Genomic DNA, 72089 nt, shown 5'->3' on the forward strand with positions numbered 1-72089 from the left:
TAGGACCCGAGATCTTGTGTTGGTGTTCCAAGACTAGCTACTACCGCACATTGGGTTCCGGTAACTCGACCCCTCTCGGCCTATTAACTACTCTGGTCTTAGTCCAGAAGTCGCGGTAGTTCGAAACGTTCGTAGGTTCTGGCACGGCCTGCTAAGTGGATGAACGGCCAAGTCGGGACCGGCTTGGGGCCCTACTCACATCGTTTGAGGCCATGTTGGAAACCTCAGCCGTACTTCCATTATGGGTTCCAACTCAGATAGGCGACTGTCTTGGGCGTGAGTCTTAGTAGGTTAACGTCCGTGGCCAACTCCCTCGCTGGGCTTCGGCTTGAAGGTTGCCGAGGTGCTGGTTTTATGTGCACTTGGCGATAAGTGGCGGAAGCTTGTGTGACGAAGTACACCCCTGCAGGGTAACTATCTATTCGAATAGCCGCGTCCTCCGTTATGGACTGCTTGGATACTTACATGGTTCATAGATAACTTTAATGGTTACTCTAAGATGGTCCAGATAAGTGTGAGTGCTATGGATGGCTTTCTCGTAGGATGACGAGAGATGATTCATGTGGTGTATTGATGTGGTGGTTATGTGGACTCGTGTGCGCTCTCTCGTAAGGAGACGAGAGAGATAATAAAACTTTGTTGTAGAATAGGTTAGCCAAAGGTCAAAGATGGCTTCTCTGCCATAAACCCCACAAATTCCATTCATTGATACTTGACGCATATGTAGTTAGCACTGATGTAAGACTTGTTGAGTACGTTCGTACTCACTGTTGCTTATTCACATTTTTTGCAGAATAGACGCCGCTCTCTCTACGTTATCTCTTGACGTTAACATCGATGATTTATTTTGGGAACCCAGACAGTGATCTGGCTCCTATGGTAGGGTCGTTGTAGCTTTTAGGCTCTTCCAGCCGCTTTTAGTAGATGTCTGTACCCAGACATGTAACTTCCGCTTGATGCTTGTATGCTATGAATGTTGGGTCATGTGACCCCTTTAATTTGTAACATTAAACTATGTTGGATCTTCGGAGTCTATTAAATAAATGATGTGTTGTAGAGTTATGTTGTGATGCCATGTTGTATCTACACATATCGTGCATATTATGTGTATGTTTGCAATGCATTGGTATGTGTGGGATTCGACACCTAGTTGTGTGCCTTGAGTAGTACTCCATATCGGGAAATGCCTATTTGTGCTTCCACCGAGCCTTGGTAGCTTGCTACTGCTCCGAACACATTGATTGACCGACATGTATCCTTCTCGGTTGATGTGTCTGTCCCTACGGGGTAATGTCACGCGGTGTAATGGAGTCCCTGTAGCTTGCTACGACTCGTCTACACTCGCTGATGACCGACGCCTGCCTTGCTGGGTTATGTATGTCTGTCCCTGTACGGATGTGCCACTTGGGTTCATAACTAGCCATGTCGACCCAGGTTCTTTGACATATGATTGCTGGCAACATAGTCATATACGTGAGCCAAAAGACGCAAACGGTCCCGGCCAAGGTAAGGTGGCAACCGGGGTGATTACAACTATCAATCCTCTTGGGTCTTGGCATCTGACTCCTCACATTCTTCATACTAACTCCTTTGGTGATGCATCTTTCATTACATTCATAACGTTTCCATCAAAATCAAGGGTTCTTCTATTGATATAAGCTTGTTTCGTCACTCGGTCTTCTTAACTGACAAGTCTCATGATCACTCTAAATAACCTATCGATGATTCTCATGGTGGTCTACCATTTGTGGTTATCCTGCAGAAAGAGGGGTCTTGGTTTCATCATCACCGTATAGTTTCCTATGCGTGACAACAAGTGCCATGTACATGGGTCTTCATCATACCATTCTAAGGCTTAAACAAAAGCTTCAAAGAGCATCGTCTCTCACTATGGGTAAGTCTCTCAGATTTACCTTTCCGAATAGCAAGAGAATGATAAGAGTAAGTCATCATGGTGGCCAAGCCATGTCACACTGAAATCATAACCTTGTATAAGGTTTAGTGAATCTCGTATACTAACACTTGGGCATCCTCACAAGCGTTGCAGAGTTTCTCTTGTCCACGAACGAAGTTCGGATAAACCATTGGTTCTGCAAGCTGAACAAAACATCTATCGTTTCTTCACCACTCTCAGGTTGTCGTATGCTCATAAGAAAACGTTTGCTGATACAAGTTTCCTTCTCCAAAAAGATAGTACTTGATCCTTGTTAGTCCTGGGGTCTGTGGGTTTCAGGCATACTTGGGATAAATGTGACACGCCGCTGGGTAGTGGGTGGTTCCTTCACACAAGAAACATGTCACCTGACTAGTTTGGCATTCCTCAGCTGTGTGATTTTCTTCACAATGAGGGCATCCATCCTTCTGTTCTTCCTAGGTGTGTCCTATTTCTCCATAGATCTTGCATGCACAAGGCTTCTTCATCGGGCTTTCATAGCACTTCTGAAGACGGGATCTTAACAGAGTCTTGTTGAATCCGTCCGAAGTTTCTGCTCCACGAAATCCTTGTATGGCATGTCGCATTTTCCACCAGATAGCAACACTTTGGGTAAAGTATTGAAGAGTGTGTGACACTTCATACTTCCTTGAAATCAAATTGCTCCCGAAATGGTTCTCCATGTTCTGAATCCATATTTTAGCCTCCAGCTGGGTCATTGGTCCAGAGACTACAAGTCCATCTTTATACGCCATCTATTGGGTCCAAGGTTTTTGGGATGAGACGGGTAAGAGAGAGGGATAGAGGGAAATACACACAATACATACAATATTTTTGAGAATAGGTTTTATTTGTGGCTGTCGGAAAACACACACCAATGACGGCTCACAAATCATCGTATCTAAGGTGGGTATATAACAGGGGTTTGGACTTCTAATGGTCATATAAATATTCGAACGCTTCAGGGTCTTCGAATTCTTCGAGTCTTGAGACTCTTCAACTAGGGCAGCTTCAATTCTTCAAATGCATGTTGAAATCCTCTTTACTTTGAAGTAGAACTCAGTAGGTCCTTCATGTGGTTGAATGGGAAAGGATATTGTCTAACTATTTGAGGCGAGAGAGAACATTCGATGAAATCAGAAGGGATGAGAAGTAAAGGATGTTCTTGAAAATAAATTTTTTTGAGAGATCATTTCCTAAGGGATTTCCGGTTTCTAGGGTCACGTCCTACAGTCAACATGTGCTCTGATACCATTTCTGTAGCGACCCGACTCAAAACGAGTCAAGCCTCTGTGTATCTGTGCCATCCCTAGATCAGTATGCTGGCACACACAGTACATCAATGTATAGATCAAAATGCAATCACATGGAAATAGCATAAAACTGATATATACCTTAAATATCTCAGCGGAAGCAGTCAAGCGAGTGGAGTCCCAATAAACACCAACGTCAAGTTGAGTGTAGACCATAACCCTGAATCGTACTCTTACTCATCGAAAAAAAATATCTGCAACATAAGACGTTGCAGCCGTGTAGGTCAGCATTTTAATATGCCGGCAAGTCACATATGAGAGGGGGTAAAATATCATCTATACTATATGCATATATGGCAGGTGGTGTTGTAAGTTTTAGCGTAAAGCAAATTTTCTCCTACAACAAGAGGGGCTAAAAGCAAAATATTACTACGTTGTTGGTTGTTAATGAGATGGTTCTGCCAACTAGTTCTCATACCCAGGTTATCAATATTACCCACATCAAATATATATAAATGGTGTTGAGAATTCCAGATAACTTCAGTTCCTTTGGCTCAAGTTGTCCATGACCGTGGACACGGCTAATCGATTAGGTTTGAGTACTCTGCAGAGTTTTGCACACGGTCCCCACAAGATTTGATCACCTCCGTGTATGTCCTCGCACTTCATGGTGTTTGAAGACCGGATGATCGAAACATGGTCTTTCAACGGGTCCCTCTGAATCCATGTCGGTGCCCATCCAATCCTACCGTTCTTCTACATCTGCTTGCACCGCCTGTCCAGAGTCGCCGCGTTGTCCAACCAAGCCAGAGCCCATAATGACTTGTTGCTGTGCACGTAAGCCTTGGGTCTTGAAAATATCCGTCCGTCTCTTTGAGCCTGGGTGAAGCTTTTTGCAAGATGTCATGGCACGTCTCCAGCATCCCGGGTCATCAACTGGTTTCTCCACGAAGCCGATCAACCGTCCTTCAGCCAGAGTTGCATTGCATCACGAGGTCTTGAAAAGTCTTGACTTAACCGGTCTTGGTTATTAAATTATTCTCGCATCACTCGTGATAAACTCTCAACCAGAATCCCGTCTACTCAAGCATAGCAATATGAAATTTGTCGTCACGGGCCAAGTAACGGGGTTGTTGGGTGCCTACCACATGATACTACAATATGTAACCATAATTTCCAAGTCCCTACTCAGCATGGAATTGGGCATGGGATGGTAGAACTATGATGCATAAAACATAGGTGATACATGATCAAATGACTTGCCTGGTATTACTTGATGAAGATAGTCTCTCTCAAAATCCTGATAATTCTACTCGCCACACTCCGAGCAATCTATCGTAAACATTCATGCCAAAAAGGAAGAACCAAGAGAACATAAGAACAAAGCATGTCTTGTTGTAAAATAAGAACGTACTAAGGTTTAATAAAAAAAGATAGGGCCTTATGGTGTTGTAAAAGGAACGGTGAAAGGGGTCAACTCAAAAGAGTCAAAGGATGATCAACTATCGCTATATAAGCTCGACTTGCATACACTATGGGAGATGATCAAAAATATTGGGAGAACAACATGAATATTGCTTGACTAATAGTATAAGACATAAGAATTTATTTGTAAAAAGAATTTCTTGAAATGGAGCACTACAACGCAAGTTATAGCGAATTGAAGTATGAATTGAATTTGCATTAAAAAGGTCAAGAGAAGTTGAACTGAAGTACGACGGTTACGTACAAAAATATATGACATGGGTGTTTAGGGGTAAAAGATATCAATTGAAAAGGTGGTACGATTTGTAAGATAAGATCAAATGAATGTTCGAATACAAATTTGAATCTCTCAAATTTGTAAGGTTCATAGGTCAGAACTAATGATGCTACTGGATACAGGAGATCAACATGAGCGTGTAGAAAAAAGAATTACTAGATTTGAAATAGCGGATCAAAAGATTCAAATACTTCAATATAACATTGAATCGGCTTAGAACGATGTGAACACTTTTGGGCACTAATAGATAAATCTGATTTGATCAAAATTATAAGTTGAAAAGTTAAAACTAATGATACAAACGGGAAGATTACTTTGATAAGAATCCGACGCAATTGGATTCATCTAAAACGGAGCTACGGATAAAAAGATACGATCAAAAGAAGTTTGAATATCAGTGTGAACAAATTTCGAAAGTTGAAAATTTCAAAATGTTGATATGATAGGTTCACCGGATAGGTGGGATCAAGACGAAACTCTAGGCGTTGGTTTCATCTAATTCGGATAAACGAGTAAAAAGTTATGGCTATTTGAAAAATCAGGGCCAAGCTGTTTTACGGAAGAAAAGTGCAATGTCTAAAACAATTCTAGTACTAATGTTTAAATACGAAGACTAATTAATATATCTAATTACTCTACCGCATACTAGTGTAGGAATACTAGTCTATAAATAATAAACTACGGGAGTAAAAAAATACGAAGAGAAATACCTTTAGAATGCAGAGTAGGAATTAATTCCAATGAGGAGACAACTTCGAGAAATCCCGCCGAAGAGAAAAGAATATTTTTATATAATAAACCTAGTCAAACCAAAAGATTGATTTAACCCGAAATAAATGATTTTTCGGATGCTCCAACGGGTCTATATTTATAGGTGAAAGGGAGGTGTAAAGGTCCATAGATAGGCAATGTGGGACTAAACATATACGTAATGTAGGCAAACTAGAAAAAAGGAAGGAAATGGAAGTGCCCCATGGGCCAAAACAATTCGGCCACTGCACACGGCGCGCACACACACGTGCATGGCCACGTGAGCTTCTTTTTCGCTTTTTTAATTGTTTTTAAACAACAAAAGAAAGGGAATAATAAAATATTTTATATAGGCATATTATATATCAAAATTTTCAGAATAAAATTTCATACAACATGGACATTTTATTTTTCACAAAATAAAAACTTTATAAAACTTTATTTTTTTTAAAATCCAAATTTTGTCCTTCAAATTTTTGGCACTATTTTTCTTCTGACTTTTTTGGAGGGTGTCATGTTACCTCCTCTTTTTCTTGCTTGGCTAGTATATTGTGAGGAAACATTTTGTGGTTGAAATCTTGTGCGAAAAATAAAAATAGAATTAAAATCAAAATTCAAAGGAAAATTCAAATGCCACATTCATTCAAATTCTTTATAGTTGAAGAAGTCATGTTATCTTCTCTCACTGATTTTAAATGGACGAATTTGAATTCAAAAGAAAAATGGGAAAGTCATTTTATTCCCTCTCATTTTTTAAAGAAGTTTCAAATTCCACTCAAGTTTCAATCACTCAAACAAACCAACAATCAATCTAATAATTATATTAACATCCCAAAATTTATAATTTTGGGATGTTACAAACTACCACACTTAAAATGATTCTCGTCCTCGAGATTCGAAGACCCTAAAAAGAAAAGGTTAGGGTTTGGGGGTCTTCTAACAAATCAAATCTCGTGTAAAGTGGGATGCTACCACACTTAAAATGAGAGTTACTGGTCCCTCAAAATCCTAACAATCCTCTTGGGTCTTGGCATCTGACTCCTCACATTCTTCATACTAACTCCTTTGGTGATGCATCTTTCATTACATTCATAACGTTTCCATCAAAATCAAGTGTTCGTCTATTGATATAAGCTTCTTCCGTCACTCGGTCTTCTTAACTGACAAGTCTCATGATCACTCTAAATAACCTATCGATGATTCTCATGGTGGTCTACCATTTGTGCTTATCCTGCAGAAAGAGGGGTCTTGGTTTCATCCTCACCGTAAAGTGTCCTATGCGTGACAACAAGTGCCATGTACATGGGTCTTCATCATACCATTCTAAGGCTTAAACAAAAGCTTCAAAGAGCGTCGTCTCTCACTATGGGTAAGTCTCTCAGATTTACCTTTCCGAATAGCAAGAGAATGATAAGAGTAAGTCATCATGGTGGCCAAGCCATGTTGCACCGAAATCATTACCTTGTATAAGGTTTAGTGAATCTCGTATACTAACACTTGGGCATCCTCACAAGCGTTGCAGAGTTTCTCTTGTACACGAACGAAGTTCGGATAAACCATTGGTTCTGCAAGCTGAACAAAACATCTATCGTTTCTTCACCACTCTCAGGTTGTCGTATGCTCATAAGAAAACGTTTGCTGATACAAGATTCCTTCTCCAAAAAGGTAGTACTTGATCCTTGTTAGTCCTGGGGTCTGTGGGTTTTAGGCATACTTGGGGTAAATGTGACACAGCGCTGGGTAGTGGGTGGTTCCTTCAAACAAGAAACAAGTCACCTGACTAGTTGGGCATTCCTCAGCTGGGTGATTTTCTTCACAATGAGGGCATCCATCCTTCTGTTCTTCCTGGGTGTGTCCTATTTCTCCATAGATCTTGCATGCACAAGGCTTCTTCATCGGGCTTTCATAGCACTTTTGAATAAGACGGGATCTTAACAGAGTCTTGTTGAATCCGTCCCAAGTTTCTGCTCCACGAAATCCTTGTATGGCATGTCGCATTTTCCACCAGATAGCAACACTTTGGGTAAAGTATTGAAGAGTGTGTGACACTTCATACTTCCTTGAAATCAAATTGCTCCCGAAGTGGTTCTCCATGTTCTGAATCCATATTTTAGCCTCCAGCTGGGTCATTGGTCCAGAGACTACAAGTCCATCTTTATACGCCATCTATTGGGTCCAAGGTTTTTGGGATGAGACGGGTAAGAGAGAGGGATAGAGGGAGATACACACAATACAAACAATATTTTTGATAATAGGTTTTATTTGTGGCTGTCGGAAAACACACACCAATGACGGCTCACAAATCATCGTATCTAAGGTGGGTATATAACAGGGGTTTGGACTTCTAATGGTCATATAAATATTCGAACGCTACAGGGTCTTCGAATTCTTCGAGTGTTGAGTCTTCAACTGGGGCAGCTTCAATTCTTCAAATGCATGTTGAAATCCTCTTTACTTTGAAGTAGAACTCAGTAGATCCTTCATGTTTTTGAATGGGAAAGGATATTGTCTAACTATTTGAGGCGAGAGAGAACATTCGATGAAATCAAAAGGGATGAGAAGTAAAGGATGTTCTTGAAAATAATTTGTTTTTGAGAGATCCTTTCCTAAGGGATTTCCGGTTTCTAGGGTCACGTCCTACAGTCAACATGTGCTCTGATACCATTTCTGTAGCGACCCGACTCAAAACGAGTCAAGCCTATGTGTATCTGTGCCATCCCTGGATCACTATGCTGGCACACACAATACATCAATTTATATATCAAAGTGCAATCACATGGAAATATTGTAAAACTGATATATACCTTAAATATCTCAGTGGAAGCAGTCAAGGGAGTGGTGTCCCAATAAACACCAACGTCAAGTTGAGTGTAGACCATAACCCTGGATCGTACTCTTACTCGTTGAAGAAAAATATCTGCAACATAAGACGTTGCAGCCGTGTAGGTCAGCATATTGAATATGCCGACAAGTCACATATGAGAGGGGGTAAAATATCATCTATACTATATGCATATATGGCAGGTGGTGTTGTAAGTTTTAGCGTAAAGCAAATTTTCTCCTACAACAAGAGGAGCTAAAAGCAAAATATTACTACGCTGTTGGTTGTTAATGAGATGGTTCTGCCAACCAGTTCTCATACCGAGGTTATCAATATTACCCACATCAAATATATATAAATGGTGTTGAGAATTCCAGATAACTTCAGTTCCTTTGGCTCAAGTTGTCCATGACCGTGGACACGGCTAATCGATTAGGTTTGAGTACTCTGCAGAGTTTTGCACACGTTCCCCACAAGATTTGATCGCCTCCGTGTATGTCCTCGCACTTCAGGGTGTTTGAAGACCGGATGATCAAAACATGGTCTTTCAACGGGTCCCTCTCAATCCCTGTCGGTGCCCATCCAATCCTACTGTTCTTCTACATCTCCTGGCACCGCCTGTCCAGAGTCGCCGCGTTGTCCAACCAAGCCAGAGCCCATAATGACTTGTGGCTATGCAGGTAAGCCTTGGGTCTTGAAAATATCCGTCCGTCTCTTTGAGCCTGGGTGAAGCTTTCCGCAAGATGTCATGGCACGTCTCCAGCATCCCGGGTCATCCACTGGTTTCTCCAGGGAACCGATCAACCGTCCTTCACCCAGAGTTGCATTGCATCACGAGGTCTTGAAAAGTCTTGACTTAACCGGTCTTGGTTATTAAATTATTCTCGCATCACTCGTGATAAACTCTCTACCAGAATCCCGTCTACTCAAGCATAGAAATATGAAATTTGTCGTCACGGGCCAAGTAACGGGGTTGTTGGGTGCCTACCACATGATACTACAATATGTAACCATAATTTCCAAGTACCTACTCAGCATGCAATTGGGCATAGGATGGTAGAAGTACGATGCATAAAACATAGGTGATACATGATCAAATGACTTGCCTGGTATTACTTGATGAAGACAGTCGCTCTCAAAATCATGATAATTCTACTCGCCACACTCCGAGCAATCTATCGTAAACATTCATGCCAAAAAGGAAGAACCAAGAGAACATAAGAACAAAGCATGTCTTGTTGCAAAATAACAACGTACTAAGGTTTAATAAAAAAAGATAGGGCCTTATGGTGTTGTAAAAGGAACGGTGAAAGGGGTCAACTCAAAAGAGTCAAAGGATGATCAACTATCGCTATATAAGCTCGACTTGCATACACTATGGGAGATGATCAGAAATATTGGGAGAACAACATGAATGTTGTTTGACAAATAGTATAAGACATAAGAATTTATTTGTAAAAAGAATTTCTTGAAATCGAGCACTACAACGCAAGTTATAGAGAATTGAAGTATGAATTGAATTTGCATTAAAATGGTCAAGAGAAGTTGAATTGAAGTACAATGGTTACGTACAAAAATATATGACATGAGTGTTTAGGGGTAAAAGGAATCAATTGAAAAGGTGGTACGATTTGCAAGATAAGATCAAATGAATGTTCGTATAAAAATTTGAATCTCTCAAATTTGTAAGGTTCAAAGGTCGGAACTAATGATGCTACTGGATATAGGAGAACCACATGAGCGCGTAGAAAAAAGAATTACTAGATTTGAAATAGCGGAACAAAAGATACAAATACTTCAATATAACATTGAATCGGCTTAGAACGATGTGAACACTTTTGGGCACTAATAGATAAATCTGATTTGATCAAAATTATAAGTTGAAAAGTTAAAACTAATGATACAAACGGGAAGATTACTTTGATACGAATCCGACGCAATTGGATTCATCTAAAACAGAGCTACGGATAAAAAGATACTATCAAAAGAAGTTTGAATATCAGTGTGAACAAATTTCGAAATTTGAAAATTTCAAAAAGTTGATATGATGGGTTCACCTAATTCGGATAGGTGGGATCAAGATGAAACTCTAGGCGTTGGTTTCATCTAATTCGGATAAACGAGTAAAACGTTATGGTTATTTGAAAAATCAGGGCCAAACTGTTTTACGAAAGAAAAGTGCTATGTCTAAAAGAATTCTAGTACTAATGTGTACGAAGACTAATTAATATATCTAATTACTCTACCGTATACTAGTGTAGGAATACTAGTATAGAAATAATAAACTACGGGAGTAAAAAAATACGAAAAGAAATACCTTTAGAATGCAGAGTAAGAATTAATTCCAATGAGGAGACGACTTCGAGAAATCCCGTCGAAGAGAAAAGAATATTTTATTTAATAAACCTAGTCAAACCAAAAGATTGATTTAACCCGAAATAGATGATTTTTCGGATGCTCCAACGGGTCTATATTTATAGGTGAAAAGGAGGTGTAAAGGTCCATAGATAGGCAATGTGGGACTAAACATATACGTAATGTAGGCAAACTAGAAAAAAGGAAGGAAATGGAAGTGCCGCATGGGCCAAAACAATCCGGCCCCTGCACACGGCGCGCACATACACGTGCATGGCCACGTGAGCTTCTTTTTCGTTTTTTTAATTGTTTTTAAACAACAAAAGAAAGGGAATAATAAAATATTTTATATAGGCATATTATATATCAAAATTTTCAGAATAAAATTTCCTACAACATGGACATTTTATTTTTCACAAAATGAAAACTTTATAATTTTTTTTAAATCCAAATTTTGTCCTTCAAATTTTTGGCACTATTTTTCTTCTGACTTTTTTTTGCAGGGTGTCATGTTACCTCCTCTTTTTCTTGCTTGGCAAGTATATTGTGAGGAAAAATTTTGTGCTTGAAATCTTGTGCCAAAAATAAAATTAAAATTAAAATCAAACATCAAAGGAAATATCAAATGCCACATTCATTCAAATTCTTTATAGTTGAAGAAGTCATGTTATCTTCTCTCACTGATTTTAAATGGATGAATTTGAATTCAAACGAACAATGGGAAAGTCATTTTATTCCCTCTCATTTTTTAACAAGTTTCAAATTCCACTCAAGTTTCAATCACTCAAACAAACCAACAATCAATCTAATAATTATATTAACATTCCAAAATTTATAATTTTGGGATGTTATAGAAAATGTTTGATTGGCCGTGGGAAGGCTGGGTCCCTTAGCTCCCCAAATCTTGCGGTCTTGCCCGAAGCCCTTTATAACGATAAACTTATAGCTTTGGTGCTATAGTAGCTCAACGGTTGAACACAAACCGTTCTAAAGGCGTTGTCTATGGAGGTATCAATGCTACTCATCTTGCTAGACACTTTGAGATACCTATTAGACAAGACGAGGAAGAAGAGATTCTTCTTCCTGAGAAATATCTAGATTATGATAGCATGGTTCGCCATGACTTTCTTGATAGAGATATAAATAGAAAGATGATCAATAATCTGGTATTTAGTCAGGGTACTCGTGAGACTATTACTCTGCCTGCTCCTTCTTTGTTCAATCTTCATGCATGAAGGTACATTATCATGCCCTTGGACATCTACACATATTGGGGCTTAGCCCAACCACAGGCACCCATGCCCGAGCCACTAGTCGAGTACCAGACGCCGGTTTATTAGTGGGAGCCACAGGTGCTCACACAGCTGTGGCATCCTTAGTCCACTCCGGAGTACCCCGGAGCTGGTTATTTCCCTCCTTGGGAGTAGACCAACTTAGTCCAAAAGTCTAAGCTTGGGAGAGTACGTGTTTCTCACTGACTTTACATTCTTGCTTATGCTTTCACTTTGTTAGTCGGTGTTCACACTTTGCCACTGTATCATCCATGCTAGTTTATTTCTTTTTCTCGTGTTCTTTTCGTGTGTGTGTGTCTAGTTCGAGAAAACCCAAAAAGATTTCCTTTTTCTTCTTTTGCTTGTTGGGAGCTTTCCCGTGTAAATAGTTTTCTTTTTCTTTGGGTCAAAGTAGAAGACCATGGTTACACTGTTTAGTGGCTCTCGCATGCATACCTGTTTAGTTGTCAAAGAGCGATATTTATTTGTCTTCTCGTTTGTGTTTGCCTGCAGATTCCAGCTTTAGTCCAATGCACGAGCACTCTTATTATTGTTCACATCATTCGGTCGTGCAAGTGAAAGGCAATAATGATGATATCTGATGAAGTGGCTGAGCCTGGAAAAGCTGGTATGAACTCGATCTATTTTGTTTTTGTAAATATGACTTGCTCATTATTCCTGATTCAGCTTTGTTGTGAGAGAAACATGTTTGCAATGACAACTTAGAGATCATAGTTGTTGATGCCATGCTTAATTAGCTAGGAGCTTATAATGGTTTGTCTTGGATGCTCACATGAATGTTGAGATGACTATGATGTAGTATGATAGGATGGTATCCTCCTTTGAATGATACAAGTAGCTTGACTTGGCGCATGTTCACGCATGTAGTTGAAACAAAATCAACATAGCCTCTATGATATTCATGTTCATGGTGATTTATGTCCTACTCATGCTTGCACTCAATGTTAGTTAATCTCAATGCATTTTGATGACTATTGCCGCTCTCTAGTTGGTCGCTTCCCAGTCTTTTGCTAGCCTTCACTTGTACTAAGAGGGAATACTGCTTATGCAACCACTCCCATAAACCCAAAGTTGTTCCATATGAGTCCACCATACCTACCTATATACGGTATCTACCTACCGTTCCAAGTAAATTTGCATGTGCCACTCTCTAAATCTTCAAGAAATAATCTGTTTTGCATGCCCGAACTTCTCATGTGGTGACAGGGGGCTATCAGTATCTTCCATGCTAGGCGTGTTATCCTCGCTATGTGTTTATTCACTATCATTCACGAGAAAGGGGCCGGTAACTGGAATGCCCAGTTCCATGCTCAAATCGAAAAGATAATTGCAAACAAAACTCCCCCTCGATTGATGTGGGTATGGATGACACCCGAGTATTCGGCTAGTCGTGGAGTGTGATTGATTGGTGGTGGGGGAGCCAAAACTTTACATTTCTGTTTGGGAACCTCGTATAGCATGTGTAGCGTGGAAGATGGTGAGAACTCTTAGTCATTGTGTTGACAATGAAAGCATGCCACCCAAAATTATTATCTCTGTTTTCAAAGCTTGAGCTCTGGCACCTCTGCAAATCAATTCTTCCCTCTGCGAAGGGCCTGTCTATTTATTTTCCTGTTGAGTCATCCTCCTCTTGTAAAAGCACCAATTAGAGAGGACCTCTGTCATTTTTATGCTTTGCTTTTAACTGTGTTGAGTATGACTGTGACTGGATCTTCTTTGCCATGAATTACAATGTTTAGTCAGCCCTTGGTCTTTGAAGCTGCTCTGGATTTATGTTTTGCGGTCTCGGAAAGAGCTAGCGAGATATCATCTGTTCGTACTGCTTCATGATTGTTTTGATTGAAGTGTTGACGTTTGAGACTTATTATTATTTGCTCGCTAGTTGATTATGCCATTGATATGAGTTTACCGTGAGACCTAGATGTCATTTGCTTTTGTGGTTTGCTTATGATCTTGCTGAAATTCTGGTTATGAGTTAGGCATAATTGCAACAACAAGATCAAACAGAGTTCGTCAAAGTTTTTATTTTTTCTCTTTTAGTTTGTCAACTGAATTGCTTGAGGACAAGCAAGGCTTTAATATTGGGGGAGTTGATACGTCTCCGTCGTATCTACTTTTCCGAACTCTTTTTCCTTTGTTTTGGGCTCTAATTTGCATGATTTGAATGGAACTAACCCGGACTGACGGTGTTTTCAGCAAAATTGAGTTCTCGAAATGACCTGGAAATCTACAAGGATTTTTTTGTGTGTGGAATATATAAAAAATACTGGCGCAAGAATCATCTGGAGGGACGGAGCCACGAGCTCACAATCCCACGAGCCCCCCCCCCCTGGCCGGGCGTGGCACGCTTGTGAGCCCCTGGGAGCTCCGCCGCCCCCAATTCTAGATCTACATATCCTCTTTAGTCCGGAAAAAAAATCAAGGAGAAGAGTTCTTCATGTTTTACGATACGGAGGCGCAGCCACCTCCTGTTCTTCCTCTGGAGGGCAGATCTGGAGTCCGTTTTGGGCTCCGGAGAGGGGAGATCGTCGCCATCGTCATCATCAACCTTCCTTCATCGCCAATTCCATGATGCTCTTCACCGTTCGTGAGTAATCTCATCGTAGGCTTGCTGGACGGTGATGGGTTGGATGAGATCTATCATGTAATCGAGTTAGTTTTGAAGGGGATTGATCCCTAGTATCCACTATGTTCTGAGATTGATGTTGCTACTACTTTGCCATGCTTAATGCTTGTCACTAGGGCCCGAGTGCCTTGATTTCAGATCTGAACCTATTATGTTGCCGCCAATATATGTGTGTTTTAGATCATATCTTGCAAGTTGTAGTCACCTACTATGTGTTATGACCCGGCAACCCGGAGCGATAATAGCTGGAACCACTCCCGGAGATGACCATAGTATGAGGAGTTCATGTATTCACCAAGTGTTAATGCGTTGGTCCGGTTCTTTATTAAAAGGAGAACCTTAGTATCCCGTAGTTTCCATTGGGACCCTGCTGCCACGAGAGGGATGGACAATATATGTCATGCAAGTTCTTTTCCCTAAGCATGTATAACTACATACGGATTACATGCCTACATTAGATTGACGAACTGGAGCTAGTTACTTATCTCTCCGTGTTGTAACTGTTGCATGATGAATAGCATCCGGCATAATCATCCATCACCGATCCAATGCCTACGAGTCTTTCCTACTGGTCCTTGCTACGTTACTTTGCTGCTACTGCTGTCACTTTGCTACTATTGGTTACTGTTGCTATTGCTGCTATCATACTACTTTGCTACTGATACTTTGTTGCAGATACTAAATCTTTCAGGTGTGGTTGAATTGACAACTCAACTGCTAATACTTGAGAATATTATTTCTCTTGCCCTTGAGTCGAATCAATAAATTTGGGTTTAATACTCTACCCTCGAAAACTGTTGCGATCCCCTATGCTGGTGGGTTATCACGACCCCCTATACTTGTGGGTTATCAAGACTATTTTCTAGCACCGATGCTGGGAAGCATAGCTTTGTTTATCCTGTTCACTTGAGGATATCCAATTGTCAATATGAAGAATCTGAAATATACCAGAACCAAGATCATACCCTCTCAGACGAGGGAAGCTTATAGACTGCCATCTTGCTCTGCTTTTGATTCACCTACGATTTTGAATCAGCTTATGACACCAGCACTTGGTACTCATTCTGATATATCACAAGTATTTGATGATGCTACTTCTAAAACTTATGATGATGCTAATGCTATGCTTGGTAAAACTTAAACTATGCCACTTAGTGATTTGCTAGATGCTCATATTGCTAGATCTATAGAAAGTGCAAATGTTAAAATTCATGAAGATTGTGATTCACCTATTATTCCTAGCTCTCCTAAAAATATGATATGCCTCATGTACTTGAGGGTTATGTTATGGATGGGTAGATATATAGAGACATTCTTGCTTGTAATGATGAAATGATTTTAGAAAACAGCTATGTAAACTGAAGGAAAAATCTATTATGGAGACAATGAAACGTGATCCTAAATTTGCTACTTCTATATGTGTTACTGATAAGGATTGCAAATTCTCTGTTGATCCTGAGTTAATCACTATAGTGGAATTTGATCCTTTCCATGGTTATGAAACTGGAAGTGTTGTGGCACACATTACTAAATTACATGATACTGCCACTTTGTTTGCTCATGAGGAAAATATGTGTTATTACTATATATATAACCTTTTTCTTTCTCACCAAATAATGCTGCTAAGAAATGGTTCCTCACTCTTTCTCCTTGTTGTGTGCTTAGACCCTAGGATCTATTTTCCTTGTGATAAAAAACAAGCTGCTTTGTGCAAATTGAGGAAGAGACTCTCCCTCAAGCTTGGGAGAGGCTTCTCCATCTAGTTAGAGCTTTGCCTCTCTTAAGAAAAATTAAATACTTGATATCTTTTTTATAATGGACTAACCGATGCTTCTCTGGACTACCTAGATAGTTGTGTTGGTTGTGTTTTCACGGACACTTCCAGAACCACCGCGAGAACCTATTCAAAAGAAGAGATGCATTCTATTCCTGAGCCCAATTACTTTCCTCCTGGACCAGATGGCTAGTACGGATGGTGATTGCCAATCTATCCGAAATCCTAAGCATGTGGGAGTACCTATTTCTCACTGACATTACATTCATGTTCATACATTTCATATGAACTTTCGATGTTCATCCTCTTTCATTGTATATCCATCTTTAGTTTTACTTTCCGCTTTTCTTTTGTGTGTTTGAAAAATTTCAAAAATACAGAAATATATTTCTCACTTATTTTTGGTTTTTCTTTCTTGTTAGTCAGTCTGTACAATTAAAAGAAACCCCAAAAATATTTCTCTTGCTTGTTGGCAGCTTTCCCGTGTAAATAGTTTTTCTCATTCTTGTTTTTTTCGCTTATTTGCTTCCTTTGGAAAAACCAAAAACTCCAAAAATATTTTGGCGTGTTTCTATGAAATTCTTTTCCTTTGTTGAGTCGTTGAAAGAAGAAGACCACGATGAAAATGACGAGTGGCGCTCGTACGCATTATTGTTGATCTAATAAAGATCCAATATTAACTTGTCTTCTCCTTTGTATAAACTGTTTTGCACATTCCATCTTAGTCCATGGAACAATTGCAATATTATTATTTGCACATCATTTGGCCGTGCAAGTGAAATGCAATAATGATGTTATTTAATGAAGTGATCATGGTAAAGGAAGCTGGTATGAACTCTCCTTTTTTCCGTTTTTGTAAATATGTTTAGATCGTTCGAACTTGATTCAGCATATTATGAGTAAACATGTTTATGATGACAATTATATATTATAGTTCCTCATGACACACTTAAATATCTAGGAGTGGATAATGATTTATCTTATGCATCAATATGCATTAAAATGGTTGTGATGTTGTATGGTAGTATGATATCCTCCTCTGAGTAATTCGAGCGGCTTGACATGGCCCATGTGCAAACAAGTAGTTGATTCAAAACCAATGCAACCTTCATGATATTTAAATTTAGAGTGTTCATATCCTACTCATGCTAATAATCAGTGTTAATTTTTCCCAATGCATGATTATGATCGTTTTCGCTCTATAGCTGGTCTCTTCTCAATCTATTGCGAGCCTTCACGTGAACTAAGCGGGAATACTACTTGTGCATCCAACCTCCTAAACCCAATTTGTGCAAAATGAGTCCACTATACCTACCTATATGCGGTATTACCCCATCATTCCAAGTATATTTACATGTGCCACCTCTAAACATTCAAATAAATACCTGTTTTGTGTGCTCGTATCGCTCATGGAGAGACGGGGCGATCAATATTTTCCATGCTAAGCGGGTTATTCTCAACATGGGCGTTTATATGCTTGCCACTTTATGAGAGAGGTTGGTAAAAGGTATACCCAGTCCTGCAAAATCAAAACTAAATTGAACAAAACTATTGGCAGAGTTGAAATGTTGGAGGGAACACTACAGGAATTAACTTCTTTGTCGTCTGCCAAAGTAGATGGCAAAGGGGTGTTCCACTGTAGGCAAAGGCCTTTGCCATCAGCCTCCTGCCGGCAAAACTTCTACGACTACTATCGTTCGTAAATGTCCTTCTTTGTCGTCTGCCTGGATAAAGCGGACGACAAAGGGGTTTGCCATCAGTCAGAGGTGCAATCAGACGGCAAAGATGTTTAGATGGGAGCCAACATGCAACTACTCCGTTAGGTGGCTAACGAAGCTCTTTGCCGTCTGCTTTGTTAAACCCTTTGTCGTCTGCTTTCCGGGGCAGCAGACGACAAAGTACCCATATGGACCAGCCGCCTGCTGCCCAGTTTGCACATCTATCTGTCGTCTTCCTTCTTTAGGCTCTTTGTCATCTGCTTTGTTGAACCCGTTGTCGTATGCTTTTCAGGGCAGCAGACGGCAAAGTACCCATATGGGCCAGCCGTCTGTTGCCCAGTTTGCATAGCTATCTGCCACGTGGCCCCTTTGACGTGTGCCAGCTGATGGCAAAGTCCTTTGCCATCAGCTCGCAGACGGCAAAGGGCCCATATTGTCACTGTTTTGTTTATTTTATGTTATTTTCATAGCACTTATATGATATACATATATTTCACAGCACATATATTATATATAGTTCACAACACATATATGATATACGTATAAAGTTCATCAATGCCATTTGTTCACCAGTCACAACACATATATCGAAAGAACCAACACACAAAGTTTTACACTGTTCATGCGTATATACATACATATAGTTCCACATTATTCATCAACTCAAATGAAAACAAGAACTAAAACACTCCATCAATGCCAGCTTCCATGTAGTAAATCTAATCTGCAAAATGGGAATAAGAAAGTTAGAAGAAGAAGAGCAACAATATATGACATTTTTGAGCTCATTATGTCATTTTGCAGGAAAATAAGCAAAGTATATGACCTTTTTGAGCTAACCAAGGTTATTGTGCCATTTTTGACCTAACTGCGCTAATTATGTCATTTTGGATGAAAATAAGCTAACTATGTGACATTTATGATGTAACAAATGTTCTTATGCCATTTTTGATCTAACTAAGCTAATTATGTCATTTTAGAGGAAAACAAGCTAACATTTATGAGCTTACCAAGGTTCTTATGCCATTTTGAGCTTGTTATGTGATTTAGGAGGAAGATGCACTAAGTTATGAGCTAACCAAGGTTCTTGTGATTTTTTTACCTAACTAAGCTAATTATGTCATTTTGGAGCTAAAGTAGCTAATTATGTCATGTGGAGATAAATTAGCTAATTATGTCATTTTGGAGGATAATTAGCTATGTATGTCTTTGTTGGGAAAATACGCTAAGGAGAAGAAGAAAGAGGAGAATAAAGAGGAGAATGAGAAGAAGAAGAAGAAGGGGAAGAAGAAGGGGAAGAAGAAGGAGAAGAAGAAGGAGGAGGAGAAGAAGAACAAGAAGGAGAAGAAGAGGAAGAGGATGATTACAACCCATATGCCATTTTGAAGATAACGTTGTCCATGGATAACGCTGTCCATTATGAACCCAATCTACACATATTCGTGCTGTCCATGGATAACTTGGACAATTCAAAAGAATCACGGTTATAAATATATGCAAATGCATGCATATTTATAATCGTAACCCTTTCAAATAGGAGACACATACTGGTCACGCATACTGATAATTTAATGTACCTATATCTAACAAGTTTCATCCGAAGACCGACCCAGAGCAAATTAAGGGGCTAGGAAGAGATGCCATTTGTACTCACCCACGAACGCAGGGCGGAGCTCATCTAATGCATGGGAAGGCCTTTGAGCAGCAGACCTCGCAGCGACAAGACAACTGCACATGTAAATCCACCCGATCAACAAAAATATTTTGTGTTCATTAATAAAATCGAAAAATATATGACCTAACAGAAATATATGACCTATATAGATGTCATTTAGGGTTCCATCGATGTCGAGGAACCCCCTAACTCACTCGTCCCCTGCGCCCTCAGGTATATATGGCGACGCATGGTCGAAGTGTCAGCACGCCAACTCTTCCAGTTCCTTAGACCGCTCTTCTCTACCTCTCCTCTCCTCTCGAAGCATTATGTTGGTGAGGTCCGCGGCCAGCAACCTCTCGAAGGCCGAAAAACACCTTTTCGGTCAACAAGAGGCCGAAGAGGTGTCGGGGGTCAGTGGCGTCGAGGCCGGCGTATTAACAGCTCCGTAGAGTTTCGTGTCGGGCTGTTGGGATGTCGTGGCGGGGCGTCATGTCGGGGTGTCAGGGCGTCGTGTCACGGTGTCGGGGCATCGTGTCGGGGTGTCAGGTGTCGTTTTCTTCTTCTTTCTCTTCTTTTTTTCTCTTCTTCCTTTTCTTCTTCTTCCTCTTCTCCCTTTTCTTCCTTTTCTTCTTCTTCTTCTTCTTCTTCTTCTTCGTCTTCTTCTTCTTCTTCTTCTTCTTCTCTTCTTCTTCTTCTTCTTCTTCTTCCTTCTTTTCCTTTTTCCTTTTCTTATTCTTCTTCTTCTTCTTCCTTCTTTTCCTTTTTCCTATTCTTTCTTCTTCTCCTCTCTCCTCTTTTTCTTATTCTTCTTCTTCTTCTTATTCACTTGGTATCTACCTAACCACTAACAACTAACAACTAACATAACTAACAACTAACCTAACTAACAACTAACAACTAACCTAACTAACAACTAAAACAACTAAGAACTAACCTAACTAACTACTAACCTAACTAACAACTAACATAACTAATAACTAACCTAACTAACGTAACTAACCTAATTAACAAATTAAACGAAAAGGTAAAAATAGGGACTCACGGGAGGGCGGCAGCCGGGCGATGAGGACGGCGCAGGGAGGTCGACCGCAGAGGAGGAGGGGCGCGGGGAAGCGGCGATGCACTGGAGGAGGGGCAGTGCTGGAGGAGGGGCGACGCGATGGTGAAGGAGGGGTCATGGGGAGGAGGGGGCGTGAGGAGGAGGGGGGCCAGGGCGATGGTGAAGGAGGGGGCGGTGGTGGAGGAGGGGCCACGATGGTGGAGGAGGTTGTCCTGGGGAGGAGGAGGCGGTGGTGGAGGAGGGGGCGCAGGGAGGAGGAGGTCTCGGGGAGGAGGAAGGCGCGGTGGTGGAGGAGGGGGCGGTGGTGGAGGAGCGGGCGCAGGGAGGAGGAGGGCCCGGGGAGGAGGAGGGCGCGGTGGTGGAGAAGAGGGGTGGTGGTGGAGGAGGGGCACAGGGAATCGAGGGCCCGGGGAGGAGGAGGGCGTGGTGGTGGAGGAGGGGGCGAGCTCCGGCAGCGGGTCACACGCGGGGAGGAGGGGAGGGTGAGCTCCGGCGGCGGTGAGGGTTTCAGGGTGATAGCGAGAGAGATTCGTTAGGGGAGAGGGGTGTGGGGGTGTGGGCGACGACCGTTAGTGGAGAGAGGGGGTGTGGGGGTGGGAGTGACGACCGTTAGGGTGCCATCCTCTTTGCCGTGTGCCCCCGACGGCAAAGAGGTATAATACACACGACAAAGATGGCGGAGATGGTGGGGGAGACGACCGTTAGGGCACCATCCTCTTTGCCGTCTGCGTGATGCCTCTTTGCCGTCAACTAGCAGACGACAAAGTTCTGACTGATGACACTGGCTCTTTGCCATCTGCCTGATGTCTCTTTGTTGTCAGCTCGCAGACGACGAAGTTCTCACTAATGGCAAATAGGGTATTTGCCATCAGTCTGCTCTTTGCCGTCCGATTTGTGGCAGCGGACGACAAAGAGGGTCATTGTCATCAGCCCGCAGACGGCAAAGACCAGGCAGATGGCAAATTCTACGATTCCAGTAGTGGACCCCAAGGATTCTGTCAGCCACGGATTGTGTATGTATGGTGTATGAGAGTAAACTCCATATAGTCGCTTGGAAACTGCCAATAATGTGTTTAGCATGGAAGATACCGAAATCTCTATTGTGATGTTGACAGGAAAAGCACACCACCCAAAATTAAAATTTCATCTGAGTTTTAAACCTTGAGTTTTGGCACGTGTGCAAATCAATGCTTCCCTCCACAAAGGGCCTTTCTAATTACTTTTATTTTATTTACTTTCAAGTTATTTTCTTTTATACGAGTCATCATCTTCTCACCAAAGCACGAGACATGAGAGCACTATTGCCATTCTTATGCAATTAGTCTAGTTAATGTTGGATGTGAGCATGACTCCATCTTTTGTACTATGAATTCTAATGTTTAGTCGCTACTTGAACCTCAGAGGTTCTGTGCATTTATCCTTTACCGTCTGCTTGAACCTCCATATTTTGTTATTCCTTGCTAGTTGGTTATGCTATATCCATGAGTGAATATAATGTTTAATTGTTATCATGGATATGGTTATTTATGATCTACGCTAAAAAACTAAACACTAGCTAAGAATATGTATGACAATGACAACAAAAGAGTTTGTAAAAGTTTTCTTTATCACTTTCAGTTTATCAACTTAATTGCTTGAGGACAAGTAATACATCTCCAACGTATCTATAATTTTTTATTGTTCCAAGATGCGTATATATTCATATTAAGGCCTCATCCCCAAATACAGATAATGTCGCATCTTGGACGTTACAAGTTGGTAATCAGAGCCATACGGCCATAGGAGCCCTTTGCTTGATCAAACTTGGCCGGGTCGAGTCTAGTGAAAAACTATTTTGACTCTAGTTATATTGGAGAGTCAGATTCTTTTTACTCCTCTGATACGTCCAAAATGCATCAATATTTTATATCATAATTTATCTCTATTCATTGATGTCTTTCACTTTATGATGATGTACTTATAGTGTTTTGTCTTATTTACACGGCTTCCAACTTTTCGGTGCCGAAACAGCAGACGCAGGATTCAGCGGAGAAAATAGCAGGAAGAGTTGCAATATCAGGACATCTCCAATGGAGTTGAAATTTTGAGGGAAGAAGTTTCTGAACGGGTCCCAAAGACAGGCCAAAGAAGGGCCGGAGGGGGGCCACGGGTCACCCAGGCGACCTGCTGGCGCGGCCCCCCTAGGCCGCACCAGGAGGCCATCTGAGTGACGGGCCCACCCCCGGCACTCTCATTTCTCCTATATGTCCCTCTTGACCTAAAAATTCTAGGGACAGAAGAGTTTTCGCGATTCCGCCGCCGCTCCGCGGAGGAAACCTACAAAGAAGAAAAGACCTTTCTGGCGGGCAGATTCTGTCGGGGAGAACTCCTCCCAGAAGGGGAGATCATCCTCATCGTCATCACCATCATCATGGGCATCATCGAGATCATCATCACCATCATCACCAACACCAGCACCATCTCCACCTTCATCCCATCTACTCCACCATTGCGATTGGAGTTGTACCTTGCACTATTCATCCCCTCTACTCTACCGGTGTTGATTACTCTTTTGTGGTGAATGCTATTGAGTTCTGTTGGAGAATTATTGTTATGAGCAGATTGTTAATCATATTTTCATCACCTCTGATCATGATCTCTTTTATGTCTTGTGAGTAGTTCCATTAGTTCTTGAGGACATGGGAAAGTCTAGATAGTAGTAGTCATATGATGTTGAAGTAGTATGTGTTGATTGATATTTAAGTTATGGTGTTATTCTTCTAGTGGTGTTATGTGAATGTCGACTACATAACACTTCGCCTTTTTAAGGACCTATGGGAATGCATCGTGTATAAGAATGCTTATGGTCGGTTGTCGGAGTGACAGAAACATGAACCCCAATTTGCATACTTTTGCATGAGCGTGTATTGGATCCTAAAGCTGGTTAAGCTTTGCCTTAATTTCTCTCTTGTATTTGCGGATTCTTGGAAGAGGGATTAATCATAATTGTGTACTTCTCTGAGCTTAGATGGTGCACTAGTTAAGATCCACCCAAATAACACTTATCAATACAAAACATAGTACTGGATGGAATATGGCGAAAGCACTTGACTATTTCTACCGTGTGTCCTCAAGAACGCCTTAGTCTTTATAAGCTTAGTGCCTCGCCTTATCCTTTGTGTTCAAAAGGATTGGGACACTTGCTGCACCTCGGCACGATTTACTTTAGTTGCATTTACTTCCTTGTTGCTTAGTAGAAAACCCATAAAAAGTTACCTTTCAGTACGTGTAGTATTTCCTTGCTCAAGATCACTTGTCAATACCTTCTGCTCCTCGTTGGGTTCGACACTCTTACTTATCAAAAAGGCTACGATAGATCCCCTACACTTGTGGGTCCTCAAGACCATTTTATGGCGCCGTTGCCGGGGAGTGTAGCGCTATTGGTAAGTGAAATTGGTAAGGAAACCTTTACACTGTACGTGTTGTTTTTGTTTTACTGTTTCCACTTTTTGTCCCTATGGACAACTCTGCTCTTGGTTTTTTGCTTGTGGGGAACTGACCCAATTCTATTGTGGTGGAGAGGCCTCCCCCACCTACTGAAATTGTGCCTTTTAAAATACCAATTGGTATTATTGATTGTGTTTTGGCTAATCGATATGCACGAGATAGATATCCAGGTGAAGACTTGCTATATCTTTCACAACCATGCTCCTTATTTAAGCTCGCAGGTATATCGATGGATTTTGTTATGAGAAAGTTATTCTCTCTATCATTAAAAGATAGGGCTTTGGATTGGTATAGGCTTCCTGATGACTCTCATTTACTAAATTGGCAAGATCTTATGCCTCTCTTTTATGCAAAGTTTTATCATCTTCATGAAATACATCGAGGTAGGAATTATATTTATAACTTTTGGTCTCGTCATGGAGAAAGCATCGCTCAAGCTTGGGGGAGATTGAAATCCTTCAAGCTCAAATGTACCAATCATGAGCTCTCCAAAGAAATTATTCTTACAAATTTTTATGCAAGGCTTTATCGTCAAGATAAAGAGATGCTTGATGCTTCCTCTAGTGGGGTATTCTCCAACGAAAGCAATGAAGCTAAATGGGATCTTATTGAAAGGATCTAGAAGAACACTAAAGACTGGGAGATTGATAAAGGTATTGAACCCATTATAAATTATGATTGTGATTACATTGAGAGCTATGTGAAAACTGATTACTTCAATACCTTTTGTGCTAAGATTGGTCTTGATTCCCAGCTTCTAATTGATTTTTGCAAAGACTTTTCCTCTCATATTGACTCTTCTGAGAAGAAGGAGGATCCACACCATAAACCTTTTAAGGATTCACCTGTTGATATTAATGTTGTTGACCCTATCTTGCATGCAGTTGAATATGAAAAGCCCCCTTTTCCCACAAGGATGAGGGAGCATTCTTTTGTCACATGCATCCTGAATAAAAGTGAAAGAACGACTGATGAGCATGAGGACCTGATTAAAGTCGATCCTCAAGTTGCATTAGTCAAGGATCTTGTTACTAGTAATATTGAGGATTCCAATATAAATTTTTGTGCTGTTTCCACTAACCTTCCTACAGCCAAGAATAAAGGCCCAATTTCACGTACTCCAGTTGTATCTGTTAAAATAGGAGATCATGATTATTATGGGATATGTGATTTGGGATCCTGTGCTAGTGCTATTCCTTTTTCACTTTATCAAGAGATCATGAACGAGATTCTACCATGTGAAATTGAAGAAGTTGATGTTACGATTCATCTTGCAAATAAAGAAACTATCTATCCAATTGGAATTGTGCGAGATGTTGAAGTTCTATGTGGAAAGGTAAAATATCCTACCGACTTTCTAGTACTTGGTTCAGTACAAGATAGTTTTTGCCCTATTATCTTTGGTAGGACTTTTCTCAAAACTTGTGGAGCTATTATAGATTGCAGGAAACGAAAAGTATCTGTTGAATTTAATGGTGAGCCATATGAATTTAACTTTTCTAAATTCTCGAAGCAAACTCGTGGTACTGATCTGCCTAGTAATGATAAAATTATTGAAGAGATTGCTTCTATTGCTATTCCTCCTAATGATCCTTTGCAGCAATTTATGGAAAACCACAAGAATGATATGCATATGCAAGAAATGAATGAGTTGGATGACATATTCTTGAGACAACCTGCTATCCTGAAGCACAACCTTCCGATTGAGCCTTTGAAAATTTTATCAAAACCAAAAGAAGACCCGGTATTTGATCTTAAACCTCTTCTCAGTATGCTTAAGTATGCTTATTTAGATGAAAAGAAGATATATCCTGTTATTATAAATTCTAACCTTTAAGGATATGAAGAAGGGCGATTATTGGAAGTCCTTCGTAAACACCAAGGCGCTATTGGTTATACCCTTGATGATCTTAAGGGAATTAGTCCATCTATTTGTCAGCATACTATCAATCTTGAGCCTGATGCTAAACCGGTTGTTGATCATCAACGACGGTTAAAGCAAAATATGAAGGATGTTGTGAGGACCGAAATCCTAAAACTTCTAGCCGCAGGTATTATCTACCCTATAGCTGATAGTAAGTGGGTAAGTCTAGTACATTGTGTTCCCAAGAAAGGAGGTACGACTGTGGTTCCTAGTGATAAGAATGAACTAATACCTCAAAGAATTATTATTGGATATAGAATATGTATTGATTACAGGAAGTTGAACAAGGCAACCAGGAAGGACCACTACCCGTTGTCGTTCATCGACCAAATGCTTGAAAGGTTATCCAAAAACACTCACTTTTGCTATCTTGATGGGTACTCTGGCTTCTCTCAAATTCATGTTAATACTGCCGATCAAGAGAAGACCACTTTTACTTGTCCCTTTGGTACTTATGCTTATAGACGTATGCCTTTTGGTTTATGCAATGTTCCTGCTACTTTTCAAAGGTGTATGTCCGCTATCTTTCATGGTTTTTGTGAGGAAATTGTGGAGGTCTTCATGAACGATTTCTCCCTCTATGGAACCTCTTTTGACCATTGTCTCCATAACCTTAATAAAGTTTTGCAGAGATGTGAGGAGACGAACTTGGTACTCAACTGGGAGAAGTGCCACTTCAAGGTCAATGAGGGAATTGTTCTTGGCCACAAGATTTTTGAAAGAGGAATCGAGGTGGACAAGGCAAATATTGAAGCAATCGAGAGAATGCCTTATCCAAAAGACATCAGAGGTATTCGTAGTTTCCTCGGTCATGCTTGTTTCTATAGGAGATTTATTAAATACTTTTCTAAAACTTCGAAACCCCTTACTAATCTTCTCCAGAAGGATATTCCTTTTGTGTCTGATGAAGATTGTAAGGAAGCCTTCGAAGTTCTAAAGAAATCCTTGACAACAGCCCCTATTGTCCAACCACCTGATTGGAATTTGCCTTTTGAAATCATTTGCGATGCTAGTGATTTTGCTGTTGGAGCTGTGTTAGGACAAAGGGTTGATAAGAAATTGAATGTCATCCATTATGCTAGCAAAACCCTTGACACTGCTCAAAAGAATTACGCTACTACTGAGAAATAGTTTTTAGCGGTAGTGTTTGCTTGTGATAAGTTTAGGCCTTACATAGTTGATTCTAAAGTCATTATTCATACTGATCATGCTGCCATTAAGTATCTCATGGAAAAGAAGGATGCCAAACCGACGCTTATCATATGAGTCCTTCTTCTTCAAGAATTTTATTTGCAGATTGTTGATAGGAAAGGAGAATACAACCCTATAGCATACAATCTTTCTAGGATGGAGGACATACCACATGATCCTATTCCGGTCAATGATAGTTGTCCTGACGAACAGTTAGCTGTTTTGTAGGTGAAATCTAATTCGGATCCATGGTATGCAGATTATGCTAACATTATTGTTGCAAAGTTTTGGCCTCTAGGTTTAACATTCAGCAGCGGAAGAAGTTCTTCCACGACTTGAGGTATTACTTTTGGGATGACCCACATCTTTTTAGAGAAGGTGTGGATGTAATTTTGAGGATATGCATAGCGGAGCATGAGTAGAAGGGTATCTTTAGACAATGTCATAGCAGTCCTTATGGAGGACATCATGCCGGTGAGAGGACCACACACAAGGTTCTCCAATCAGGTTTTTATTGGCCTACTCTCTTTAAAGACGCTAGAAATTACGTTGTATCCAGTGATAAGTGCCAGAGAGTTGGTAATATTAGTAGGAGGAATGAGATGCCTATGAATTATTCACTAGTCATTGAGCCTTTTGATTGCTAGGGTTTCGATTTTATGGGTCCTTTCCCTCCTTCACACAAGTACACTCTTATCTTAGTAGTTCTAGATTATGTGACCAAGTGGGTTGAATTAATCCCCACTGAAAGTGCCGATCATAAGACATCTTTGTAAATGCTCAAGGATGTAATCTTCCCTAGGTTTGGTGTACCTAGGTACCTCATGACCGACAGAGGATCACATTTTACACACGGTGCTTTTAGAAAAGCTCTAGCCAAAGATGATGTTAATCATAGAATTGCTTCACCTTACCACCCTCAAACAAGTGGGCAAGTTGAGCTCACAAATAGGGAGATCAAGTTGATCTTGCAAAAGACAGTGAACAGTTCTAGGAAGGACTGGTCCAATAAGTTAGGAGATGCCCTGTGGGCGTCTAGAACTGCTTACAAAAATCCCATGGGGATGTCTCCATATAAGATGGTTTATGGCAAGGCAGGCCATTTACCTCTAGAGTTAGATCACAAAGCTTTCTCGGCCGTTAGAGAGCTTAATGTTGATCCAAAGCTTGCTGGTGAAAGTTGTCTCATGAACGACTTCTCTAGATGAGTGGAGAAGTGAAGCTTATGACAGCGGAAGAATGTTCAAATAAAAGGTAAAGAAGTGGCATGACAAGAGAATTTTGAAAAGTGAATTTAATGTTGGTGACAAAGTTTTGTTGTATAGATCTCGTTTTACGTTTTTCCAGGTAAATTACTTTCCATGTGAGAAGGACCGTACTATATGGAAGAAGTCTACCGCTCCGATGCAATCAAGATTAATAATTTTGAAGGCACAAAACAACATGTTGTGAATGGGAAAAGACTCAAGCATTACATGGCTGGAGACCCCATCAATGTAGAGGTGGATGTGATATAGGTAGCCACTCACGAAGAACGTATTGCAACACTATATCAGACACCGACAGAAGTAGAATAAGAAAAGGTATGAAATACGGTAAGAAAACTTCACGAACATCGATAAACATTCCGTATTATGCGTTTATGTGAAATTAGGAAAATTCCGAGCCGAAGCGGAGCCGGAGAGGAGCTCCAGGTCACTCATGTGACCTGCTGGCGCGGGCTGGTCCCTGGCCGTGCCAGGAGGCCGCCTGGAAAACCTGGAGTCCGTCTGCGACTCCACTTTGGCTTGTTACCTTCCTTTTGGTGCAGAAATTTTCCTATATATTTTCTCGGATCGTCTCGGCTTTGTATCTTGCGATTCCGTGCGTTTTCTTTTCGATCTGTTTGTGCTAGGAGAACTTTTAGCAAATTTAGGTGCCATGGCTTCCCTAGAGTCTCCCAAGGATAAGTTCCTCGACAACGTCATCAACACTTAACTCACAGGGGTAAAAATACACCCTCAAACCCTTTGGGTGGAGGATGGTGTCCTCCACAAAGAGGATTTGAAGGGACCTGTCAAGGAGGGGAGCACCAGGGCCAGGCTGGAAGAAGTGGAGCAAGATGTCTTCAAGTACAAGTTGATGATCGAGCGTGGTATCGAGGCCAACTATGATATCATCGCTGAGCTGAAGAGGGGACATGAGGAGGAGATGAAGGAAGTGCGATCAATCATATCCGCACGATAAACCAAAGTGTTCGAGCTTCAAGGTCACTTCTATGACCTTCAAAACCAGAACTGTGAGTATGAACATAAGTTTTTGCGCATGGGCTTAGCTGTCAAAAGCAGGATCCTGGTGATTGAAGAATCCTGTGTGGAAGGAGGACCTCTGCCATGGAAGCATTTCGCTAAGGATTACCAGAGGAACAAGCACAAGGATGAAGATTGAAATCTTCATTGGTAATTGCATTCCCTTAGCTTGTTCTAAGCTTGGGGGAGTGCCCGGGATCTTTATTTTTTATCCTTTACTTTTTATGGTCAAGTTTAGTGTCGTATCATGTCTAGGGAAGTTATCTTATGAAATTGGTGTTTGCATTGAGGTCTATCACTCCTGTGTGGAGAGTTTGTTTCCGTGAGTGTGTAGTGTCTATGATGAAATATTAATGAGAAGTCTATTGGTTTCTTTGCTGCACTTGGTATTCTATTCATGCAATCGATCTTATATGATGATTCTTCTGGGAGTATTGATCTCATATATCAGGTACGGCGTTGAAAACTTTATTTAATCTTGGCAAACATATCATTGGTCATAACAACAACCATGAGTTTTTCTAGTAGCGACATAGCCAAAACCTTTATGTTCTTATGCTTGAAGTGTTATGTTGACAAGGAAGACAACTTGATGTTTTATGCCAATTCTTTATGTTAAACTTTATATTGTTTTGTATCCAAGTCAATATTATTTGTCTGCTCTTAAAAGCCCTTGCTAGCCAACCCTTGCAGTAAGCGGGAATACTGCTTGTGCATCCATACCCTGAAACCTCAACCTTCCCAAGAGTCCACCATACCTTCCCTACGTGGTATTTCACTGCCACTCCTAGAGTATATTACTCATGTGCTATCTTCAAACCTTAAAATATTGATCCCTGTTTTGTACCTCTGTTTTAGATCATGAGGAAGTAGTAGGTAATTCATGATCTTCTCATACTGGACAAGTTTTATCTTGGGTTTGCATGTCTAATCTGCGAACCCCTAATACGAGGAGGGACTGGCATGAGCGCGCCCAGCTCGTACAAGATAATAACAACAAACAAAACCTCCTTCACGCTTTGTTGATGAGAAATTAGAAAACTTTGGTAGTGATAAACAAAGGAGACTAAGGGGATGTGATCGTCCCCACTTTGGGAGCCGTTCCTAAAAACTTGTCCAGCATGAGAAGTATTGGGCTATCTACTACGATTCGTTGACAAATTATTCACCTCTCAAAAGCTTGTTTTACAATCTTGTTGATTTCAAACTCCCTAAAAGCTCTAGCACATGAGTTTTCCCTAATTCCCTCTACTAAGGTCCAATCCTTTACTTTTATGTTGAGTCAGTAAAACCTACTTCTTTCTACCCTGAAAAGAGCAGACACTTTATGTTGACAAGGATGCATGCATTTATATTGTTTCATTGAGATTTTCCATATCACACCTTTGTTGACGTTATCATTAAGATAAGTGAGTTGTTTGTTAAGCCTAGCTAAAGCAAGCATCTTCCTTTGTGTTAGCATTTTGACTTCTTGACTAATAACATGCTCTTTCAAAAAGCTTCAATTGATCTCATCAATATAAAAGAGGAAGAGCAAAAGTTAAAAGTTATTAGTTGTTCTTTGACCAAGGAGATGTTTGCCATGGTTTGATGAGTTTTATTAGCTCTACTTTTGATTGTAATTGATATTACTCTTTCATAAGGGCCTTATGAGTTGCGATTGCAGTTGAGGATGGTTGAGTTTAGTAGAGAAATTATGATGCTTCTTGTCCGTATTATTATTTATCGACACTTCACTCTCTAGACTTGTGGACAGGTTTACTGAGCTCAATATTCGCATGGGCACAAGCAAGGTCTAAGCTTGGGGGGGTTGATACGTCCAAAATCCATCACTATTTTGTATCATAGTTTATCTCTATTAATTGATATATTTCACTTTATGATGATGTACTTATAGTGTTTTGGCTTATTTTACACTGTTTCCAACTTTCCGGTGCCGAAACAGCAAACGGAGGATTCAGTGGAGAAAATAGCACGAAGAGTTGCAATATCAGAACATCTCCAATTGAGCTGAAATTTTGAGGGAAGAAGTTTCCGAACGGGTCCCAAACACAAGCCAAAGAAGGGTCGTAGGGGGGCCACAGGTCACCCAGGCAACGTGCTGGCGCGACCCCCATAGGCCGCGCCAGGAGGCCGCGTGAGTGACGGGCTCCACCCCCGGCACTCTCCTTTGGCCTATATGTCCCTCTTGACCTAAAAATTCTGGGGACAGAAGAGTTTTCATGATTCCGCTGCCGCCCCGCGGCGGAAACCTACACAGAAGAAAAGACCTTTCCGGTGGGCAGATTCCGTCGGGGAGAACTTATCCCGGAAGGGGAGATCGTCCTTATCGTCATCACCATCGTCACGGGCATCATCAAGATCATCATCACCATCATCAACAATAGCAGCACCATCTCCACCTTCATCCCATCTACTCCACCATTGCGATCAGAGTTGTACCCTGCACTATTCATCCCCTCTACTATACCGGTGTTGATTACTCTTTTGTAGTGAATGCTATTGAGTTTTGTTGGAGAATTATTGTTACGGCCAGATTGTTAATCATATTTTCATCACCTTTGATCATGGTCTCTTTTATGTCTTGTGAGTAGTTCCATTAGTTCTTGAGGACATGGGAAAAGTCTTGATGCTAGTAGTCATATGATGGTGAAGTAATATGTGTTGATTGATATTTTAGTTATGGTGTTATTCTTCTAGTGGTGTTATTTGAATGTCGACTACATAACACTTCTCCTTTTGAAGGACCTAGGGGAATGCATCGTGTATAAATAATGCTTGTGGTGGGTTGCCCGAGTGACAGAAACCTGAACCCAAGTTTGCATACTTTTGCATGAGACAGTATTGGATCCTAAAGGTTATTGCTATGGTTAGGCTTTGCCTTAATTTCTCTCTTGTATTTGCGGATGCTTGCAAGAGGGATTAATCATAAGAGTGTACTTCTCTTATCCTAGATGGTGCACTAGTTAAGATCCACCCACGTAACACTTATCAATACAGAACATAGTACTAGATGGAATATGGCTAAAGCACTTGACTATTTCTCCCGTGTGTCCTAAAGAATGCCTTAGTCTTTATAAGCTTATTTCCTTGGCTTATCCTTCATGTTCAAAAGGATTGGGCCACTTGCTGCACCTCGGCACGATTTACTTTACTTGCATTTACTTCCTTGTTGCTTATACTAGAACATCCATAAAAAGTTACCTTTCAGTACTTGAAGTATTTCCTTGCTCAAGATCACTTGTCAATACCTTCTGCTCCTTGTTGGGTTCGACACTCTTACTTATCGAAAAGGCTATGATAGATCCCCTACACTTGTGGGTCATCATCCTCATCCCTGCTCCAGTGAGGATTACGACTTAGGAATTTTAAATCTACCCCTCTTCTCACTCAATTTTTTTAGGATCACGCGGGTATTTTGAAATCTATATGATGCTGATGTTAGGGAGTTTTGTACTTGGTGCCTCCTGTTTTTGAGGAGTAGAGATCCAAGGGGTTTTGGAAACATCATTATCGTTCAACTACCTTAGTATCTAAGGATGCGAACGTAGAAATGCTTCAATACTTTGTTGGGTGGAAAATAGTGTCGCGACTTTTCCCAAGTATTGGTGGAGATAGCTCAGGTAATCTACCGGGTCTGGTATCATTGTTGTTTTGAAGGTCTGAGCTTGATGAGTTTGCGGAACTTCTTGGATATGTGTTGACAGTTACGGGAAAGGTCATGCAGCTGATTACATTGAGTAGGTTCCTCGACCCGTAACTTGATAGCATAACCAAGAAATATTTCGGAAACTATCAGGTGGGAATTCAAGTAGTCACCTAGGAAATTCTTTCACCGAGTGTATGTAGGTATATACATTTGTTTTGAGAAATTCTTAACTCAAAACTTGAGAATTGCAACTGGCTTTTGAATCTTATGATCTCGTCACTATTCTGTGGAAGCGTTCTTACTAATTCTAGTTCGAATGCAAATTATTAAGACTACATGTTGCGATATTTCAAGCCTTTGATTCAGCTTATGAGCTTCATCTTTTCATTTGTGATTTAATATTCTTATCCATCTCCAGGATGGCTCCAGAAACTTGCTTGAATTCGGGTCTTGATGGGGAGCAGTCAAACCCTCCACCACCCCATCCTCCTCACGAGGCGTGGCAAGCTTTGATGGTCGCAACCAATGCGAATACTCAGATGCTGCTTCACATGATGCAAGATAGGAACCAAGGCCAGCAAGGGAATTTCAGCAACCCACCATAGTTTGCCTCTCAAAATCAGTTCCTTGCAAATCAGCCCAAGTACTTCACCTATTGTGATCAACCTTTTGATGTAGATGATTGGCTCCATGACATGAACAAGCATTTTGAGTGCAAAAATGTTAGGCCTGAGGACTATGTCAAGTTTGCAACTTTCCAGTTGAAAGGCCATGCAGTAGAGTGGTGGCAGCAACTCAAGGATTCCAGAGCTGGTCGTTTGATCAGTTGGGATGATTTTTGTCGTGACTTAAGAGCTCATCATATTCCTTCAAGCTTTGTTGAGGGAATGCGTGAGAAGTTCAGGAATCTCAAGCAGGGAATCTCGTATGTCTATCAGTATAACATTGACTTCCAGAACCTGCCCCCTATGCTATGTAGGATGTTCTTGATGAGAAGAGCAAGATTTATCAATTCAGAGGTTATCTCGAGGAATATCTTCATCTTCCTCTTGCCCTGCACGAGCCCCCTAAGTTTGATCAGTTCTATAATTTGGCTCTCAAGGCTGAGTCATCTCTACTTAGGGTCCAGAATTCAAGGAAGCGATTCACAGACTCTCATCCGTCTTGATCCTCAGCTGAGATTGTTCCTAAGCAGAAGAAGTATTGGGTTTCTCCTCGTCGTCATCGTCCTCAGTAGCTCAAGAATAACAGTGGTCATCGATCTTCCCACCCACCCAACCTAGGTTACCAGCAGAAGCCTCAGGCGCCTAAATCAGGAGCTCCTTGATAACCAACAAGTATAGGGGATCATTTGTAGCCCTTTTCGATAATTAAGAGTGACAACGAGGAGCTAAAGGTAGAACAAATATTCCCTCAAGTTCTTCGACCACCGATATAACTCTACACACACTTAACGTTTTCTTTACCTAAAACAAGAATAAAACTAGAAGTACTTAGTAGGTGTAATAGATATGTTTGCAAGATAATAAAGAACAAGTAAATAAAAGTTAGGTGCTATTTTGCAAGAAAATAAAGAGCAAGGAAATAAAGGTTAGGGGCTGTTTAGTAGAAAGCTCTTTGTGTAACGCAAGAAAAAGATTGTCCATGGGCAATTGAATATAACATGATAGATACTTATCATGTCCAATGAGGGAGAGGCATACGCTAACACATTTTCCATACTTGGATCATATGCACTTATGATTGGACCTCTAGCAAGCATCCGCGACTACTAAAAATCAAGACCTCTTTACTTCCATACGCGCAAATCTCCCTAAATCGGGTGTAAGTTTCTGTCACTCTTGCCACCCATTATAAGCGAATCATGAATATATTGCAAACCTTCCAGCATGTATCCTTCACGTGTGCGCGAAGTCACCTCCGGACAGCACCATATCAACACACAACTCATATCAATAACATCATATGACAATTAACCCATAGGACAAAATGGATCTACTCAAACATTATTGGATAGCCACATATCATTGGGAAATAGTATGTAGTGTTGAACACAATGTTTAAGTAGAGAGTGTTAGAGCATATTTCTCCATATCTGGTTTTGGTAATTGATGACAATCCCTATGGAGTAATGGTTGCCTTAAGTTATATGCGAAGGAATTGTCCATAGGCACTTCTTGAAGTCCATTTGTTGGTTTCAAGGAGTTTATATAATTACCAAGGTGGTATTCAAGGTATTATACAAAGAATGGTCATAAAGACACAAGGTTGGTCAAGACTAAGACAAAGAGTAAATCAAGATGATCAACACACAAAGCGTACAAGATGTATCGAGAGGGATCAAGTGATCCCATGGTATGGTAAACATTGTCCTTAATGCTTTTGCGCACTAACCCATGGTCTTCGTGAGAGTTCTATGTGGGATTACGTGCGTTTCCATGGGTTTGCATCAAGAGGAAGATCTCATTCAACCCTTGAAGGATGACATCAAGTGGTGATCGTCATCAAGATTTCAATGTGCAAGTTCAACTGGAGCATCATGAAGATATCATGCTTGAAGCTTGCCGTCCATTCTGGTGGCAATGGACTTGTTAAGATATGCTGAAGAATGGCTTACTCAAAGTGGAGTATGGGGGAGCGGTTTACAATTCTCCATCGAGCCAGCACAATCAAGAAAGGCGGTCCATCTTGAGGAGGACAACATAGTCATCATCTAGCTCAAGTGGACGATGCGCAAGGTATAGGTTTGTCCTTGATATGTTTTCTATTTTAGAATAGATTGATGTACTGTGAAGGGGGGCTCGCAAGTTAGTAGCTTGATCGTACCGTTTGTTGATAGCTCAAACTATTTGCATCCTTGCATCATCTTTCTTGGTTCTTGTTTGGTGGTTCTCTTTGTGAGTTGTAGAGCTTATGGCCATCTTTATGACAAGCTCGAGTTCATCGAAAAGGAAGTTCATGTGCATCTTCTATGATGTTTATGATGTTGGAGTTTTCGCCGGTTATTCACTCATAGACGTTTCACATCTCTATATCATTGGCATTTTTCTACTACCCCTTCTTGCTATAATTGTTCGTCTTTTGGACACTACTTGTCATCTACTAGCCAACAAGCTTGAGTTTGCTCAATTCGGAGCTCGTATGCGAAAGTTATGGCTGTTTTAGTCTGGCCTGTTTTTCAGTGAGAGATTGTACCGCCCCTAACACAGGTTGTACCGCTATATTACATTGACCGGTTGTACCGCCCTTCTGTTATTCTGCACATAACGAGCAGATTTGTGGGGACCTATTTAAGGGGGTCTTCTTCCCCAATGGTTCCCCATCTCTTGAGCTCGTTTTTGCCCCCCATTGCCGACCCTCTTAGAGCGTGCTAACTCTCAATCCCTGCAATGATTGTTCCTAGTTGTTGAGGGAAAAGAGAGAGGAGATCTAGATCCACATCTCCACCAATCACTTTCTCCTCTATGTTAGGGGAACCCCTTAGATCTCGATCTTGGAGTTCTTTGTGAGCTCCTTGTTCTTCCTCTTACATCCCTCCATAGCTTTTGTTGTTGTCGAGGGACTTGAGTGTGAGGGACTTGACCACTTCATGTGTTCTTGCCATTGCATTAGTTCCATCTATTTGAGTTCTCCACGGTGATATGTGGAAGTGAAGTTTGAGAAGCTTGTTACCCTTGGGTACTTGGTACCCTAGAAATTATTCTTCGTGGATGCTTTGGCATCCTAGAAGCTTGGTGGTGCCTCGGATATCAATCACTGTAGTGTAAAGATCCGGGTAAGCACTAGGGTCTCCAATTAAGTTGTGGATATTTCCCCGAGCATTTGAGGTCATCACGGAGACACGTCCATCGTGGTGAAGCTTCGTGGTGTCGTTGGGAGTGTCCAATTAAGTTGTGGAGATTGCCCCAACATTTTGTTGTATGGGTTCGGTTACCACCCTGAAGGGTCCCTTAGTGGAAGCACGACATCTTGCATTATGCGAGTGCATGAGGATATTACGGTGGCCTTAGTGGTATCTTGGGGAGCATTGTGCCTCCACACCGCTCCAAATGGAGGTTAGCTTCTGCAAGGGTGTGAACTTCAGGATACATCGTAGTCTTCGAATGCCTCGGTTATCTCTTACCCGAGCCCTTTACTTATGCACTTTACTTTGTGATAGCCATATTGTTTCTTGTCATATATCTTGCTATCACTTAGTTGTTTATCTTGCTTAACATATGTTGTTGGTGCACATAGCGGAGCCTAATTGTTTTAGTTTTTGTGCTTGACAAATAAAACGTTAGTTTTATTCCGCACTTGTTGAAGCCTAAACCATAATTATTATAAAGCACCTATTCACCCCTCTAGGAGACATCCACGTCCTTTCAATTGGTATCAGAGCTAGGTCTCTCATTATTAGGTTTAACCACCTAGAGAGTAAGGATGTCGACTATGGGATTAGGATTCTCTAACACTCTTAGTTTCGATGGCACAAATTTTTATGTTTGGGTAATTCACATGCTTAATCTGGGTCTTGGACCCAAATTTAGAGAGAATTGTAGATATGGTTTTTCCTCCTCCAAAGTATTCTCAAAATATCTTTAGAGGATAAGAAAAACTCTTATCTCAATGCTCAAGCTTCTAATGTGCTTTTTGATGTTTTGAGAAATGTAGTTATATTTCAACTCATGCCATTCCGGGATGCTCATGAGTTGTGGACAAAGCTTCTAGATAAATATGGTGTGTCCAAGATTTGTAGGGATGATTGTTCTCCCTCCACCTCTGACCGCGTTGTCTTCTCAACTTCAATTACTTCACCTACATGTGGATTGCCACAAGGTGATGATATGGTGAGTAATGGTGACCATTGCAATGATGATAGTTGGCTTGTTGTTGATGATCCTTCATCACTACCTTATTGCAATGCTTCATATTTTGGCGTTAACACTTCGAGAAATGTAAATATTCTACATGCTTGTGTGGATAGTCCTTTCATATCATGTAACAACTGGTTGAATAAATCTCATGATGATATGCTTTCTATATCTTGTTTCCATCATAAAAATGTATTTATTTCCTCAATTTTTTGTGCTAACAATGTAGAGGAAATCCGTCACTCCATGGAACAAGATGTGGCCTCGAATGATGCTTCAAGGGATCCTACATCATCATCTATTGTTTCTCACTTTTGCCTTATGGCTAAGGCTTCAAAGGTATCTACTACTTGAATCCCAATATATCTCTTGATGATGATGATGATGATAATGATGAAGAGAGCGATAATATTGCATCCTTAAAAATTAAGGGTGAAATGATTTTTAAATCTCTTAATAAGAATAAAATTCCTCATTCCAACTTCATGGAAATCATGTCTATTGCCATTGAGGGCAAGAAATATATTGAGGAGTTGGAAGCTCATCTGGAGGAACATGAGGCCACCATTGAGACAATGAAAGGTCATGGGCGTGATTGCGCCGATGAGATCGCGGATCAATCTCACGCTCTTTAAAATGAACAAATCACCAAGGAATCTCTTGAGGAAACCTTTGCTCTAGAATTATCTAGATTAAAGTAATCCCATGATAGCGCTCTCGAGGTAGCTAATGATTTTAGAACTAAAAATGATAATCTTGAAGTTGCACATGCTAAACTCCTTGAGGACTATGAGCACCTCGAAAATGGCTCAAGGGCTGTTTTCTCATCGAACTCACTGAGTCTCATTCTCAACTTGAAGCTTAATTTGCTAAATAGCTTGCCAAGTTGCTTTATCCTCTTGTTTTTAATAATGATGCTTGTGCTACTAACTCTATTTCTTGTGAAGCATCCATATTAAAGGAGAATGTTGAGCTAAGGGCTCAACTTGAGTTGCTATCTAAGAATTATGGGAAATTGGAAGAAAGTCATAAAATGCTCACAATCTCTCATGAGGATCTTCAAGTATCCCATAATGTGCTAAAGTTAGCTCACGAGGCTATTACTACCAAGGTAACATCAAGTGAGCCTCATGTGGACATTAGCACTACTTCTAGTAAAAATGCTATATTGCCATGTGTTAGTCCTCGTAATTCATCTACTCATAATGTTGCTACATCTTGTGATGAATTACTTCCTCTAGTACTTGTGTTGATAATAACCATGTAGAGGAAATCAAAGAGCTCAAGTCCCACGTCACTTCTTTGAAGAAATACTTGAAAAAGAGTCATGAAGGGATGTCCACACTCAATAATATCTTGTGTGGGCAAAAATTACCAAATGACAAAGGTGGATTTGGATTAATCTCCAATAAAAATAAGAAGTCCAAGGCAACAATAAGAAGGGCCAACAACAAATCAAGAACACGACCAAAATTGTTTGCTTCAAGTGCAAGATTGAAGGGCATCATGTTAGATCTTGCCCATTGAAGAAGAAGCCTCATAGTTACAAGCAACAAGGGAAGCTGCCACAAGTTCATTTACATGCTTAAGTACAAGTTGAAGAAAGGCCTCTTCCCAAGAAGACCCATTCCAACACTCCTTAAGTTGAGAAATCAATTGGGAAAAAGGTAAAGGGTAGATGTTGCGACTTATGTCGTGAGACGGGTCACTTCGCTTCTTCTTGCACGAGAGGTAACTTATTCAACACAATCATTATTGATGATATCTATTCTCTTGTGAAGGATAAGGTTGGCAATGTGTTTTCTAAGTTTGTTGGTACTCAAAGTGGTGTCAAGAAAAGTACCATTTGGGTTGCCAAGCCTATTGTGACTAACCTCTTAGGACCCTACTTGGCTGTGGACCAACAAGGTCAAACTTGATTAATAGGTGATGGTGGAGGACATTGGAGACTTGGCTACATAAAGAAGAACTGAGGTGTCTTCATCATTCTCTTGTCTCAAGCCAAGTCATTTGGATTATTGAGTTTCTATCTTATATCCAATGTGCTTCCTTACGGTAACTTGTACTTAAATTGAATACATTATTAGTTACTTGCCCCTTTGCATGTTGTGGTTTTGTACCTTGCATGTGTTTGTATATGTTGTGCTTCCAACTTGCCTTTCTTGAGTAATCAAGTATGTGTATATTTGTTTACACATCATGTACATGTGCGTCTTGTGTTGAGCCTTTTTGCGTCTTTTTTGTATCTTAGATGGATATTTTGAGAGATTAATGGATTATCCCATTTTGGGGGAGTGATGTGCTTTGCGCACCTCACAATCCTATAAATGTGTACACCACTTAGTGTTTATATTACAAGATTATCTAATTTCTATGTGGTATGTCTTACTTATGTGAAATTGAAATTCTAAATTATTCATTAATTATCTCTTGTTGGTTTTCATTTTCCACTTGCTAATAAATGTTGGTTTATCACATTATGGGGGAGTAATATGCTATGTGCATATTACATGCCTAGAAAATGTGTATATTTGAGGTATTGCCACTTAGTGTTGATATTGTAAATTATCTACAAGTGTCATTTGCTTGTGTTTTAGGAGTAAAGATGATGTTGGATATATTTTGAATCTACCAATGATAATTATTTCCAAATACTTCATGTCCTTTGACAATTGATATTCACTTCGCGTGGTAGAAATTGCTAATCATCTTTACATTGGATTTTGTGTATCGTTTGTTTTCCTTGCCTCTTGTGGATATTTTTGAACATGTCTTGTGTTTCTATAGATATAGAGAAAGTGATGATCCCATCTTGTTCATTTTGTATTTAAATGCAAATTCTATATAATGCACCACTAGTAGAAAAAAGGCCTTTTTTCCCGGTTCGTAAGGCCCTTCTGTCCCGGTTTTGGAACCGGGACTAAAAGGTCGTTACTGATGCCCTCGGCCTTTAGTCCCGGTTCTTACACCAAACGGGACAGATGGGCCTCCACGTGGCCGCTGCGGACAGGCCAGGAAGGGGAGCCTTTAGTCCCGGTTGGTGACACCAACCGGGACCAAAAGGCATCCACGCGTCAGCACCTGGCTGAAGCTGAGTTTTTTTTGAAAGGGGCTGGTTTAGGGGTTAATTTAGGTTGTTATATACACGAACCAAGGAGCATACATGAGCAAGCACAAAAAGAAATAATTTTATCTTTCATCCATGGGCATCCATGAGCATGCACAAAATTTCATCAGGCACACCACCATCATACTTAAAAGTGCAGTAGCACTTCAACACTATTGTACTTAAAAGGTTTACACTATAAAGATTAAAGCTCCATCAGGTTCTTAAGATCTTCACTCCTGCTTCTTCACCTTCTCGTTCATCATCCTGATGCGCTTAAAGCAGCGAAGCCACAGGCCAGGCTGTGGGATGTACTCCTCTACCACAATTGGCATGGCCCTGTCGCCCAGCTGTGGAATCACCATCGCGAGGCCATCATCGCTGCTACTTTTGCTGTAGCCAGAGTCACTGCTACTTTTGTTGTAGCCAGAGTTGCTGCAGCCGTAGACATAGCATCTGTCGCAGTACTCCCTGCTCCTGCTCCCATTGCCTTGCCAAATGCAAAAAAGTTTTTTTAAAAATGGGTGTGGCACATAGCCTAATGGAGAGGAGAAGAGACAAGGCGTACTGGCATCGTCGTCGTCCTGGTAGTGCCTCCGACACATAGTCGTGCCGAACACCTTCACGGAGAACGTGGCGTTGTAGTCGTACTTGAAGACAAGGAAGTACCCGTGCCACAGGTCGTAGGCACGGACAAACTGCTTCCAGCCACGATCTAGGTACATGCTTCCATCGGTGTCGAACACCCCCTCCACGTCCCATAGCTTGCGAAGCCCATTGCCGGCCTGCCTCAGCTTCATGTTCTGTGGCCGATGGCCGTCCAACATCTTCACAAAATTGTCTGGCAGCACCTGCCTGGTAGAGGATTTCTCAAGTATAATCGTGAAGAAATCCATCTCTGAAAAGCAGTAGAAGAGACCAATTACTACCCTTTACAACATTGTCAGTACTCGCTGCTCCTGCTCCCATTTCCTTTCCAAATGCAAAAAAGTTTTTTTAAATGGGTGTGAGACATAGCCTAATGGAGAGGAAGAAGAGACAGAGTGCACTGGCATCGTCGTCGTCCTGGTAGCGCCTCCGACACATAGTCGTGTCGAACACCTTCACGGCGAACGTGGCGTTGCCGTCGTACCTGAAGACAAGGAAGTACCCGTGCCGCAGGTCGTAGGCACGGACGAACTGCTTCTAACCACGATCTAGGTACATGCTTCCATCGGTGTCGAACACCACCTCCACGTCCCACAGCTTGCGAAGCCCGTTCCGGCCTGCCTCAGCATCATGTTCTGTGGCTGATGGTCGTCCAACATCTTCACAAAATTGTCCGGCAGCACCTACCTGGTGGAGGATTTCTCAAGTATAATCGTGAAGAACTCCATCTCTGAAAAGCAGCTGAAGAGACCAATTACTACCCTTTACAACATTCTCATACAACATTTACAACAACATGATCATCGGTATTAGGTAGGACTTTTCTGCAGATATAGTGCTCTCCAATTTTAGCATTTAAAGTAGGAGTACTTTTCCAATTTGAGCATTCAATAAGCAAAACCAAATCGTAAAATAAAGTAGTATTCAAATTAGCATGCATTCAATTATAAGCAAAACTACCTCATCTCTTGTCATACATATAGCATCACTAATAAAGCTAGAACCGTAGCGCCCGACGGGTATCGTCGCGGGCGGTGGACACCCAAAGAGAAGGAACCATCACATGATCATTGATCCAGTGAGATCCCTGAAGAACCTGCCAGGTATTGTCGAACCTGCCCTCCAGCGCAACAATGTAGCGATGGACGTGCTCATCCTCCTCGCTGACACGGTGATGTACCACCTCCGCGGTGTCCGGAAGCCTCGGCACCGTCACTGGCCCACGCGACCGCCACCAAACGAGGATCGGGTCAACAACGAGCTGGCTCCTCACCAACTTACACCCCCTGGAAGGTAGCACCTCCCAATACTAGCCGGGCGGAGCCCAGTCCCGGACAGGGCCCCTCTGATCAAGCAGGTGTCCTCCGCCCAGTTGACGACGCGGATGCGGGATAGGCATCGCAAAATGAACTAAAAAAACTAGTTCTATTAATTTTCTTGCTAAAAATAAACTACTTCTTATATCAGCGTGCTTCTAAAATAAATAACAAATTACCACATCACCACATCACAGTATTTAGAAAGAGTGCCTTTTGACTATATAAGACAATTATGGTCCTATAGTCCATGGATTTTTCATGCTCTTTGCAAGTCAAGGATAAGACAATGATCCTATGTTTATCCCTATCACAAGCATCTTTCTGCTCATATCCGAGGAGGTGCTTTTCTTACTAGCAAGCTGAATGTAGAACACTTTTAGTTCAGTAGTTGTTTCTTTAACCGTGTTATTTTCCTCCAGGTCTCTTTTTTGTAGTAAGTAGGTTGGGAAAATATCAAGTGCTACCATCCTTGGGATCCTTCTCATGTTTCAAAAATTCTGTAATATATATATATGAATGTTTACAAGGAGTGTTATGGGTAAACAATCAACATGAGCTATGTGAAAACAATCAACATGTGAGTTAGATTCTGTTTAGTACTAGGCCACCATTGCGCTGCGGAGAGGTGGATCAACACTCATGGTACTATTTTTGTTAATTGGAACATCATTTTTTATATTTGTACCCACTAACGAGTGCATATGTGTCCTAGAGGATCAAGACATATACAATTAGAAAGGAGATGATAAGCATTATATACTACTCCCTGCGATCCAATGTTAGTGTCGCAGTTTTGAGCTCAGGTTCAATCTTAGTTCAAAACAGCAACACTTATTATGGATTGGAGGGAGTATCATACCGGTACATATGCCACAACGTACTTGTACTTAGTTAATCATGTATTGTGTACTAGAAGATCTTGAAAAAAAAATTGTGAGCAAACGTTAAGTAGTAACCTTATATTTGTAGGCATATTAGAAACAAGATTTATTATCTTTATCTCGAGTTGTAAATAAATTATTTTAGCCATCCAGTTTCGGTATGATCATACATTGATGAAACTGAAAATTCTTTTAGCCATTCAGCTTAGGCAACGCGCGGGTTAAACTAGTCAAAAATTAAAAACAATAAATAAAAAAAGCAGTTCTTACTAAAAATAAACTACTTCTATATATAGTAAAATTTAATAAAGTAGTTTTATTAAATCAACTAGTTCAACTACTAAGCACTAACCTAAAATCGAGATCTACTAACCTAAATAAAAAAATTAATACATATATGAACAAAAAACATATATAAACAAAAAATGCTATGAACATTATATTCATACATACATAGCCACATCCATTCATCATATATCTACCACATACATATATACATTATATATATATATATGAAAAAATGCAAAGAACAAAAAAATAATACAAATTATATGGAAAAAAATGAACAGAGCCGTGGCGGCGGCGGCACACATCGGGGGCGGCCGGGGCGACGGCGTGGGCGGCGAGGGCGAGTGCGAGGGCGACGGTGGCGGGGGGTGGAGGGCGAGGGCGACGGTGACGGGCGACGGCTCGGGGGCGGCGGAGGGCGACGGCGACGGCGGCGGGGGACGAAGGGCGACGACGACGGGCGACGGCATGGGCTCGGGGGGCGGAGGGCGACGGGCGATGGGCGACGGTGACGGGGCAGCCTAGCGGTGCCGTGGATGAGCTCGCGGCGCCGTGAAATCTGAAAATTTCCAAAGTGTTGGCTTATATAGCAAAGGCATTGGTCCCGGTTAGTGGCACCAACCGGGACTAAAGGGTTGCATTGGTCCCGGTTAGTGCCACCAACCGGGACCAAAGGCCTCTTTTCAGCAGCCCAAAGGGCGGGAAACAAAGATCTTTGGTCCCAGTTAGTGGAACCAATCGCGAGTAAAGGGGCATTGGTCTCGGTTGGAGCCACCAACAGGGACCAAAGGTGTCTTTTCAGCAACCCGAAGGGCGGGAAGCAGAGGCCTTTGGTCCCGGTTGGAGCATGTGCCTGCCACAGCCGCGATGCGGTTGGATGTTTAGTCCCACCTCGCCAAGCGAAGGGCTCCCGAACCTGTTTATAAGTTGCGCCGCGGCTGCAACATTGAGCTCTAATTTAAAGACAAAATTCAACCTAAATTTAAAGTGCTAGTTGGACAATTAAGCTAACTAGCACTTTGAATTTGGGTTGAATTATCTCTGTAAATTCTCATATTTTTTTAAAAGAAAATTCCGTTTTTTTGTTTTGTTTTTTACTTTATTTTTTTTCTTTTGTTTCTACTTACAACTAAAATTTTGTTTTTTGGCACGAATCGGGACCAAAGTCCTTGTGCTGGCTCGGTGCAGTGCTATGTTTATTTTTTTCTAGTTCTTTTGCTTTTTTTGTTTCTAATAACTTATTTATTTTATTTTATGATAATTCTTTTTGCTATTAAAGTTTGTAAAAAAATTCTAATTACTTATTTATTTTCTTTTATGATAATTATTTTAGTCCGGACTTCTTGTTTTATTAAAGTTTATTTTATTTTATTTGGTTTCTAATTACATCATTAATTTTCATCCCTTTATGACTTGATATGTTATTTTTCATGCATTTACTCATTATTTTGAGCTATAAGACCCTGAAATTGAAAAGCATTTCAAATGAACTGTGAAAAGGTTGGAATTTGGCATGGTATCATCATTTCATCCACATAGCATATGCAAGAAAGTTGAGAGGGTTACGGCAAAAAATGGATGCACTTCGTGTACAAACGGACAATCTCTTTCGAGGTATAGGATTTCATACGGAAACTTGTCTGTTACAACAGGCATTTCAAATGAACTACGAAAAGGTTGAAAGTTGGCATGGTATCATCATAATAGCTGGGGAGAAAGTCTTCACTTTTTCTTCACTTGTGTCCTTTCCTTATTGCGCCGTAACCATGGATAATCTTCATCATTTATCAGGATGCTTGGGTCAACCTTGACTTTGAAGAGAGGAATTTGATGAAACTTTTCATAATCTTCAGACATGTGTGTCTTGCCCTCCACTCCCAAGATGCCCCTTTTTCTTTAAAGGACTATGTGGCTCTTTGGCTCATCCTATGATGTATTCGGTTCCTTATCTTTTCTTTTTCTCGGTTTGGTAGACATGTCCTTCACATCGATAACCTGTGCCACATCATTGGCTAGGACAAATGGTTCGTCAGTGTACCCAAGATTGTTCAGAACCACTGTTGTCATTCCGTACTGTGGGTCTACCTGTACCCCGCCTCCTGACAGATTGATCCAGTTGCACTTAAACAAAGGGACCTTAAAATCATGTTCGAATTCCAGTTCCCATATGTCCACTATGTAACCATAATATGTGTCTATTCCCCTCTCGGTTGCTGCATCAAAGCGGACACCCCTGTTTTGGTTGGTGCTCTTTTGATCTTGGGCGATCGTGTAAAATGTATTCCCATTTATCTCGTATCCTTTGTAAGTCAATACAGTTGAAGATGGTCCCCTGGACAACGAGTACAGCTCAGCACAAACAGTGTTCTCACCTCTGAGACGTGTTTCCAACCAACTGCTAAAAGTCCTGATGTGTTCACTTGTAATCCAGTCGTCGCACCGCTCCGGGTGTTTGTAGCGTAGACTGTTCTTGTGTTCAACGACATACGGGGTCACACAGGTAGAATTCATTAGTATTGTGTAGTGTGCTTGAGACCAAGAATATCCGTCCCTGCATATTATTGAGTCCCCTCCAAGCGTGCCTTTTCCAGTCAGTCAGTCTCCCCTCATACCGTGATTCAGGAAGACCTATCTTCTTAAGGCCAGGAATGAAGTCAACACAAAACCCAATGACATCCTCTGTTTGATGGCCCATGGAGATGCTTCCTTCTGGCCTAGCACGGTTACAAACATATTTCTTGAGGACTCCCATGAACTTCTCAAAGGGGTACATATTATGTAGAAATACGGGGCCCAGAATGACAATCTCGTCAACTAGATGAACTAGGATGTGCGTCATGATATTGAAGAAGGATGGTGGGAACACAAGCTCGAAACTGACAAGACATTGCACCACATCACTCCTTAGCCTCGGTATGATTTCTGGATCGATCACCTTCTGAGAGATTGCATTGAGGAATGCACATAGCTTCACAATGGCTAATCGGACATTTTCAGGTAGAAGCCCCCTCAGTGCAACCGGAAGCAGTTGCGTCATAATCACGTGGTAGTCATGAGACTTTAGGTTCTGGAACTTTTTCTCTACCATATTTATTATTCCCTTTATATTCGATGAGAAGCCAGTCGGCACCTTCATACTAAGCAGGCATTCAAAGAAGATTTCCTTCTCTTCTTTGGTAAGAGCATAGCTGGCAGGACCTTCATACTGCTTTGGAGGCATGCCGTCTTTTTCATGCAAACGTTGCATGTCCTCCCGTTCCTCAGCTGTATCTTTTGTCTTCCCATACACGCCCAAGAAGCCTTGCAGGTTCACACAAATTTTCTTCGTCACGTGCATCACGTCGATCGAAAAGCGGACCTCTAGGTCTTTCCAGTAGGGTAGGTCCCAAAATATAGATTTGTTCTACCACATGGGTGCGTGTCCCGCAACGTCACTCGGAACAGATAGTCCGCCGTGACCCTTTCCGAAGATTACTTTTAAATCATTGACCATAGCAAGTACGTGATCACCGTTACGCATGGCGGGCTTCTTCCGGTGATCTGCCTCGCCTTTGAAATGCTTGCCTTTCTTTCGACATTGATGGTTGGTCGGAAGAAATCGACGATGGCCCACGTACACATTCTTCCTGCATTTGTCCAGGTATATACTTTTGGTGTCAGCTAAACAGTGCGTGCATGCGTGGTATCCCTTATTTGTCTATCCTGAAAGGTTATTGAGAGTGGGCCAATCGTTGATGGTTACAAACAGCAACGCGTGCAGGTCAAATTCCTGCTGTCTGTGCTCATCCCACACACGTACACCGTTTCCATCCCACATCTATAAAAGTTCTTCAACTAATGGCCTTGTCGTTGCCGGGTTGCTTAGGGCCTTGGATGAGAACTAGCATCATAATGAAGTTCCGCTTCATGCACATCCAAGGAGGAAGCTTATACATACATAGAGTCACGGGCCAGGTGTTGTGATTGCTGCTCCGCTCCCCGAAAGGATTAATGCCATCCGCGCTTAAACCAAACCATACGTTCTTTGGGTCACGTGCAAACTGAGCCCAGTACTCTCTCTCGAACTTTCTCCACTGCGACCCGTCAGCGGGTGCTCTCAACTTCCCGTCTTTCTTACGGTCCTCACCGTGCCATCGCATTAACTTGGCATGCTCTTTGTTTCTGAACAGTCGTTTCAACTTTGGTATTATAGGAGCATACCACATCACCTTCACATGAACCCTCTTCCTGCGGGGCTCGCCGTCAACATCACCAGGGTCATCTCGTCTGATCTTATACCGCAATGCACCGCATACCGAGCATGCGTTCAAATCCTTGTACGCACCGCGGTAGAGGATGCAGTCATTAGGGCATGCATGTATCTTCTGCACCTCCAGTCCTAGAGGGCATACGACCTTCTTTGCTGCGTACGTACTGTTGGGCAATTCGTTATCCTTTGGAAGCTTCTTCTTCAATATTTTCAGTAGCTTCTCAAATCCTTTGTCAGGCACAACATTCTCTGCCTTCGACTTTAGCAATTCGAGTACGGTACCCAGCTTTGTGTTGCCATCTTCGCAATTGGGGTACCACCCTTTTTTGTGATCGTCTAACATGCGATCGAACTTCAGCTTCTCCTTTTGACTTTTGCATTGCGTCTTTGCATCAACAATGACCTGGCGGAGATCATCATCATCGGGCACATCGTGTGGTTCCTCTTGATCTTTAGTAGATTCCCCCGTTGCAGCATCATCGGGCACATCATCTGGTTCCTCTTGATCTTAAATAGCTCCCCCCGTTGAAGCATCACGGTATTCAGGGGGCACATAGTTGTCATCGTCCTCTTCTTCTTCGCCGTCTTCCATCATAACCCATATTTCTCCGTGGCTCGTCCAAACATTATAGTGTGGCATGAAACCCTTGTAAAGCAGGTGGGTGTGAAGGATTTTCCGGTCAGAGTAAGACTTCGTATTCCCACATTTAGGGCATGGACAACACATAAAACCATTCTTCTTGTTTGCCTCAACCACTTCGAGAAAATTATTCACGCCCTTAATGTACTCGGAGGTGTGTCTGTCACCATAAATCCATTGCCGGTTCATCTGCATGCATTATATATAATTATGTGTGTCAAAAGTAAGAAAATCAGACAAGTATCTATCTAAAGTAAGAAAATCAGACAAGCCTCTATCTAAAGTAAGAAAATCCGAAAGAAGATAAGAACAAGAGGCTCACCACGGTGGTGCCGGCGACGAGATCGATGCGGGCGATCAACGGCAGTGAAAACAGGGACGGGGTGTGACGGACCGCTAAATCTAGACAAATCTCGGGAAAAATGGAGCTCCGAGGTCGAGCTTCGAGAAGAGAAATCTTAACTAGTGTGGCTCGGGCATTTCATCGAACACCTCATGTGCATAGGAGGTGAGCTAGAGCAACCAAATGGCCTCCCCTCACCGGCCAGAAAAAACAGAGTGCTCTGCCGCGGCTATGGGTATATATAGGCAAATTATTTGTCCCGGTTCATGGCATAAACCGAGGCTAACGCCCCCCCCCCCCCTTCTATACCGGTTCAAGGCACGCACCGGTACCAATGGATGTGGGCCAAGAGCGTGGCCCATTGGTCCCGGTTCGTGCCTAGAACCGGGACAAATGGGTCCAGACGAACCGGGACCAATGCCCACGAGGCCCCGGCCGGCCCCCTGGGCTCATGAACCGGGACTAATGCCCCCTGTGGGTCCTGGTTCATGAAGAACCGGGACTAATGGGCTGGCCAAAGCCCTATTTTCTACTAGTGCACATCTCCTCAGGGAGCTGTTCTATTTTCTTTAGAACACTCTCTTTACGCATTTATCATAAAATCTTTTGATCCCCATCAAGTGTGTGTTGATGCGAGGCAAGTTTTGCCCTTTATGGTGCTTTGTGCCATCATGAAAATTTGTCGAGGGTTTGGTTTGTTTGGAACCTAGCTCTGTTTTAGAAACTAGATACCTCTTATTTGTTTTCCCTCAATTGGTACCTTGTTTCCTTTTATTTGGCATGTGTCGATGGATATCACATTCCTTGATGTATCTTTTAATTGGTATCCTTCAAGTGATAATTTTTCGTTTGGTATTTTATTCTCACTTGATACCTTGTCTTTTGGTGTCGTATCAACTATGTGTTGATTTGATTTTTAAAAAGCCTTGAGCATGCGTATTTACCATATATAGTTTCCTTTGCATGCTTTATTTCTTTGACCCAATATGTAGGGGAAACTCCACCTTGTCATAAATTGGCTAAAGTGTGCATGACATTGAAATTCATATCTATATGCACATATTTATGTGGAGTTTATCCTATGTATTGTTGGTTATCTAACTCTTGGGTCCCAATGAGTTTGGGTACCATTTTTTTGTGTTGTTGTTCTAGGAAGAATTGGAGATGCATTGGATGCTTGGATCACTTACAAGGAATGTGTTGACACCATATGCTTATTGTATCCAAGTTAGGATGATCGACTGACAATTATCTACTACATCAATCCAATGCTATCTCGATAACAAGTATCTACTTTATGCATACATTTCTTGCATTCAACCTTTTGTAGGTTCTATCATGACAGGAATTTCTTGATTCGTTCTTGTGGTACTTGTTTACTTTCTCAAAGCATCCCAACGACGATGTCTTATTGCTAGTTGTGATGTTCGTAAGTTGGAAGTTCATTTATGTACAATAAGAAAATATTAGGCCATGTGCTATGCTTTCAAGCAAATATCTTATTGGTATACTTGTGACTTCCGTTTGGATATCTTTTTCATTCCTTCTTGCAAATATTTCGTGTGTACCTCCTTCTTTGTGGATATATATCATCATGATTATTTTCTACCTAGATTCTTTTACACTTGAGAGAAGTTGCATCTCTAGTTGATATCTATTTTCTTTCACGTCCACCGTTGTATTTCCTTTTTTATTTTTTGGTGGATTCGTGAAAGGATTTGTCTTGAGTGCCTATGTTATACCCTTGCATCTTTATGCACTCTTTGGTGGTTAACATTATGTTTCCGCATGCTTGTCTTCACAAGGGTTTTGCCATGTCGATTAGTATCCCTCCTCTTGACAAGGTTATTACTTCCTATCTTCACCATGGGTTGTCAGAAGCGTTGGTTCTTAATTTGCTTATTAGCAAGCTTGTGAACCCATTTGCTTGTAGCGTGTGTGTGTGGAAAGGATATGTCTTGCACTTTGTGTCTCATTTCATCAAGACTATGTTGATGAGTAATGCTCATCCTCATCTTAGTCTTCTCAAGTGCTTTGCCATGACTCACACATCATATTGGTTGAGCCTATTCTTAAGTTGCCTCTTTTACATGTTGCTCAACCATATGTTTTGTGCAAGTGATATCCTTATTGTCTTATCTACTTGCTTGCACTTGTTGTGTGTTTTTATTAATTTTGGGGGAGCAACGATCCTATTTTGTGCACTTGTATCAAATACAAAAAAATGATATTAGTGCACAAATCATGGGGAGCTTCTCTAGTTTTGATAAAAACTCATTTTCCCATATTGTAATATCTTTTATTCATGTGGTTCGAAGGACCAAGTGATTGATTGTTCCTTTTTGTATCTCTCGATTGCTTGCTTCTCTCTATTGTATGTCTTTGTGCCATACGATCCTTTTTGCAATCCTTGGGTCCTCGATATAGTTCGTTTTCCGCCAACTACTTATCATCGTATATGTGCATTTCTTTACACTCGTTTGTTTAAAAGTACACACTTTTTGGAGGACCACCAATTATGTTGGCTTTCTAAACTTTTCGTCCATTTTGGCAATCAATGCCAATGGGGGAGAAGTTTAGAGAGTTTAGTTTGTAGATGTTTAGAGGGGTTTTCTTTTATTGCTTAAGCATTTGCATCTGGTTCTCTTTGTATGTGTGTGCTTGGTTATGCTTAATTCCTTTACATAAACTCTCTTGTAGTGATTGTCATCAATTACCAAAATGGGGGAGATTGTTAGAGCATATTTCTCCGTATGTGGTTTTGGTAATTGATGACAATCCCTATGGACTAATGGTTGTATTAAGTTATATTCAAAGGATTTTTCCATAGGCACTTCTTTAAGTCCATCTATTGGTTTCAAGGAGTTTATATGATGACCAAGGTGGTATACAAGGTATTATCCAAAGAAAGGTCATAAAGACACAAGGTTGATCAAGACTAAGACAAAGAGTAAATCAATATGATCAACACAGTAAGCGTACAAGATGTACCGAGAGGGACCAAGTGATCCCATGGTATGGTAAGCATTGTCCATAATGCTTTTGTGTACTAACCCATGGTCTTCGTGAGAGTTCTATGTTGGGTTGGGTGTGTTTCCATGGGTTTGCGTCAAGAAGATTATTAAGCCCATGAAGGATGACATCAAGTGGGGCTCGTCATCAAGATTGCGGCGTGCAAGTGAAACTAGAGCATCACGAAGATATCATGCTTGAAGCTAGTCATCCATTGTGGTGGCAATGGACTTGTGAAGATGTGCCGAAGAATGGCTCACCCATAGTGGAGTATGGGGAAGCAGTTTACAAGTGTTCATCGAGCGAGCACAATCAAGAAAGCTGGTCCATCCTGGGGAGGAGAACATAGTCATCATCTAGCTTAAGTGGACGATGCGCAAGGTATAGGTTTGTCCTTGATAGGTTTTCTATTTTAGGATAGATTGTTGTACTGCCAAGGGGAGATCTGAAGTGAGTTGCTTGATCGTATTGTTTGTTGGGAGATCAAACAATTTTTATCCTTGCATCATATTTCTTGGTTCTTGTTTGGTGGTTCTCTTTGTGAGTTGTAGAGCTTATGGTCATCTTTATGACAAGCTCGAGTTCATCGAAAATGTAGTGCATGTGCATCTTCTATGATGTTTTTGATGTTGGAGTTTTTGTCGGTTCCTAACTCAAAGATGTTCCACATCTCTATATCATTGGCATTTTTTACTACCTCTTCTTACTATAACTATTTGTTGTTTGGATAGTACTTCTCGTCTGCTACCCAAAAAACTTGAGTTTGCTCAATTCGGAGCTCGTATGCGAAAGTTAAGGTTGTTTTTGTCTTACCTACTTTTCACCGAGAGGTTGTACCGCCCCTAACACATGTTGTACCACTATATTAAATTGACACATAGTATCGCCCACATCACCGGTTGTACAACCCCTGTGTTATTTTGCATATAACGAGCACATTTGTGGGGATCTATTTAAGGGGGTCTTCTTCCCCAATGGTTCCCCATCCCTTGAGCTCGCCCCCCCATTGCTGACCCTCTTAGAGCTTGCTAAGTCTCAATCCCTGCAATGATTCTTTTTAGTTCTTGAGGGAAAAGAAAGAGGAGATTTAGATCCACATCTCCACCAATCACTTTCTCCTCTATGTGAGGGGAACCCCTTGGATCTTGATCTTGGAGTTCTTTGTGAGCTCCTTGTTCTTCCTCTCATATTCTTCCATAGATTTTGTTGCTGTGGAGGGATCTCAGTGTGATGGATTTGACCACTTTGTGTGTTATTGCCATTGCATTAGTTGCATAGGCTTGAGTTCTCCACGGTGATACATGGAAGTGAAGTTTGAGAAGCTTGTTACCCTTGGGTAGTTGTTACACTAGAAATTGTTCTTCGTGGATGCTTTGGCATCCTAGAAGCTTGGTGGTGCCCCGGAGCTCAATCATTGTGGTTTAAAGCTCCGGGCAATCGTCGGGTCTCTAATTTTGTTATGGAGATTGCCCAGAGCATTTGAGGTCATCACGGAGCCATGGGCCATTGTGGTGAAGCTTCCTGGTGTCATTGGGAGTCTCCAATTAAGTTGTGGAGATTGCCCCAACCTTGTTTGTATGGGTTCAGTGACAACCCTCAAGGGTCCCCTAGTGGAATCACGACATCTTGCATGGTGCAAGGGCATGAGGAGATTACGGTGGCCTTAGTGGCATCTTGGGAAGCATTGTACCTCCACACCGCTCCAAACGGAGATTAGCATCCGCAAGGGTGTGAACTTCGGGATACATCGTCGTCTCCGCGTGCCTCGGTTATCTCTTACACGAGCACTTTACTTATGCACTTTACTTTGTGATAGCCATGCTCACATAGAAGACATGAATTGAAGTACAAAGATAGTATCATGAAGCATGTGACAAGCACATTTAAGTCTAACATACTTCCTATGCATCGGCATTTTATTAGCAAACAATTTATCAACACAAGAAGTGTCTACCTTAAGCTAGAAAGAGTGAAGCATTAAGAATTTGAATATCAAGAGAGGTAACTGAGTAACATGAAAATTTGTGTAACCATATTTTCCTCTCTCATAATCATTACATGTAAGGTCATATTAAAATTCAACAATATAGCAATCATGCTTTTCATTCAAGAACTACCACGAATCACTTTATAAATTTCACAATTTTTGGATTCATGATTTATAAGCAAGACCTCATAATGATAATCTAGTGCACTCCCCACTTGCTATTGTTTCAACATAAACATGTCTTTTGAAAATATTAGCTAATGGATGAGGATCCATTTTTCTTAATCTTTGCATTATCAATTCTATTTTGGTGTGTCAAAGAGAAAAATGGAAAAGCTAGGCAAGTAAACTGGAGAGCAAAGATGCAAACTAGTGACAAGCAAAGCAAGCAAAGGTAAATACTTTTCAAATTTTTTATGGGGTAAAGTAAATATACCAGCAAATAAAAAGGATAACAAGTGAATGCAAATTTGTGTGGAGTTACTTGGTAGTTGGTGATGATATTCTCCGGCAACGGCGCGAGAAATCCTTCCAGATACTAGTGATCTGCGTTGGGTTTTCCATGAAGAGTAACGGGTTATTGCAGCACAATGTGGGCAATTATTTCTCTCAGTTATGAAACCAAGGTTCATATAACCAATAGGAATATCAACCACAACCGTCTTCAGTGGTTGCACACAAAAGAATAAACAACTTGCACCCAACGCGGGCAAGAGGGTTATCAATCTTGTTGCTCTTGTTATTTGCAAGCGAGTGAGGTGTGTAGATAATTGTAGATAGAAAGATAAGATAAAAAGAAATAAATGTCAACAAGATAATGAAGGTTTTATCAATATGTTGTCAATAGACCCGAGGGCCATAGTGTTCACTAATTGCATCTCTCATGACAAATAGCATACAATGGGTAAATAAATTAATGTTGGGAAATTGACAAAAAAGCTGATAGTTATGCAATATTCATGGTAATGAACATGTGTATATAGGCATCAAGTGCATAAACAAATTGGCCGACTCCTTCCTGCACGTATTTCTATTACTCCAGTCATCGATCGCTATCCAGCATGCATCTAGAGTATTAGGTAAAACATAGTAATGCCTGGAGAACAATGACATGATGTAGACAAAGTAAACTCAAGCAACATAATAAACCCCCATCATCTTATCCTTAGTGGCAGATACAAAAAGACACATCTTGTCCCCTCCTGTCACTGGGATATAGAAATTCGCCAGGTTGAACCTACTACAACGCACCTCTCTCACCGAAGAAATATCAATCTGGTTGGCCGAACTATCTCAATAGATCGGAGAGAATTACGAAGCTATCATAATCATGCACATAAGATTCATATAAGTATTCACAGGACACTCAAATATATATCATGAATAATTTGAACATAAAACCACAGTTCATCGGATCCTAACAAATGCACCATGCAAAAGGAATTACATCATGTGGATCAAAGTGAAGAGGTGATGATCATTGTATTGAAGATAAAAGAGAGAGAGATTGCCATCTAGGTACTAGCCATGGACTCGTAGGTCTATGGTGAACTACCCACACATCATCATGAGGGCAACAAGGTTGATGAAGATGATCCTCGTGATCGATCCCTCCTCCGGCAGGGTGCTGGAACGATCTCCAGATGGCCTCCCGTTGGAATAGAGACTTGCCATGGTATAAAAAGTGTTTCGATACTCCTTCTGATTCTTTTAGGGTATAAAAGAATTTATTCGCTAGATAATGGAGTCGAGAGAGTCAAGACGGAGGCACAAGCTGTCAGGACGCCCCCAGGCCGCGCCATGTTGGCTTGTGGGCCCCTTGTGCGGCCTCGAACCTTATTCCGATACTCCTCGGTCTTCTTTCGGTCTAGAGAAATCACTAAAAAGTTTCATGTGAATTGGGCTTCGTTTGGTGTGGAAAACCTGAAAAGTGAAAAACATGCAGAAAACCGCAAGTGGCACTCGACACTGGGTCAATAGGTTAGTGCTCGAAATAATATAAATAGGTAAATAAATACCCAAAAAGTCTATACCTACTAATAAAAGAAATAGGTATTCTTGGTCCGTCATACTATTTTGCTTTTTAGCCCCTTAAATATTCATAAAATAACCCACGCTCTACAATACCTGTACGTCCACTTAAACCGGAAGAAAGCTCTTTTGCTTTCATCCACAATAAAAAAATAGAGACACCTACCCCCATCTTGCATGATAAGAGATTAAAAAAGGATAGGTTCCCCAGATCGGGAGCCGTTTCAGTGGAGATGGAGACGGGACAACAACGTAGATTCGTAGAAATCGTGAAGATCGCTCGAGCTATGCATGTAGGTGATAACCCACAAGTATTGGGGATCTATCGTAGTCCTTCCGATAAGTAAGAGTGTCGAACCCAACGAGGAGCAGAAGGAATGACAAGTGGTTTTCAGCAAGGTATTCTCTGCAAGCACTGAAATTATCGCTAACAGATAGTTGCGGGATAAGATAATTCGTAACGGGTAACAAGTAACAATAGTAACAAAGGTGCAGCAAGATGGCCCAATCCCTTTTTTAGCAAGGGACAAGCCTGGACGAACTCATATATAAGGTAAAGCGCTCCCGAGGACACATGGGAATTTCTGTCAAGCTAGTTTTCATCATGTTCATATGATTCGCGTTCGCTACTTTGATAGTTTGATATGTGGGTGGACCGGTGCTTGGGTGCTGTCCTTACTTGGACAAACATACCACTTATGATTAACCCCTCTCGCAAGCATACGCAACTACGAAAGAAGAATTAAGACAAAGTCTAAACATAGCATTAAACTGGTGGATCCAAATCAGCCCCTTGTGAAGCAACGCACAAACTAGGGTTTAAGATTCTGTCACTCTAGCAACCCATCATCTACTTATTACTTCCCAATTCCTTCCTCTAGGCCCAAATAACGGTGAAGTTTCATGTAGTCGACGTTCACATAAGACCACTAGAGGAAAGACAACATACAACGCATCAAAATATCGAACGAATACCAAATTCACATGACTACTTATAGCAAGACTTATCCCATGTCCTCGGGAACAGACATAACTAGTCACAAAGCATAATTATGTTCATGATCAGAGAGGTATTGAATAGCATTCAGGATCTGCACATATGATCTTCCACCAAGTAATCCAACTAGCATCAACTACAAGGTGTAATTAACACTACTGGCAACCTTACAAGTACCAATCGGAGTCGTGAGACGGATATTGGGTACAAGGGATGAACTATGGTTTCGAGATGAGATGGTGCTGATGAATATGTTGATGGAGATGAGTCCCCTCCTATGAGAGGAGTGTTGGTGATGACGATGGCGACGATTTCCCCCTCCGAGAGGGATGTTTCCCCGGCAGGACGGCCCTGCCGGAGCTCTAGATTGGTTCTGCTCGAGTTCCGCCTCATGGCGGCGGTGTTTCTTCCCGAAAGCTCTCTCTTGATTTTTTCTGGGACGAAACCCTCTATATAGCAGAAGATGGAAGCCGGAGGGGTAACAGGGGGGCCACGAGCCCCCCAGGCGCGCCCAGAGGGGTGGGGCGCGCCTAGCGGGCTCGTGACCTCCTGGTGGCTCCCCTCCAGTATTTATTCCACCCAGTATTTTTTTATATATTCCTAAATAATTTCACGCTGATTTTGACGGCTTTTGGAGTTGTGCAGAATAGGTATCTCAAACTTGCTCCTTTTCCAGCCCAGAATTCCAGCTGCCGGCATTCTCCCTCTTCAGGTCAACCTTACAAAATAAGAGAGGAAAGGCATAAGTATTGTACCATAATGTGTAATAACAGCCCATAATGCAATAAATATAAATATAAAAGCATGATGCAAAATGGACGTATCAGTAGGATGTTCGGTCTCGGCCGAGTCGCCGAGGAGCATCGAGGCGGCGGTCAATATGAGCTTCCGGAGCAATTGTTGGGACAAGTATAGGAAAGAGGAAACAAGGACTAGCACTGACTAGGTCTATTCAACCCCTTCTTCCTCCCATCCTCCATGCGTAGGACTCCCGTGGTGTTGGGGAACGTTGCATGGGAAACAAAAAATTTCCTACGCACACGAAGACCTATCATGGTGATGTTCATTTACGAGAGGGAGATTTGATCCACATACCCTTGTAGATCGCTCAGCAGGAAGCGTTAAGAAACGCGGTTGATGAAGTGGTACAACTTCGTGATTCAAATCACCGTCGTCCCACGATCCATCCCATGATCCGTTCCGATCTAGCGCCGAACGGACGACACCTCCACGTTCAGCACACGTACAGCTCGATGACGATCTCGACCTTCTTGATCCAACAAGAGAGACGGATAAGTAGATGAGTTCTCCCGCAGCGTGATGGCGCGATGGTGTTGGTGATGATCTATTCCTACAGGGCTCCGCCCGAGCTCCGCAGAAATCTAATCTAGAGGAAGAACTATGAGGTGTAGGTTTGAGTTGCACGTGGCAAAGTTGTGTCTCAAACAACCCTAAAACTCTAGTATATATAGGAGGAGCCAAGGGGTGGGTCAAAGCCCTAGGGTGCCAGCCAAAGAGGCCCTCCTTGGGTCGTCCGAAGTGGGAAGGGAAGAGTGCTTCTCCAATCCCACTTGGTTTAGAAATCCTTCCTTATTTTCCCACCTCTTTTGGATTTTCCACCTTTTCCTCATGGGATTTCCTTGGATGACTTTGTAAGCCCATTATACCTTATTGCACATCCAATAAACCCATGTGAACCCCTTGGGGCGTGTTGGGATCACCCACTGGGCCCCCGGAACCCATTCGTCACTCCCGGTACACTTCCGACAATGCCCGAAAACCTTCCGGAATCCAAAGACCAACTTCCTATATATCAATCTTTGTTTCCGGACCATTATGGAAAACCTCATGATGTCCATGATCTCATCCGGGACTCCGAACTATCTTAGGTCACCAACACATATAAGTCAACTAAACTAAAACGTCACCGAACCTAAAGTTTGCAGACCCTGCAGGTTCGAGAACTATGTAGACATGACCCGAGACACTCCTCGGTCAATATCCAATAGCAGGACCTGGATGCCCATATTGGATCCTACATGTTCTATGAAGATCTTATCGGTTGAACCTCTGTGCCAAGGATTCATATAATCCCGTATATCATTCCCTTTGTCCTTCGGATGTTACTTGCCCGAGATTTGATCGTCGGTATCCCTATACCTATTTTAATCTCGTTACCGACAAGTCTCTTTACTCGTTCTGTAATACAAGATCCCGTGACTCACACTTGAGTCACATTGCTTGCAAGGCTTGTGTGTGATGTTGTATTACCGAGTGGGCCCCGAGATACCTCTCCGTCACACAGAGTGACAAATCCCAGTCTTGATCCATGCTAACTCAACGGACACCTTCAGAGATACCTGTAGAGCACCTTTATAGTCACCCAGTTATGTTGTGACGTTTTATACACACAAGGTATTCCTCCGGTGTCAGTGAGTTACATGATCTCATGGTCATAGGAAAAATACTTGACACGCAGAAAACAATAGCAATAAAATGACACGATCACATGCTACGTTCGTAGTTTGGGTCTTGTCCATCACTTCATTCTCCTAATGATCTGATCCTGTTATCAAGTGACAACACTTGTCTATGGTCAGGAAAGCTTGACCATCTTTGATCAACGATCTAGTCAACTAGAGGCTTACTAGGGACAATGTTTTGTCTATGTATCCACACATGTATTTGTGTTTCCAATCAATACAATTATAGCATGGATAATAAACGATTATCATGAACAAAGAAATATAATAATAACTAATTTACTAATGCCTCTAGGGCATATTTCCAACACGTGGCACTATCCACACCCTCGCCACCACGCCTCATTCATCGACGCTCCATCTCCAGCAAACGCCACCTCTCCGTCCTTCCTCCGTTGCTGCGGCCGCAACCACAACGTCATCATCCCAACGGTGTTCAATCTACTCCTTCCGGTGCCTCGAGCCGCAATGCGTTCTTGGATCTTGCGGTCCCCTGCTGTGGTGAGTCCACCTCTCCATGTCGCGCCTCCCGCATCATCTCCGCGGTCGCCTCCCACTACCATGCCCTAGGATCCCACAGACCTTTATTTACACCTCCGCATGCTCCTCACCGTCTCTACTCCCCCGAGGCATCGCTCGCCGACTCCACAACCCTGTCGTCTCCCATCCAATGCGACCTGCTATGGAGACGACACTTACAGGCTTGAGGAAAGCAGCCTGTAGGCACGACCCAGCCAACCGTAAAGCTCCTCTGTCCTTGTTTCTCCTATGCGGCTATAGGAGATCGAGCAAGGTAATAATGAGTTGAGACTTGAGAATGATCGGCAGAATAAAAGGAAAGGAATTGTGGTGGTGGAACTCGGGTGAAGACTGAAGAAAAGAGAAACATGAGGATTTTATAGCACCTTTCACATAAGCGGTTTGGGGAGGCAATGAACAATAGAGAAAATGCAATTTTTATGTGCAAAGATCGTGCTGAAAGTAAAACCACGTTGCAGACATTTTACTAAGCCGGAACTCATCTGTCGGCACTCAGAGCTTCAATTTCATTGACTTTGCCGAAACACGGTCATGCTCCACCCGAGGTTCCAATTTTCAGTGTCCGAAATTTTTGTTGGCCAAACTATTAGAACAAAACATGGAAGTATTAGCTTATCATGTGCTAGGAATTTCAAACCTGCCTCAAAATGTTTTAGTTTGTTCATGTGTTTATCTTGGAATCAATAGGTAATCACATACCAAAAGATTGGTAGTATATAGCTCAAACACAAAGCTGGGTTGATAAGCTTATCAGAAGAAAAACCTGACATGTAATGGTTCCGCGAAACTGGCTTACATTCTTTATTGTTGTGCTTCTGGCACAATGGGTGTGTAGAATGGGAAGATTTGCAAGACATACGTGTTTGCATCAATACATCAAAGTTTCTTTGCTAGTTCTACTTCTGATGTTTCTGCGTTATATTTCTGCGGGATATTGTTCTATTGGTAATGGCTCTGAATGTGAGGGTGCTAAGAACTACTTGCTGTGTTGTGTTGTTCCCTTCATTACATGAAGTAGAATGAATGACAGTAAAGACTAGTGATGTGATATCTCACTATATCTCTATATGTGATTTTCTAGATCTCATATACCCTTTATTTTTTCATATATAAATTCCATTGTTATCGGGGGTTTGACACCTAAGGCAGGGTCTCCGTTACCTCTCTCAAGGGTCAAGTATGAGGTTCTTGCCCTATAATATTTATAACCGTGTATATAAAATTTGCAGTAGGTTACTTCCCGACTATCACCTTGGATACGGCCCAGCCAATCGATCACATTTGCGTGTACCTACCGGTATGTATAAGGATTTTACATATCCAATCCTAATTATATTCTTTGTCTATGTCATGAGTGTGATTCAGATTATGCAAATGTGTCAGATTTCTTCAGGTGTAAATATGAAAGCCTCAATTGTTGGACATTTTAAAGGTGGTACTAATCTAGGTAAAATCAAAGGTACAGTCATATATAAACCGTTGCTGGGTGACCAAAGGGATGCATTTGAGCTATTTTCCATTTTCAATCTTTCACTCATCATCAAGCACTGCCCTGCAAGCAATAATAATGTCCATTTATTGTTCAATTAACACTGATAGGTGACCCGGATTAAACAGAAGTAAGTCACTCCTTGGTGTGGTTTCCTAATGTATATCTCCTTGAGACATGCTTGAGAATTACTAAAACATTTGATGTGCAAAAAACATTTGAAGATCTTATTTTAGATATTTATACTACCGACAAAGTATAACAAATATAGATTTAGAAACAGTTGCTTGTCATTGATCATAACTATATAAGTCTCACATTTGTATTTCCTAAGATTCCTATTGTATCCTATATTAGAAATTGGTTTGTTCGATTTGTATGTGCCAGATTAAGGGCCTTCTTTAACCAAATTGAGTGTACGGACTGCAAGAAGACAAAGTTTGATCCAACAACATGATCCAAGAGTATGATAATGCAAGAAGACAAGAGTTTGATCCATGGATATGCAGAATTTTTTCTTAGAAATTTTTACGTAGGATTGGCTTTGCATCATAGACAACTCTTGGATTTTTCCGCGAAAGGGAATTTTATTGAGCTTGATGTTAATGCTGCCTATGAAATTTTAGAAGGGATTTTGGGAATTCCACCACAAAAGAAAGGGTTCTCTTTCACCTCATAGGGAGTCCAAAGTTTGGAAAAACTTGGTGATTTGCATAAACATATGGTTGTATTGCAAATATATAATGAACCTCTCAAATATCTCAATGGTAGTATCAATCGTATGAACACTTTGATTAACCTTTGTAATAAACGGTTGGATATTTTAGATCTCAAGGTGGTTTCTTTTCTAGAAAATTTAGGGAAGCGCAAAGAGCCTCTAGATTTGAAAATACCCTTACTAAGTGGCCAAGATTACCGAGGAAAACACTTAGATCCTACGCGTTATGCCTAGCTAGGGGCCTAAAACGATAGCGCTTGTTGGGAGGCAACCCAACTTGTATCTTTTTGCTTTTTGGTTTAATTGGTGTTTTCAATAAAATACACAATTATACCTCTGGTTAGATGTGTTTTTGTGGTTTAAATTAGTGTTTGTGCCAAGCAAGGCCTTTGGGATGATTTGGGTGAAAGTTGATTTGATCTTGCTGAAAAACAGAAACTTCTGCGATCACAAAAGTATTTTCCATTTTTAACAGAAGAGTGATTTTGAGTTGATTCTTTTTGCAGAATATTAGTAAACAAATTTTCACGTCTTCCTAATTTTTCAGAATTTTTGGAGTTACAGAAGTATTCTAAGTAGTTAGATTGCTACAGACTGTTCTGTTTTTGACAGATTCTGTTTTCTTTGCGTTGTGTGCTTGTTTTGATGATTCTATGGTTTTCTTTGATGCATTTTTGCCATATAAAAGTTGGAATACAGTAGATATAATGCAAAAATAAAACATGAATAGGTTTTCAATAGTACTTATACTAGTGGTTTGCTTTCTTATTCTAACGGATCTCACGAAGTTTTTGTTGAGTTTTGTGTGATTGAAGTTTTCAAGTTTTGGGTGATCTTACGATGGATGAAGGAATAAGGATTAGCAAAACGCTAAGCTTAGGGATGCCCGAGGCACCCCAAGACAATATTCAATAAGTACCAAGAAACTAAGCTCGGGGATGCCCCCCTAGTGGCATCCCCTCTTTCTTCTAACAACCATTAGTATTTTACTTGAAACTATATTTTTATTCGTCACATATTATGAGTTTTCCATGGAGCGTCTTGTATGATATGAGTCTTTGTTTGTTTTTCCTTTTGATTTAAGTCTTGAATTCTTGCTGGACACTCCTTTTTGAGAGAGCCAAAAATTATTCTATGCTTGCTCCTATGCTTCACTTAAATTTTTAGAGCCATGGCTTTGCTCTAATACTTCAGTTATATCTTGTTGAGCACGGCGTGCTTTGTTATTTTTGAATAAATGCCCTCATCCCCCACTTAGATTTATTTGGGAGTTAGTAATTTTTTTAGTAAATTCTCTCTTTCTTCACTTAGATTATTTTGAGAGAAAGGAAAATAATGCTCATGTTCTTCACTTTAATTTGTTTGAACTTATAAGAAGAAACATATGAAAATAGTCCCAAACTGATAGATATCCAAGGAGGATATAATAAAAACTTTCATGAAAATCATTGGACAAAATAAACTTGATTCTTAGTAATGGTTTTAAGATATGATGATATGATATGTGAGTCATGTTGATGATTAATTGTGCTTTAGTAAGAATATTGATGTTAAGGTTTGTGATTCCCTATGCAAGAACGAAAGTCAATAGTTATGCAATGAAATTTAAATCCTACTTGTGGTGCATTATTCGGTGTTACTTATGCTTAATGCTTGGGTACAAGATTTTTCGTTTCTTGGTTGGTCGCTTCTCAATTTTTGTGCTAGCCTTCATTTTGCACTAAGTATGATCACTACTTGTGCATCCAAAACCGTTTAAACCAGTTTTGCCATATGAAGTCACTATACCTACCTATATGCAGTATTTCCATGCCATTCTAAGAAAATTTGCATGTGCCATCTCTAATTTTCAAAATAAATTTCTCTTTTGTGTGCTCTATCGCTCGCGAGGCGGTGAGGGGTGGCCAATATTTTCCATGCTACATGTGTTATTCTCACGATGAGTGTTTATTCACTTGTCATTGCACGAGAGTACGACAAAGGTATTAGGGATGACCGGTCGAGAAATGAAAAAAATAAAATAAATGAATTTACTTTTTGTTGTCAAATAATAAATTCCTTGGAAAGTGTTGGTATGGAGGGCACGCGTGGATACGGACAAGCCATGGAAAGTGAAAGTAATGATGGAAAAAGGAATAAACTTTATTTTCTATTTGGGAACCTCCTATGATGTATCTAGCATGGAAAGTGTTGGGAGTTCTAAGTCATTTTCGTTGGTGGGAAAAGTATGACTCCCAAAATGTTTTTATCTCTCAATTATTTCTTTGAGATCTGGCACCTCTACAAATCCCTACTCCCTCTGCGAAGGGCCTTTCTTTTACTTATGCAATTTTTATTTCGAATTTGAGTCTCCATCTTCTCTCATAAAGCACCAACTAAGGGGCACTTTGATCGTATTTGAGCATTGGGTGTAGCTAATATTCGAGTGTGTTTCATGAATGGATCAATGATTGAGCATAATGGGCTAGGGATAACTTGCATTAGTGTTGATATTTGGAACGACATGGTTGCTTGTTGGTATGCTTGAGTATTAGAGTCTTCATGTCAAAACTAGACTATTGCTTTGAACAAAATAGAAGTCCAAATGTCCATGCTATAAAGAAAAGAATTGTGATGAACATGTTAGGCAACATTCCACATAATTTTTTTTTATCATTTACCTACTCGAGGACGAGCAGGAATTAAGCTTGGGGATGCTAATATGTATCCAACGTATCTATAATTTTTGATTGTTCCATGACGTTATATTATCATTCTTGGATGTTTTACAATCATTTTATAGTGATTTTATATCATTTTTTTGTACTGACCTATTGACATAGTGCCCAGTGCCACTTGCTGTTTTCTGCATGTTTTTTTACATCACAGGAAATCAATACCAAACGGAGTCCAAATGCAGATAAACTTTTTCTGGATTTTTTTGGGGCTAGAAGACATCTAGTGGGCGAGGAACGCAACTGAGGGGAGCTCCGATGGGAGCACAACCCACCAGGGCGCGCCTGGGGCCCAGGTGCGCCCCGGTGGTTTGTGCCCTCCTCGTTGGCCTCCCTTACCACCTCTTTTCTCTATAAATAAACCAATATTCCAGAAACCCAAAGAGGGGGGATGAAAATAAATTCCAGTCTCCGCAGAGTCCAGAAACACCAGATCTAATGTAGACACCATCACGGAGGGGTTCATCATGTCCATTGGCGCCTCTCCGATGATGCGTGAGTAGTTCTTTGTAGACCTACGGGTCCGTAGTTAGTAGCTAGATGTATTCCTCTCTCTCCCTCTCTTGATTATCAATACAATGGTCTCTTGGAGATCCATATGATGTAAGTCTTTTTGCGGTGTGTTTGTTGGGATCGGATGAACTTTGAGTTTATGATCAGATCTATGTTTTTATCCATGAAAATTATTTGAGTATTCTTTGATCTCTTATATGCGTGATTGATTATAGCCTCGTATTTGTTCTCCGATATTTGGGTTTTGTTTGGCCAACTTGGTCTATTTATCTTGCAATGGGAAGAGGTGTTTTGTGATGGGTTCGATTTTACGGTGCTTGATCCAAGTGACAGAAAGGGAAACGACACGTATGTATCATTGCTATTAAGTATAACAAGGTGGGGTCTATTTCTACATAAATAGATCTTGTCTACATCATGTCATCGTTCTTATTGCATTACTCCGTTTTTCCATGAACTTAATACACTAGATGCATGTTGGATAGCGGTCGATGTGTGGAGTAATAGTAGTAGATGCAAGCAGGAGTCGGTCTACTAATCTTGGATGTGATACCTATATAATGATCATTGCCTGGATATCATCATGATTATTTGAAGTTCTATCAATTGCCCAACAATAATTGATTTCCCACCGTTTGCTATTTTTCTCGAGATAAGCCACTAGTGAAACGTACGGCCCCCGGGTCTATGTCGGATTTCGGGCTCCGCAAAACCCTAACGATTTGAACTCAGGGGCGCACACGGAGACCACTTAGCAGCTTCGGTTCACCTGACTCGCTACTGAACAAGGCAAAGAACTCACTCGATTGTGAGGAAGACAAAGGACACGACCGTTTACCCAGGTTCAGGCCGCTGGGAAGCGTTATATCCTACTCCTGCTTTGGTGGATTGCCTCGCGAGGAGGTTAGTGGATGAACTAGTACAGTGTTTGGGAGCCTCGGGAGGCTGGGTGGCTTTGTGTGGTGCTGGTGGGAGGATGAAATGGTTCGCCTCCCTCTACGAAGCAACCTATCCTCTATTTATAGTGGCGGACCCGGTCCTCTTCACTTATAGTTTCGACGGGAAGGGATCCCACAGTGGCCAATTTTGAAGGGGGACAAGTGAACATGCTCCCCTGTCCAAAGGTGGTCTTCGCGTGAAAAGTAGCTGCCTGCGCTGCAGGGACTGGCCCGGGGATGACGTTTTCCCTACTGGCGGGCGGCGTCAGCTTTGTTGCACCAGACTGGGAACCTTTGGAAGATGCCTTGGGAACCCTGGTACGTCCTTGACCCCTTTGCACTAAAGGGGAAACTGCACCGTCCTCCTGTCTCCTGCTCGCCTGTCCTTCCCATACGTCATCCTTGGCTCGTGAGGCCGAGCTTCACCTTGGATCCGTTGCTCTAGAGGGGTCCTGTGGAGGCCCCCGGCGGGTCCTGATGTCGTTCGTCCTTGCGAGGCTTGGCCCCTCGCGAAGTCCTTGCCTTGAGTGACGCCGAGCCTGCGATGTTGGGTTGATGAAGTGGGCCAGACCCGGGCCGAGGCACGCAGTTCTGGGTACACCCATTCCGAGAACGCCGACAGTAGCCCCCGGGCCCAAGGCGCGCTCGGGCTGGCTTCCCTGCGAAGCCTTGGGGGCAGCCTGAAGCGTTGCGGGCCCTAGATGTCTGTGGAACAGGCTTCTCACGTGTTGCGCAGCCAAGTGGCAACACCCCTAGTTCCCGAGGCGCCCGGAGATGCGCCTGGTCAAACTGATGCGACGCCTGGATGCTGCGCCAGCCATCATTGCTCCTTGGAGGCGACGCCTATGTACACACCAAGCAGGTGCGCCCCCTCACAAACTGCATGGGCACGGGAACATGAGGGGACGGCAGCTTGCTCTCGGCGACCTATTTAACGCGACAAGGGTGATAGTGCTCACATTGTCTCTATCTTCTTCGTCTTCCACCTTGGGCCCTCCACTCCCTCAGCATGGCGTCGGTGAGGAGATACTCTGTCGCTAAGAAGGGGAAGGCTTCTGGTGAAGGTCTCGCTATCCCACCTACCAAGACGGGAGGAGGTCGCCCTCGGAAGTACGTGACTACGCTGACAGCAGCCTCCGGCGGGCGCGACCGTGGTTCTGCCTGCCCAGGAATCACCATCGGCGGTGATGGCGGAGCGTCGATTGGCGCGGGCGCCCGCAGCGGCCGAGGTGGGAGGTCAGCGATGGCCACCCGGCCGCCACACTCGCAGCTTCACTCGGCTCACTCGACGATGGAGTTCATGACGTGGGCTGAGAGGCCGGAAACTATTTGGTTCCAGCTTCCGAACTTCTTCGCGAAGGTAGTGTCGTCCGGCGGGCCCCCGGGCCTCCGATTTCAGGCCGACGGCTGCTGCAGCGGGGCGTCCTGGGTGGAAGTCGAGGTTACCCCCCGCGGCTACGTGTACCTGAACCGCGGGTGGCAGGTGTTCGCCCGCGCTTGGGGCCTAAAGGGGACGCGCTACCTCCACTTCAAGTACGACGAGGAGGCGGCGCTCTTCACCAAGATCTTCGGGGACGAGGGCGAGCGCGTGGGTTGGTGCCCGGAGGACGCCAGCCGTGGCGATCTCGTAGATGACCCTATCTCTGGCGGTGGGTGCCGCACCTCCAGCAGCAGCGACTCCCCTCCGGAAGGAGCCCAAGCGATAGCAGCGAAAATAGCTACGACGAGCCGCCCAACCGCCGTGCCCGAGCCTTCATGAGGAGCCCCCAAGAAAGGCGCCGCCCGTCTGCTCCTGCGGTTCTTGTGAAGGAGGAGGAGGACACGGACTGAGCATCGGCGTGCGGGCGTCACCCCTCTGCGGCGGCAACCCTCCTCCGGGATCTCCATCGCTAGCTGTGTCGTCCTTGCCTTTGATCCTGCGCTCATGAAAACAAGGATAGGACCTTCAGGCAGGCAATGGAGTTGGGCGGCCGCCCCTTTTGTTACTACTGTTGCTTCTTGGTCGGTTCAGATACTTAGCTTGGTATGCTTGCACTGAACCTCTTTGTTGTGATACATGACTATCGCGCTCGAGCGGCTTGTCGATCGGTTGGTTTCTCCTCGTCGCGGGTGAAGTGTGTCGATGCTCTATGTCAGCAGGCCCCAGTCCCGCACATTTCCCTACCGCCATGGGGCGTGACCCGTTACAAAGGTCGTTCCTCACGGGGCAAGGTTCTGGCTCCAAGGTGCTATGTGGCTTTGTGACTGGTAAGGCTCCTGAGGCGCGATGCTCAGGAGTCCCCTTAGACATTCAAGCGGATCTACGTCGGCAGGTCCTAGTCCCGGACATTTTTGTGCCGGGAGGCACGACCCATCAAGGGAGTCCCGCAAGGGACAAGGCCCTGGCACCCAGGTACCAGGTGGCTTTGTGACCGATAATGCTCATGAATTGCGATGCCCAGGAGCCCCCTTAGACGTCCAAGAGGCCCTCGTCGATTCTGCTTTCTGCGTTTGAAGGGTTGGGTTCCTCAAGATCCCTAGTGTGCATTCACGAAGCTCTGCGTCAACAGGTCCCAGTCCCGCACATTTCCCTATCGTCGGGAGGCGCGACCCGTTACCAAGGTCGTTCCTCACGGGGCAAGGCCCTAGCACCAAGGTGCCAAGTGGTTTTTGACCGGTAAGGCTCTTGAGGCGCGATGCTCAGGAGCCCCCTTAGGCGATCAAGCTGTCGCAATTGAAACAACTGTTGTAAGAAAAGACCAAAATTGTTCCCTCTCCAGGATGGTGCGCCGAGCCGTGAATGGGACACTTGAGCGAGTATAAGATGGCATGAGACTGCCGACTCGTCTGTGAGTACCACGCGAGGGTCCGGGCCCCAAGGACTTGGCGAGGTGCCGACACCGTGCCCCCAGCGCCCGCTCGTGGGGTACGAGCGGGTGGGGACAGGCGAATGCTCCACTTAGAGGAAGAGAGCATGCTACAAAGTGTTGCAAAGAAAACAAGTTTTTGCAAAGGCTTTATTTGGAAAGGCCCCGAGTTTTGATTTCATAAATATCCGCAAATCCAAGCCAGAAAAAGTAAATGCAAGCCGTGTCCGGCACCTAATCTATTATCCGCCTCCAACTCACCCCCCAGTGCTAAGCATAGGGCTTCCACTAGGCGTGGGGTGGATCCCTTTCGCGTCCTCGGGGGGCCCTGGGCGTATACAGCCTCGGCTCGTTATTACATGAGAGTTTCATGGTGGGGGTGTATGTAGGAGGTTGCGAGGATGCTTTGTCCTCACGAGTGTCCCTACCCCCGAGGCATTAGGCGCCTGATTCCGGAAGTCATTGGTGGACTGTGTTGATTTCCTCCGTCTTCTCCACTAGGCGTGGTGTGGACCCCTTCCGCATCCTCGGGGGGCCCTGGGCGTATAGAGCCTCGGCTCGTTATTACGTGAGAGTGTCATGGGATGAAGTAGGTTTCGGAAGAATTGAAGGACGATGTAGGGTAGATGGAGAGGTGATGCAGCGGCAGAGCAGAGGCGGTGCATAGTCGTTACAAGTAGAACTTGCAAAGGTGTTGGATGTTCCAAGCGTTCAGGATGGGAACTCCGTCTTGAGTATCCAGACTCACGGAGCCTGGTCTAGAGACGTGGATGACCTTGAATGGGCCCTCTCACATGGGTGAGAGTTTATGCAAGCCCTCCCTGGATTGGACTTGCCTCAGGACGAGATCGCCGACTTCGAGGGTCCTGGAGCGGATGTTGCGGTAGTGGTAGCGCCGCAAGGCCTGCTGGTACCTCGTGGCTTGGAGGGAGGCCCGAGGACGCGCCTCCTCTTCGAGCACGAGGTCCGTCCCCCCGCGTAGCGTCCTGACGCTCCTCATCGAATGCCATGACCCGCGGGGATCAGTGCTTGATTTCGTGGGGAAGGACCGCCCCAGCTCCATAGACGAGGAAGAACGGGGTTTCACCGGTGGCTTTAGTTGAAGTGGTACGGATGGACCACAACACTGACGGGAGCTCGTCGACCCAACCCCGACCACAAGATTTGAGCTTCTTCTTGAAGCTCCTCACTTTGAGACCCTGCAGGACATCCGCGTTGACGCGCTCCGCCTGGCCATTGCTCCACGGATGGGCCACCGATGCATAGCATATCTGTGTATTGAGGTTAGCACAGTAAATCTTGAAGAGCTGACTGGTGAACGGTGAACCGTTATCGGTCAGGATGCGGTTGGGGACACCGATGTGGCTTACGAGGCCCTTGATGAACTTGACGTCCGACCCGACTGGGATGGTGCGCACGGGCTCCACCTCCGCCCACTTGGTGAATTTTTTGATGGCGACGTAGAGGTAGGGGAAGCCCCCCGCCACTCGCGGGAAGGGCCCCAGTATGTCCAGGCCCCACACCACAAAGGGCCAGGAAAGCGGGATGGTCTGGAGGCCTTGCGCAGGCTGGTGGATCTGCTTGGTGTGGAACTGACAGGCCTCGCAAGACTGGACCAGCTCGATGGCGTCGTCCAATGCTATTGGCCTGTAGAAACCTGACATGAACGCCTTACCTGCGAGTGTGCGCGAAGAGGAGTGATGCCCGCAGTCCCCTCCGTGGATGTCGGCCAGTAGCTCGTGCCTGTGGTCCGTGGAAATGCACCATAGCATGATGTCGTTCGGGTGCCCGCGGTACAAGGAGCCATCCGATAGGCAGTAGGTCGGGGCTTGTCGTGGCACGCGCTCCGCGTCTTCCTCCTTCTTCGGCAATGTGCCGTGGAGCAGGTACGCCCAAGTTCCTGCATCCAATCATCGGTCTGAGCCTCCAAGGCCAGGAGCAGTCGAGCCCCCGAG

This window comes from Hordeum vulgare, chromosome 2H (assembly GCF_904849725.1).
Source record: "Hordeum vulgare subsp. vulgare chromosome 2H, MorexV3_pseudomolecules_assembly, whole genome shotgun sequence".
In the NCBI taxonomy this organism is placed as follows: Eukaryota; Viridiplantae; Streptophyta; class Magnoliopsida; order Poales; family Poaceae; genus Hordeum; species Hordeum vulgare.